This window comes from Electrona antarctica (genome assembly GCF_951216825.1).
Source record: "Electrona antarctica genome assembly, chromosome: 10".
NCBI classification, from domain to species: Eukaryota; Metazoa; Chordata; class Actinopteri; order Myctophiformes; family Myctophidae; genus Electrona; species Electrona antarctica.
This window is the reverse complement of record NC_136791.1, coordinates 18,787,384-18,859,472: the sequence shown is the minus strand read 5'-3', so window position 1 is coordinate 18,859,472 and position 72,089 is coordinate 18,787,384. Positions and strand designations below refer to the sequence as shown.

The following is a 72,089-nucleotide window of genomic DNA, read 5'->3' as shown; positions in this document are numbered from 1 at the left end:
TCCTCAAAAATGATGAAAAACGGCATGCTATAGTATGCCGTCCGAGGCCATGGGCTATAGCCCATGGTCTCGGAGTGTTTTTCATCATTTTTGAGGATTTGGAAAAAAGACGAAAATCACTCCGAGACCATGGGCTATAGTCCATTGTCTCGGAGTGATTTTCGTCTTTTTTTCAAATCCTCAAAAATGATGAAAAACGGCATGCTATAGTATGCCGTCCGAGGCCATGGGCTATAGCCCATGGTCTCTGAGTGTTTTTCATCATTTTTGAGGATTTGAAAAAAGAGACGAAAATCACTCCGAGACCATGGGCTATAGTCCATTGTCTCGGAGTGATTTTCATATTTTTTTCAAATCCTCAAAAATGATGAAAAACGGCATGCTATAGTATGCCGTCCGAGGCCATGGGCTATAGCCCATGGTCTCGGAGTGTTTTTCATCATTTTTGAGGATTTGGAAAAAAGACGAAAATCACTCCGAGACCATGGGCTATAGTCCATTGTCTCGGAGTGATTTTCGTCTTTTTTTCAAATCCTCAAAAATGATGAAAAACGGCATGCTATAGTATGCCGTCCGAGGCCATGGGCTATAGCCCATGGTCTCGGAGTGTTTTTCATCATTTTTGAGGATTTGAAAAAAAGGCGAAAATCACTCCGAGACCATGGGCTATAGTCCATTGTCTCGGAGTGATTTTCGTCTTTTTTTCAAATCCTCAAAAATGATGAAAAATGGCCTGCTATAGTATGCCATCTGAGGCCATGGGCTGAACTTGAACCCACGACCTGTGGTTCACATAGACAGCAGCTTAGCACAGAGGCCACCATGCTCTCTGAGAATCTCCTCAGCTTACCATCTCTTTCCACTTCTCTTCTGGATGTTATTCTCCAAAACATGCTGCAAAGTGAAGTAGCAGGAACTCAGCTGGATTTGAACTCACAACCTCTGGCTCACATGGACATCATCTTAACAAGGGTGCCACTGAGCACTCAGTGATTTTTAGGTTGTAAGTTGTTCTTCTTGGTGTCACTTTTCAAACGGGGCCTTGGGATCATGTACAGAGCATTTGAATGGTGCTGTGCATCAAAGGTGTCTTTAGTGCTTTTAAGTGTTATCGTGGATGTTAATCAGATAATACAGAGGAGAAACCATGACAGGACACAGACAGCCTCCCCATTGGTGGATGTGATCCTGGCAGCCAGCCCAGGTGTGTTCTGGTCCTGTTGATTGAGCTGAGAAAAACTATAAACCTTCAAGGACAATGGACTATAGTCCATGGTCTCGGAGTGATTTTCATATTTTTTTCAAATCCTCAAAAATTATGAAAAACGGCATGCTATAGTATGCCGTCCGAGACCATGGGCTATAGTCCATTGTCTCAGAGTGATTTTCATCTTTTTTTCAAATCCTCAAAAATGATGAAAAACGGCATGCTATAGTATGCCGTCCGAGGCCATGGGCTATAGCCCATGGTCTCTGAGTGTTTTTCATCATTTTTGAGGATTTGGAAAAAAGACGAAAATCACTCCGAGACCATGGGCTATAGTCCATTGTCTCGGAGTGATTTTCGTCTTTTTTTCAAATCCTCAAAAATGATGAAAAACGGCATGCTATAGTATGCCGTCCGAGGCCATGGGCTATAGCCCATGGTCTCTGAGTGTTTTTCATCATTTTTGAGGATTTGGAAAAAAGACGAAAATCACTCCGAGACCATGGGCTATAGTCCATTGTCTCGGAGTGATTTTCATCTTTTTTTCAAATCCTCAAAAATGATGAAAAACGGCATGCTATAGTATGCCGTCCGAGGCCATGGGCTATAGCCCATGGTCTCGGAGTGTTTTTCATCATTTTTGAGGATTTGGAAAAAAGACGAAAATCACTCCGAGACCATGGGCTATAGTCCATTGTCTCGGAGTGATTTTCGTCTTTTTTTCAAATCCTCAAAAATGATGAAAAATGGCCTGCTATAGTATGCCATCTGAGGCCATGGGCTGAACTTGAACCCACGACCTGTGGTTCACATAGACAGCAGCTTATCACAGAGGCCACCATGCTCTCTGAGAATCTCCTCAGCTTACCATCTCTTTCCACTTCTCTTCTGGATGTTATTCTCCAAAACATGCTGCAAAGTGAAAGTAGCAGGAACTCAGCTGGATTTGAACTCACAACCTCTGGCTCACATGGACATAATCTTAACAAGGGTGCCACTGAGCTCTCAGTGATTTTTAGGTTGTAAGTTGTTCTTCTTGGTGTCACTTTTCAAACGGGGCCTTGGGATCATGTACAGAGCATTTGAATGGTGCTGTGCATCAAAGGTGTCTTTAGTGCTTTTAAGTGTTATCGTGGATGTTAATCAGATAATACAGAGGAGAAACCATGACAGGACACAGACAGCCTCCCCATTGGTGGATGTGATCCTGGCAGCCAGCCCAGGTGTGTTCTGGTCCTGTTGATTGAGCTGAGAAAAACTATAAACCTTCAAGGACAATGGACTATAGTCTATGGTCTCGGAGTGATTTTCATCTTTTTTTCAAATCCTCAAAAATGATGAAAAACGGCATGCTACAGTATGCCGCCCGAGGCCATGGGCTTTAGCCCATGGTCTCGGAGTGTTTTTCATCATTTTTGAGGATTTGGAAAAAAGACGAAAATCACTCCGAGACCATGGGCTATAGTCCATTGTCTCGGAGTGATTTTCGTCTTTTTTTCAAATCCTCAAAAATGATGAAAAACGGCATGCTATAGTATGCCGTCCGAGGCCATGGGCTATAGCCCATGGTCCCTGAGTGTTTTTCATCATTTTTGAGGATTTGGAAAAAAGACGAAAATCACTCCGAGACCATGGGCTATAGTCCATTGTCTCGGAGTGATTTTCGTCTTTTTTTCAAATCCTCAAAAATGATGAAAAACGGCATGCTATAGTATGCCGTCCGAGGCCATGGGCTATAGCCCATGGTCTCTGAGTGTTTTTCATCATTTTTGAGGATTTGGAAAAAAGACGAAAATCACTCCGAGACCATGGGCTATAGTCCATTGTCTCGGAGTGATTTTCATCTTTTTTTCAAATCCTCAAAAATGATGAAAAACGGCATGCTATAGTATGCCGTCCGAGGCCATGGGCTATAGCCCATGGTCTCTGAGTGTTTTTCATCATTTTTGAGGATTTGGAAAAAAGACGAAAATCACTCCGAGACCATGGGCTATAGTCCATTGTCTCGGAGTGATTTTCATCTTTTTTTCAAATCCTCAAAAATGATGAAAAACGGCATGCTATAGTATGCCGTCCGAGGCCATGGGCTATAGCCCATGGTCTCGGAGTGTTTTTCATCATTTTTGAGGATTTGGAAAAAAGACGAAAATCACTCCGAGACCATGGGCTATAGTCCATTGTCTCGGAGTGATTTTCGTCTTTTTTTCAAATCCTCAAAAATGATGAAAAATGGCCTGCTATAGTATGCCATCTGAGGCCATGGGCTGAACTTGAACCCACGACCTGTGGTTCACATAGACAGCAGCTTATCACAGAGGCCACCATGCTCTCTGAGAATCTCCTCAGCTTACCATCTCTTTCCACTTCTCTTCTGGATGTTATTCTCCAAAACATGCTGCAAAGTGAAAGTAGCAGGAACTCAGCTGGATTTGAACTCACAACCTCTGGCTCACATGGACATCATCTTAACAAGGGTGCCACTGAGCTCTCAGTGATTTTTAGGTTGTAAGTTGTTCTTCTTGGTGTCACTTTTCAAACGGGGCCTTGGGATCATGTACAGAGCATTTGAATGGTGCTGTGCATCAAAGGTGTCTTTAGTGCTTTTAAGTGTTATCGTGGATGTTAATCAGATAATACAGAGGAGAAACCATGACAGGACACAGACAGCCTCCCCATTGGTGGATGTGATCCTGGCAGCCAGCCCAGGTGTGTTCTGGTCCTGTTGATTGAGCTGAGAAAAACTATAAACCTTCAAGGACAATGGACTATAGTCCATGGTCTCGGAGTGATTTTCATCTTTTTTTCAAATCCTCAAAAATGATGAAAAACGGCATGCTACAGTATGCCGTCCGAGGCCATGGGCTTTAGCCCATGGTCTCGGAGTGTTTTTCATCATTTTTGAGGATTTGGAAAAAAGACGAAAATCACTCCGAGACCATGGGCTATAGTCCATTGTCTCGGAGTGATTTTCGTCTTTTTTTCAAATCCTCAAAAATGATGAAAAACGGCATGCTATAGTATGCCGTCCGAGGCCATGGGCTATAGCCCATGGTCTCTGAGTGTTTTTCATCATTTTTGAGGATTTGGAAAAAAGACGAAAATCACTCCGAGACCATGGGCTATAGTCCATTGTCTCGGAGTGATTTTCGTCTTTTTTTCAAATCCTCAAAAATGATGAAAAACGGCATGCTATAGTATGCCGTCCGAGGCCATGGGCTATAGCCCATGGTCTCTGAGTGTTTTTCATCATTTTTGAGGATTTGGAAAAAAGACGAAAATCACTCCGAGACCATGGGCTATAGTCCATTGTCTCGGAGTGATTTTCATCTTTTTTTCAAATCCTCAAAAATGATGAAAAACGGCATGCTATAGTATGCCGTCCGAGGCCATGGGCTATAGCCCATGGTCTCGGAGTGTTTTTCATCATTTTTGAGGATTTGGAAAAAAAAACGAAAATCACTCCGAGACCATGGGCTATAGTCCATTGTCTCGGAGTGATTTTCGTCTTTTTTTAAAATCCTCAAAAATGATGAAAAATGGCCTGCTATAGTATGCCATCTGAGGCCATGGGCTGAACTTGAACCCACGACCTGTGGTTCACATAGACAGCAGCTTATCACAGAGGCCACCATGCTCTCTGAGAATCTCCTCAGCTTACCATCTCTTTCCACTTCTCTTCTGGATGTTATTCTCCAAAACATGCTGCAAAGTGAAAGTAGCAGGAACTCAGCTGGATTTGAACTCACAACCTCTGGCTCACATGGACATCATCTTAACAAGGGTGCCACTGAGCTCTCAGTGATTTTTAGGTTGTAAGTTGTTCTTCTTGGTGTCACTTTTCAAACGGGGCCTTGGGATCATGTACAGAGCATTTGAATGGTGCTGTGCATCAAAGGTGTCTTTAGTGCTTTTAAGTGTTATCGTGGATGTTAATCAGATAATACAGAGGAGAAACCATGACAGGACACAGACAGCCTCCCCATTGGTGGATGTGATCCTGGCAGCCAGCCCAGGTGTGTTCTGGTCCTGTTGATTGAGCTGAGAAAAACTATAAACCTTCAAGGACAATGGACTATAGTCCATGGTCTCGGAGTGATTTTCATCTTTTTTTCAAATCCTCAAAAATGATGAAAAACGGCATGCTACAGTATGCCGTCCGAGGCCATGGGCTTTAGCCCATGGTCTCGGAGTGTTTTTCATCATTTTTGAGGATTTGGAAAAAAGACGAAAATCACTCCGAGACCATGGGCTATAGTCCATTGTCTCGGAGTGATTTTCGTCTTTTTTTCAAATCCTCAAAAATGATGAAAAACGGCATGCTATAGTATGCCGTCCGAGGCCATGGGCTATAGCCCATGGTCTCTGAGTGTTTTTCATCATTTTTGAGGATTTGAAAAAAGAGACGAAAATCACTCCGAGACCATGGGCTATAGTCCATTGTCTCGGAGTGATTTTCATCTTTTTTTCAAATCCTCAAAAATGATGAAAAACGGCATGCTATAGTATGCCGTCCGAGGCCATGGGCTATAGCCCATGGTCTCGGAGTGTTTTTCATCATTTTTGAGGATTTGGAAAAAAGACGAAAATCACTCCGAGACCATAGTCCATTGTCTCGGAGTGATTTTCGTCTTTTTTTCAAATCCTCAAAAATGATGAAAAACGGCATGCTATAGTATGCCGTCCGAGGCCATGGGCTAGTCTCGGAGTGTTTTTCATCATTTTTGAGGATTTGGAAAAAAGACGAAAATCACTCCGAGACCATGGGCTATAGTCCATTGTCTCGGAGTGATTTTCGTCTTTTTTTCAAATCCTCAAAAATGATGAAAAACGGCATGCTATAGTATGCCGTCCGAGGCCATGGGCTATAGCCCATGGTCTCGGAGTGTTTTTCATCATTTTTGAGGATTTGGAAAAAAGACGAAAATCACTCCGAGACCATAGTCCATTGTCTCGGAGTGATTTTCGTCTTTTTTTCAAATCCTCAAAAATGATGAAAAACGGCATGCTATAGTATGCCGTCCGAGGCCATGGGCTAGTCTCGGAGTGTTTTTCATCATTTTTGAGGATTTGGAAAAAAGACGAAAATCACTCCGAGACCATGGGCTATAGTCCATTGTCTCGGAGTGATTTTCGTCTTTTTTTCAAATCCTCAAAAATGATGAAAAACGGCATGCTATAGTATGCCGTCCGAGGCCATGGGCTATAGCCCATGGTCTCTGAGTGTTTTTCATCATTTTTGAGGATTTGAAAAAAGAGACGAAAATCACTCCGAGACCATGGGCTATAGTCCATTGTCTCGGAGTGATTTTCATCTTTTTTTCAAATCCTCAAAATTGATGAAAAACGGCATGCTATAGTATGCCGTCCGAGGCCATGGGCTATAGCCCATGGTCTCGGAGTGTTTTTCATCATTTTTGAGGATTTGGAAAAAAGACGAAAATCACTCCGAGACCATGGGCTATAGTCCATTGTCTCGGAGTGATTTTCGTCTTTTTTTCAAATCCTCAAAAATGATGAAAAACGGCATGCTATAGTATGCCGTCCGAGGCCATGGGCTATAGCCCATGGTCTCTGAGTGTTTTTCATCATTTTTGAGGATTTGAAAAAAGAGACGAAAATCACTCCGAGACCATGGGCTATAGTCCATTGTCTCGGAGTGATTTTCATCTTTTTTTCAAATCCTCAAAAATGATGAAAAACGGCATGCTATAGTATGCCGTCCGAGGCCATGGGCTATAGCCCATGGTCTCGGAGTGTTTTTCATCATTTTTGAGGATTTGAAAAAAAGGCGAAAATCACTCCGAGACCATGGGCTATAGTCCATTGTCTCGGAGTGATTTTCATCTTTTTTTCAAATCCTCAAAAATGATGAAAAACGGCATGCTATAGTATGCCGTCCGAGGCCATGGGCTATAGCCCATGGTCTCGGAGTGTTTTTCATCATTTTTGAGGATTTGGAAAAAAGACGAAAATCACTCCGAGACCATGGGCTATAGTCCATTGTCTCGGAGTGATTTTCGTCTTTTTTTCAAATCCTCAAAAATTATGAAAAACGGCATGCTATAGTATGCCGTCCGAGGCCATGGGCTATAGCCCATGGTCTCTGAGTGTTTTTCATCATTTTTGAGGATTTGAAAAAAGAGACGAAAATCACTCCGAGACCATGGGCTATAGTCCATTGTCTCGGAGTGATTTTCATCTTTTTTTCAAATCCTCAAAAATGATGAAAAACGGCATGCTATAGTATGCCGTCCGAGGCCATGGGCTATAGCCCATGGTCTCGGAGTGTTTTTCATCATTTTTGAGGATTTGGAAAAAAGACGAAAATCACTCCGAGACCATAGTCCATTGTCTCGGAGTGATTTTCGTCTTTTTTTCAAATCCTCAAAAATGATGAAAAACGGCATGCTATAGTATGCCGTCCGAGTCCATGGGCTAGTCTCGGAGTGTTTTTCATCATTTTTGAGGATTTGGAAAAAAGACGAAAATCACTCCGAGACCATGGGCTATAGTCCATTGTCTCGGAGTGATTTTCGTCTTTTTTTCAAATCCTCAAAAATGATGAAAAACGGCATGCTATAGTATGCCGTCCGAGGCCATGGGCTATAGCCCATGGTCTCGGAGTGTTTTTCATCATTTTTGAGGATTTGAAAAAAAGACGAAAATCACTCCGAGACCATGGGCTATAGTCCATTGTCTCGGAGTGATTTTCGTCTTTTTTTCAAATCCTCAAAAATGATGGAAAATGGCCTGCTATAGTATGCCATCTGAGGACATGGGCTGAACTTGAACCCACGACCTGTGGTTCACATAGACAGCAGCTTATCACAGAGGCCACCATGCTCTCTGAGAATCTCCTCAGCTTACCATCTCTTTCCACTTCTCTTCTGGATGTTATTCTCCAAAACATGCTGCAAAGTGAAAGTAGCAGGATCTCAGCTGGATTTGAACTCACAACCTCTGGCTCACATGGACATCATCTTAACAAGGGTGCCACTGAGCTCTCAGTGATTTTTAGGTTGTAAGTTGTTCTTCTTGGTGTCACTTTTCAAATGGGGCCTTGGGATCATGTACAGAGCATTTGAATGGTGCTGTGCATCAAAGGTGTCTTTAGTGCTTTTAAGTGTTATCGTGGATGTTAATCAGATAATACAGAGGAGAAACCATGACAGGACACAGACAGCCTCCCCATTGGTGGATGTGATCCTGGCAGCCAGCCCAGGTGTGTTCTGGTCCTGTTGATTGAGCTGAGAAAAACTATAAACCTTCAAGGACAATGGACTATAGTCCATGGTCTCGGAGTGATTTTCATCTTTTTTTCAAATCCTCAAAAATGATGAAAAACGGCATGCTACAGTATGCCGTCCGAGGCCATGGGCTTTAGCCCATGGTCTCGGAGTGTTTTTCATCATTTTTGAGGATTTGGAAAAAAGACGAAAATCACTCCGAGACCATGGGCTATAGTCCATTGTCTCGGAGTGATTTTCGTCTTTTTTTCAAATCCTCAAAAATGATGAAAAACGGCATGCTATAGTATGCCGTCCGAGGCCATGGGCTATAGCCCATGGTCTCGGAGTGTTTTTCATCATTTTTGAGGATTTGGAAAAAAGACGAAAATCACTCCGAGACCATGGGCTATAGTCCATTGTCTCGGAGTGATTTTCGTCTTTTTTTCAAATCCTCAAAAATGATGAAAAACGGCATGCTATAGTATGCCGTCCGAGGCCATGGGCTATAGCCCATGGTCTCTGAGTGTTTTTCATCATTTTTGAGGATTTGGAAAAAAGACGAAAATCACTCCGAGACCATGGGCTATAGTCCATTGTCTCGGAGTGATTTTCATATTTTTTTCAAATCCTCAAAAATGATGAAAAACGGCATGCTATAGTATGCCGTCCGAGGCCATGGGCTATAGCCCATGGTCTCGGAGTGTTTTTCATCATTTTTGAGGATTTGGAAAAAAGACGAAAATCACTCCGAGACCATGGGCTATAGTCCATTGTCTCGGAGTGATTTTCGTCTTTTTTTCAAATCCTCAAAAATTATGAAAAACGGCATGCTATAGTATGCCGTCCGAGGCCATGGGCTATAGCCCATGGTCTCGGAGTGTTTTTCATCATTTTTGAGGATTTGAAAAAAAGACGAAAATCACTCCGAGACCATGGGCTATAGTCCATTGTCTCGGAGTTATTTTCGTCTTTTTTTCAAATCCTCAAAAATGATGAAAAACGGCATGCTATAGTATGCCGTCCGAGGCCATGGGCTATAGCCCATGGTCTCGGAGTGTTTTTCATCATTTTTGAGGATTTGAAAAAAAGACGAAAATCACTCCGAGACCATGGGCTATAGTCCATTGTCTCGGAGTGATTTTCATATTTTTTTCAAATCCTCAAAAATGATGAAAAACGGCATGCTATAGTATGCCGTCCGAGGCCATGGGCTATAGCCCATGGTCTCGGAGTGTTTTTCATCATTTTTGAGGATTTGGAAAAAAGACGAAAATCACTCCGAGACCATGGGCTATAGTCCATTGTCTCGGAGTGATTTTCATCTTTTTTTCAAATCCTCAAAAATGATGAAAAACGGCATGCTATAGTATGCCGTCCGAGGCCATGGGCTATAGCCCATGGTCTCGGAGTGTTTTTCATCATTTTTGAGGATTTGAAAAAAAGGCTATAGCCCATGGTCTCGGAGTGTTTTTCATCATTTTTGAGGATTTGGAAAAAAGACGAAAATCACTCCGAGACCATGGGCTATAGTCCATTGTCTCGGAGTGATTTTCATATTTTTTTCAAATCCTCAAAAATGATGAAAAACGGCATGCTATAGTATGCCGTCCGAGGCCATGGGCTATAGCCCATGGTCTCGGAGTGTTTTTCATCATTTTTGAGGATTTGAAAAAAAGGCATGCTATAGTATGCCGTCCGAGGCCATGGGCTATAGCCCATGGTCTCGGAGTGTTTTTCATCATTTTTGAGGATTTGAAAAAAAGGCGAAAATCACTCCGAGACCATGGGCTATAGTCCATTGTCTCGGAGTGATTTTCGTCTTTTTTTCAAATCCTCAAAAATGATGAAAAATGGCCTGCTATAGTATGCCATCTGAGGCCATGGGCTGAACTTGAACCCACGACCTGTGGTTCACATAGACAGCAGCTTATCACAGAGGCCACCATGCTCTCTGAGAATCTCCTCAGCTTACCATCTCTTTCCACTTCTCTTCTGGATGTTATTCTCCAAAACATGCTGCAAAGTGAAAGTAGCAGGAACTCAGCTGGATTTGAACTCACAACCTCTGGCTCACATGGACATCATCTTAACAAGGGTGCCACTGAGCTCTCAGTGATTTTTAGGTTGTAAGTTGTTCTTCTTGGTGTCACTTTTCAAACGGGGCCTTGGGATCATGTACAGAGCATTTGAATGGTGCTGTGCATCAAAGGTGTCTTTAGTACTTTTAAGTGTTATCGTGGATGTTAATCAGATAATACAGAGGAGAAACCATGACAGGACACAGACAGCCTCCCCATTGGTGGATGTGATCCTGGCAGCCAGCCCAGGTGTGTTCTGGTCCTGTTGATTGAGCTGAGAAAAACTATAAACCTTCAAGGACAATGGACTATAGTCCATGGTCTCGGAGTGATTTTCATCTTTTTTTCAAATCCTCAAAAATGATGAAAAACGGCATGCTACAGTATGCCGTCCGAGGCCATGGGCTTTAGCCCATGGTCTCGGAGTGTTTTTCATCATTTTTGAGGATTTGGAAAAAAGACGAAAATCACTCCGAGACCATGGGCTATAGTCCATTGTCTCGGAGTGATTTTCGTCTTTTTTTCAAATCCTCAAAAATGATGAAAAACGGCATGCTATAGTATGCCGTCCGAGGCCATGGGCTATAGCCCATGGTCTCTGAGTGTTTTTCATCATTTTTGAGGATTTGGAAAAAAGACGAAAATCACTCCGAGACCATGGGCTATAGTCCATTGTCTCGGAGTGATTTTCGTCTTTTTTTCAAATCCTCAAAAATGATGAAAAACGGCATGCTATAGTATGCCGTCCGAGGCCATGGGCTATAGCCCATGGTCTCTGAGTGTTTTTCATCATTTTTGAGGATTTGGAAAAAAGACGAAAATCACTCCGAGACCATGGGCTATAGTCCATTGTCTCGGAGTGATTTTCATCTTTTTTTCAAATCCTCAAAAATGATGAAAAACGGCATGCTATAGTATGCCGTCCGAGGCCATGGGCTATAGCCCATGGTCTCGGAGTGTTTTTCATCATTTTTGAGGATTTGGAAAAAAGACGAAAATCACTCCGAGACCATGGGCTATAGTCCATTGTCTCGGAGTGATTTTCGTCTTTTTTTCAAATCCTCAAAAATTATGAAAAACGGCATGCTATAGTATGCCGTCCGAGGCCATGGGCTATAGCCCATGGTCTCGGAGTGTTTTTCATCATTTTTGAGGATTTGAAAAAAAGACGAAAATCACTCCGAGACCATGGGCTATAGTCCATTGTCTCGGAGTTATTTTCGTCTTTTTTTCAAATCCTCAAAAATGATGAAAAACGGCATGCTATAGTATGCCGTCCGAGGCCATGGGCTATAGCCCATGGTCTCGGAGTGTTTTTCATCATTTTTGAGGATTTGAAAAAAAGACGAAAATCACTCCGAGACCATGGGCTATAGTCCATTGTCTCGGAGTGATTTTCATATTTTTTTCAAATCCTCAAAAATGATGAAAAACGGCATGCTATAGTATGCCGTCCGAGGCCATGGGCTATAGCCCATGGTCTCGGAGTGTTTTTCATCATTTTTGAGGATTTGAAAAAAGAGACGAAAATCACTCCGAGACCATGGGCTATAGTCCATTGTCTCGGAGTGATTTTCATCTTTTTTTCAAATCCTCAAAAATGATGAAAAACGGCATGCTATAGTATGCCGTCCGAGGCCATGGGCTATAGCCCATGGTCTCGGAGTGTTTTTCATCATTTTTGAGGATTTGGAAAAAAGACGAAAATCACTCCGAGACCATAGTCCATTGTCTCGGAGTGATTTTCGTCTTTTTTTCAAATCCTCAAAAATGATGAAAAACGGCATGCTATAGTATGCCGTCCGAGGCCATGGGCTAGTCTCGGAGTGTTTTTCATCATTTTTGAGGATTTGGAAAAAAGACGAAAATCACTCCGAGACCATGGGCTATAGTCCATTGTCTCGGAGTGATTTTCGTCTTTTTTTCAAATCCTCAAAAATGATGAAAAACGGCATGCTATAGTATGCCGTCCGAGGCCATGGGCTATAGCCCATGGTCTCGGAGTGTTTTTCATCATTTTTGAGGATTTGGAAAAAAGACGAAAATCACTCCGAGACCATAGTCCATTGTCTCGGAGTGATTTTCGTCTTTTTTTCAAATCCTCAAAAATGATGAAAAACGGCATGCTATAGTATGCCGTCCGAGGCCATGGGCTATAGCCCATGGTCTCTGAGTGTTTTTCATCATTTTTGAGGATTTGAAAAAAGAGACGAAAATCACTCCGAGACCATGGGCTATAGTCCATTGTCTCGGAGTGATTTTCATCTTTTTTTCAAATCCTCAAAAATGATGAAAAACGGCATGCTATAGTATGCCGTCCGAGGCCATGGGCTATAGCCCATGGTCTCGGAGTGTTTTTCATCATTTTTGAGGATTTGGAAAAAAGACGAAAATCACTCCGAGACCATAGTCCATTGTCTCGGAGTGATTTTCGTCTTTTTTTCAAATCCTCAAAAATGATGAAAAACGGCATGCTATAGTATGCCGTCCGAGGCCATGGGCTAGTCTCGGAGTGTTTTTCATCATTTTTGAGGATTTGGAAAAAAGACGAAAATCACTCCGAGACCATGGGCTATAGTCCATTGTCTCGGAGTGATTTTCGTCTTTTTTTCAAATCCTCAAAAATGATGAAAAACGGCATGCTATAGTATGCCGTCCGAGGCCATGGGCTATAGCCCATGGTCTCGGAGTGTTTTTCATCATTTTTGAGGATTTGGAAAAAAGACGAAAATCACTCCGAGACCATAGTCCATTGTCTCGGAGTGATTTTCGTCTTTTTTTCAAATCCTCAAAAATGATGAAAAACGGCATGCTATAGTATGCCGTCCGAGGCCATGGGCTAGTCTCGGAGTGTTTTTCATCATTTTTGAGGATTTGGAAAAAAGACGAAAATCACTCCGAGACCATGGGCTATAGTCCATTGTCTCGGAGTGATTTTCGTCTTTTTTTCAAATCCTCAAAAATGATGAAAAACGGCATGCTATAGTATGCCGTCCGAGGCCATGGGCTATAGCCCATGGTCTCGGAGTGTTTTTCATCATTTTTGAGGATTTGGAAAAAAGACGAAAATCACTCCGAGACCATGGGCTATAGTCCATTGTCTCGGAGTGATTTTCGTCTTTTTTTCAAATCCTCAAAAATTATGAAAAACGGCATGCTATAGTATGCCGTCCGAGGCCATGGGCTATAGCCCATGGTCTCTGAGTGTTTTTCATCATTTTTGAGGATTTGAAAAAAGAGACGAAAATCACTCCGAGACCATGGGCTATAGTCCATTGTCTCGGAGTGATTTTCATCTTTTTTTCAAATCCTCAAAAATGATGAAAAACGGCATGCTATAGTATGCCGTCCGAGGCCATGGGCTATAGCCCATGGTCTCGGAGTGTTTTTCATCATTTTTGAGGATTTGGAAAAAAGACGAAAATCACTCCGAGACCATAGTCCATTGTCTCGGAGTGATTTTCGTCTTTTTTTCAAATCCTCAAAAATGATGAAAAACGGCATGCTATAGTATGCCGTCCGAGGCCATGGGCTAGTCTAGGAGTGTTTTTCATCATTTTTGAGGATTTGGAAAAAAGACGAAAATCACTCCGAGACCATGGGCTATAGTCCATTGTCTCGGAGTGATTTTCGTCTTTTTTTCAAATCCTCAAAAATGATGAAAAACGGCATGCTATAGTATGCCGTCCGAGGCCATGGGCTATAGCCCATGGTCTCGGAGTGTTTTTCATCATTTTTGAGGATTTGAAAAAAAGACGAAAATCACTCCGAGACCATGGGCTATAGTCCATTGTCTCGGAGTGATTTTCGTCTTTTTTTCAAATCCTCAAAAATGATGGAAAATGGCCTGCTATAGTATGCCATCTGAGGCCATGGGCTGAACTTGAACCCACGACCTGTGGTTCACATAGACAGCAGCTTATCACAGAGGCCACCATGCTCTCTGAGAATCTCCTCAGCTTACCATCTCTTTCCACTTCTCTTCTGGATGTTATTCTCCAAAACATGCTGCAAAGTGAAAGTAGCAGGATCTCAGCTGGATTTGAACTCACAACCTCTGGCTCACATGGACATCATCTTAACAAGGGTGCCACTGAGCTCTCAGTGATTTTTAGGTTGTAAGTTGTTCTTCTTGGTGTCACTTTTCAAATGGGGCCTTGGGATCATGTACAGAGCATTTGAATGGTGCTGTGCATCAAAGGTGTCTTTAGTGCTTTTAAGTGTTATCGTGGATGTTAATCAGATAATACAGAGGAGAAACCATGACAGGACACAGACAGCCTCCCCATTGGTGGATGTGATCCTGGCAGCCAGCCCAGGTGTGTTCTGGTCCTGTTGATTGAGCTGAGAAAAACTATAAACCTTCAAGGACAATGGACTATAGTCCATGGTCTCGGAGTGATTTTCATCTTTTTTTCAAATCCTCAAAAATGATGAAAAACGGCATGCTACAGTATGCCGTCCGAGGCCATGGGCTTTAGCCCATGGTCTCGGAGTGTTTTTCATCATTTTTGAGGATTTGGAAAAAAGACGAAAATCACTCCGAGACCATGGGCTATAGTCCATTGTCTCGGAGTGATTTTCGTCTTTTTTTCAAATCCTCAAAAATGATGAAAAACGGCATGCTATAGTATGCCGTCCGAGGCCATGGGCTATAGCCCATGGTCTCTGAGTGTTTTTCATCATTTTTGAGGATTTGGAAAAAAGACGAAAATCACTCCGAGACCATGGGCTATAGTCCATTGTCTCGGAGTGATTTTCGTCTTTTTTTCAAATCCTCAAAAATGATGAAAAACGGCATGCTATAGTATGCCGTCCGAGGCCATGGGCTATAGCCCATGGTCTCTGAGTGTTTTTCATCATTTTTGAGGATTTGGAAAAAAGACGAAAATCACTCCGAGACCATGGGCTATAGTCCATTGTCTCGGAGTGATTTTCATCTTTTTTTCAAATCCTCAAAAATGATGAAAAACGGCATGCTATAGTATGCCGTCCGAGGCCATGGGCTATAGCCCATGGTCTCGGAGTGTTTTTCATCATTTTTGAGGATTTGGAAAAAAGACGAAAATCACTCCGAGACCATGGGCTATAGTCCATTGTCTCGGAGTGATTTTCGTCTTTTTTTCAAATCCTCAAAAATTATGAAAAACGGCATGCTATAGTATGCCGTCCGAGGCCATGGGCTATAGCCCATGGTCTCGGAGTGTTTTTCATCATTTTTGAGGATTTGAAAAAAAGACGAAAATCACTCCGAGACCATGGGCTATAGTCCATTGTCTCGGAGTGATTTTCGTCTTTTTTTCAAATCCTCAAAAATGATGAAAAACGGCATGCTATAGTATGCCGTCCGAGGCCATGGGCTATAGCCCATGGTCTCGGAGTGTTTTTCATCATTTTTGAGGATTTGAAAAAAAGACGAAAATCACTCCGAGACCATGGGCTATAGTCCATTGTCTCGGAGTGATTTTCATATTTTTTTCAAATCCTCAAAAATGATGAAAAACGGCATGCTATAGTATGCCGTCCGAGGCCATGGGCTATAGCCCATGGTCTCGGAGTGTTTTTCATCATTTTTGAGGATTTGGAAAAAAGACGAAAATCACTCCGAGACCATGGGCTATAGTCCATTGTCTCGGAGTGATTTTCATCTTTTTTTCAAATCCTCAAAAATGATGAAAAACGGCATGCTATAGTATGCCGTCCGAGGCCATGGGCTATAGCCCATGGTCTCGGAGTGTTTTTCATCATTTTTGAGGATTTGAAAAAAAGGCTATAGCCCATGGTCTCTGAGTGTTTTTCATCATTTTTGAGGATTTGGAAAAAAGACGAAAATCACTCCGAGACCATGGGCTATAGTCCATTGTCTCGGAGTGATTTTCATATTTTTTTCAAATCCTCAAAAATGATGAAAAACGGCATGCTATAGTATGCCGTCCGAGGCCATGGGCTATAGCCCATGGTCTCGGAGTGTTTTTCATCATTTTTGAGGATTTGAAAAAAAGGCATGCTATAGTATGCCGTCCGAGGCCATGGGCTATAGCCCATGGTCTCGGAGTGTTTTTCATCATTTTTGAGGATTTGAAAAAAAGGCGAAAATCACTCCGAGACCATGGGCTATAGTCCATTGTCTCGGAGTGATTTTCGTCTTTTTTTCAAATCCTCAAAAATGATGAAAAATGGCCTGCTATAGTATGCCATCTGAGGCCATGGGCTGAACTTGAACCCACGACCTGTGGTTCACATAGACAGCAGCTTATCACAGAGGCCACCATGCTCTCTGAGAATCTCCTCCGCTTACCATCTCTTTCCACTTCTCTTCTGGATGTTATTCTCCAAAACATGCTGCAAAGTGAAAGTAGCAGGAACTCAGCTGGATTTTAACTCACAACCTCTGGCTCACATGGACATCATCTTAACAAGGGTGCCACTGAGCTCTCAGTGATTTTTAGGTTGTAAGTTGTTCTTCTTGGTGTCACTTTTCAAACGGGGCCTTGGGATCATGTACAGAGCATTTGAATGGTGCTGTGCATCAAAGGTGTCTTTAGTGCTTTTAAGTGTTATCGTGGATGTTAATCAGATAATACAGAGGAGAAACCATGACAGGACACAGACAGCCTCCCCATTGGTGGATGTGATCCTGGCAGCCAGCCCAGGTGTGTTCTGGTCCTGTTGATTGAGCTGAGAAAAACTATAAACCTTCAAGGACAATGGACTATAGTCCATGGTCTCGGAGTGATTTTCATCTTTTTTTCAAATCCTCAAAAATGATGAAAAACGGCATGCTACAGTATGCCGTCCGAGGCCATGGGCTTTAGCCCATGGTCTCGGAGTGTTTTTCATCATTTTTGAGGATTTGGAAAAAAGACGAAAATCACTCCGAGACCATGGGCTATAGTCCATTGTCTCGGAGTGATTTTCGTCTTTTTTTCAAATCCTCAAAAATGATGAAAAACGGCATGCTATAGTATGCCGTCCGAGGCCATGGGCTAGTCTCGGAGTGTTTTTCATCATTTTTGAGGATTTGGAAAAAAGACGAAAATCACTCCGAGACCATGGGCTATAGTCCATTGTCTCGGAGTGATTTTCGTCTTTTTTTCAAATCCTCAAAAATGATGAAAAACGGCATGCTATAGTATGCCGTCCGAGGCCATGGGCTATAGCCCATGGTCTCTGAGTGTTTTTCATCATTTTTGAGGATTTGGAAAAAAGACGAAAATCACTCCGAGACCATGGGCTATAGTCCATTGTCTCGGAGTGATTTTCATATTTTTTTCAAATCCTCAAAAATGATGAAAAACGGCATGCTATAGTATGCCGTCCGAGGCCATGGGCTATAGCCCATGGTCTCGGAGTGTTTTTCATCATTTTTGAGGATTTGAAAGAAAGGCGAAAATCACTCCGAGACCATGGGCTATAGTCCATTGTCTCGGAGTGATTTTCGTCTTTTTTTCGAGGCCATGGGCTATAGCCCATGGTCTCGGAGTGTTTTTCATCATTTTTGAGGATTTGGAAAAAAGACGAAAATCACTCCGAGACCATAGTCCATTGTCTCGGAGTGATTTTCGTCTTTTTTTCAAATCCTCAAAAATGATGAAAAACGGCATGCTATAGTATGCCGTCCGAGGCCATGGGCTAGTCTCGGAGTGTTTTTCATCATTTTTGAGGATTTGGAAAAAATACGAAAATCACTCCGAGACCATGGGCTATAGTCCATTGTCTCGGAGTGATTTTCGTCTTTTTTTCAAATCCTCAAAAATGATGAAAAACGGCATGCTATAGTATGCCGTCCGAGGCCATGGGCTATAGCCCATGGTCTCTGAGTGTTTTTCATCATTTTTGAGGATTTGAAAAAAGAGACGAAAATCACTCCGAGACCATGGGCTATAGTCCATTGTCTCGGAGTGATTTTCATCTTTTTTTCAAATCCTCAAAAATGATGAAAAACGGCATGCTATAGTATGCCATCCGAGGCCATGGGCTATAGCCAATGGTCTCGGAGTGTTTTTCATCATTTTTGAGGATTTGAAAAAAAGGCGAAAATCACTCCGAGACCATGGGCTATAGTCCATTGTCTCGGAGTGATTTTCGTCTTTTTTTCAAATCCTCAAAAATGATGAAAAACGGCATGCTATAGTATGCCGTCCGAGGCCATGGGCTATAGCCCATGGTCTCTGAGTGTTTTTCATCATTTTTGAGGATTTGGAAAAAAGACGAAAATCACTCCGAGACCATGGGCTATAGTCCATTGTCTCGGAGTGATTTTCATCTTTTTTTCAAATCCTCAAAAATGATGAAAAACGGCATGCTATAGTATGCCGTCCGAGGCCATGGGCTATAGCCCATGGTCTCGGAGTGTTTTTCATCATTTTTGAGGATTTGGAAAAAAGACGAAAATCACTCCGAGACCATGGGCTATAGTCCATTGTCTCGGAGTGATTTTCGTCTTTTTTTCAAATCCTCAAAAATTATGAAAAACGGCATGCTATAGTATGCCGTCCGAGGCCATGGGCTATAGCCCATGGTCTCGGAGTGTTTTTCATCATTTTTGAGGATTTGAAAAAAAGACGAAAATCACTCCGAGACCATGGGCTATAGTCCATTGTCTCGGAGTGATTTTCATCTTTTTTTCAAATCCTCAAAAATGATGAAAAACGGCATGCTATAGTATGCCGTCCGAGGCCATGGGCTATAGCCCATGGTCTCGGAGTGTTTTTCATCATTTTTGAGGATTTGGAAAAAAGACGAAAATCACTCCGAGACCATGGGCTATAGTCCATTGTCTCGGAGTGATTTTCGTCTTTTTTTCAAATCCTCAAAAATTATGAAAAACGGCATGCTATAGTATGCCGTCCGAGGCCATGGGCTATAGCCCATGGTCTTAGAGTGTTTTTCATCATTTTTGAGGATTTGAAAAAAAGACGAAAATCACTCCGAGACCATGGGCTATAGTCCATTGTCTCGGAGTGATTTTCGTCTTTTTTTCAAATCCTCAAAAATGATGAAAAATGGCCTGCTATAGTATGCCATCTGAGGCCATGGGCTGAACTTGAACCCACGACCTGTGGTTCACATAGACAGCAGCTTATCACAGAGGCCACCATGCTCTCTGAGAATCTCCTCAGCTTACCATCTCTTTCCACTTCTCTTCTGGATGATATTCTCCAAAACATGCTGCAAAGTGAAAGTAGCAGGATCTCAGCTGGATTTGAACTCACAACCTCTGGCTCACATGGACATCATCTTAACAAGGGTGCCACTGAGCTCTCAGTGATTTTTAGGTTGTAAGTTGTTCTTCTTGGTGTCACTTTTCAAATGGGGCCTTGGGATCATGTACAGAGCATTTGAATGGTGCTGTGCATCAAAGGTGTCTTTAGTGCTTTTAAGTGTTATCGTGGATGTTAATCAGATAATACAGAGGAGAAACCATGACAGGACACAGACAGCCTCCCCATTGGTGGATGTGATCCTGGCAGCCAGCCCAGGTGTGTTCTGGTCCTGTTGATTGAGCTGAGAAAAACTATAAACCTTCAAGGACAATGGACTATAGTCCATGGTCTCGGAGTGATTTTCATCTTTTTTTCAAATCCTCAAAAATGATGAAAAACGGCATGCTACAGTATGCCGTCCGAGGCCATGGGCTTTAGCCCATGGTCTCGGAGTGTTTTTCATCATTTTTGAGGATTTGGAAAAAAGACGAAAATCACTCCGAGACCATGGGCTATAGTCCATTGTCTCAGAGTGATTTTCGTCTTTTTTTCAAATCCTCAAAAATGATGAAAAACGGCATGCTATAGTATGCCGTCCGAGGCCATGGGCTATAGCCCATGGTCTCTGAGTGTTTTTCATCATTTTTGAGGATTTGGAAAAAAGACGAAAATCACTCCGAGACCATGGGCTATAGTCCATTGTCTCGGAGTGATTTTCGTCTTTTTTTCAAATCCTCAAAAATGATGAAAAACGGCATGCTATAGTATGCCGTCCGAGGCCATGGGCTATAGCCCATGGTCTCGGAGTGTTTTTCATCATTTTTGAGGATTTGGAAAAAAGACGAAAATCACTCCGAGACCATGGGCTATAGTCCATTGTCTCGGAGTGATTTTCGTCTTTTTTTCAAATCCTCAAAAATTATGAAAAACGGCATGCTATAGTATGCCGTCCGAGGCCATGGGCTATAGCCCATGGTCTCGGAGTGTTTTTCATCATTTTTGAGGATTTGAAAAAAAGACGAAAATCACTCCGAGACCATGGGCTATAGTCCATTGTCTCGGAGTGATTTTCGTCTTTTTTTCAAATCCTCAAAAATGATGAAAAACGGCCTGCTATAGTATGCCATCTGAGGCCATGGGCTGAACTTGAACCCACGACCTGTGGTTCACATAGACAGCAGCTTATCACAGAGGCCACCATGCTCTCTGAGAATCTCCTCAGCTTACCATCTCTTTCCACTTCTCTTCTGGATGTTATTCTCCAAAACATGCTGCAAAGTGAAAGTAGCAGGAACTCAGCTGGATTTGAACTCACAACCTCTGGCTCACATGGACATCATCTTAACAAGGGTGCCACTGAGCTCTCAGTGATTTTTAGGTTGTAAGTTGTTCTTCTTGGTGTCACTTTTCAAACGGGGCCTTGGGATCATGTACAGAGCATTTGAATGGTGCTGTGCATCAAAGGTGTCTTTAGTGCTTTTAAGTGTTATCGTGGATGTTAATCAGATAATACAGAGGAGAAACCATGACAGGACACAGACAGCCTCCCCATTGGTGGATGTGATCCTGGCAGCCAGCCCAGGTGTGTTCTGGTCCTGTTGATTGAGCTGAGAAAAACTATAAACCTTCAAGGACAATGGACTATAGTCCATGGTCTCGGAGTGATTTTCATATTTTTTTCAAATCCTCAAAAATGATGAAAAACGGCATGCTATAGTATGCCGTCCGAGGCCATGGGCTAGTCTCGGAGTGTTTTTCATCATTTTTGAGGATTTGGAAAAAAGACGAAAATCACTCCGAGACCATGGGCTATAGTCCATTGTCTCGGAGTGATTTTCGTCTTTTTTTCAAATCCTCAAAAATGATGAAAAACGGCATGCTATAGTATGCCGTCCGAGGCCATGGGCTAGTCTCGGAGTGTTTTTCATCATTTTTGAGGATTTGGAAAAAAGACGAAAATCACTCCGAGACCATGGGCTATAGTCCATTGTCTCGGAGTGATTTTCGTCTTTTTTTCAAATCCTCAAAAATGATGAAAAACGGCATGCTATAGTATGCCGTCCGAGGCCATGGGCTATAGCCCATGGTCTCGGAGTGTTTTTCATCATTTTTGAGGATTTGGAAAAAAGACGAAAATCACTCCGAGACCATGGGCTATAGTCCATTGTCTCGGAGTGATTTTCGTCTTTTTTTCAAATCCTCAAAAATGATGAAAAACGGCATGCTATAGTATGCCGTCCGAGGCCATGGGCTATAGCCCATGGTCTCTGAGTGTTTTTCATCATTTTTGAGGATTTGAAAAAAGAGACGAAAATCACTCCGAGACCATGGGCTATAGTCCATTGTCTCGGAGTGATTTTCATCTTTTTTTCAAATCCTCAAAAATGATGAAAAACGGCATGCTATAGTATGCCGTCCGAGGCCATGGGCTATAGCCCATGGTCTCGGAGTGTTTTTCATCATTTTTGAGGATTTGGAAAAAAGACGAAAATCACTCCGAGACCATGGGCTATAGTCCATTGTCTCGGAGTGATTTTCGTCTTTTTTTCAAATCCTCAAAAATTATGAAAAACGGCATGCTATAGTATGCCGTCCGAGGCCATGGGCTATAGCCCATGGTCTCGGAGTGTTTTTCATCATTTTTGAGGATTTGAAAAAAAGACGAAAATCACTCCGAGACCATGGGCTATAGTCCATTGTCTCGGAGTGATTTTCATCTTTTTTTCAAATCCTCAAAAATGATGAAAAACGGCATGCTATAGTATGCCGTCCGAGGCCATGGGCTATAGCCCATGGTCTCGGAGTGTTTTTCATCATTTTTGAGGATTTGGAAAAAAGACGAAAATCACTCCGAGACCATGGGCTATAGTCCATTGTCTCGGAGTGATTTTCATCTTTTTTTCAAATCCTCAAAAATGATGAAAAACGGCATGCTATAGTATGCCGTCCGAGGCCATGGGCTATAGCCCATGGTCTCAGAGTGTTTTTCATCATTTTTGAGGATTTGGAAAAAAGACGAAAATCACTCCGAGACCATGGGCTATAGTCCATTGTCTCGGAGTGATTTTCGTCTTTTTTTCAAATCCTCAAAAATGATGAAAAATGGCCTGCTATAGTATCCCATCTGAGGCCATGGGCTGAACTTGAACCCACGACCTGTGGTTCACATAGACAGCAGCTTATCACAGAGGCCACCATGCTCTCTGAGAATCTCCTCAGCTTACCATCTCTTTCCACTTCTCTCCTGGATGTTATTCTCCAAAACATGCTGCAAAGTGAAAGTAGCAGGATCTCAGCTGGATTTGAACTCACAACCTCTGGCTCACATGGACATCATCTTAACAAGGGTGCCACTGAGCTCTCAGTGATTTTTAGGTTGTAAGTTGTTCTTCTTGGTGTCACTTTTCAAATGGGGCCTTGGGATCATGTACAGAGCATTTGAATGGTGCTGTGCATCAAAGGTGTCTTTAGTGCTTTTAAGTGTTATCGTGGATGTTAATCAGATAATACAGAGGAGAAACCATGACAGGACACAGACAGCCTCCCCATTGGTGGATGTGATCCTGGCAGCCAGCCCAGGTGTGTTCTGGTCCTGTTGATTGAGCTGAGAAAAACTATAAACCTTCAAGGACAATGGACTATAGTCCATGGTCTCGGAGTGATTTTCATCTTTTTTTCAAATCCTCAAAAATGATGAAAAACGGCATGCTATAGTATGCCGTCCGAGGCCATGGGCTATAGCCCATGGTCTCGGAGTGTTTTTCATCATTTTTGAGGATTTGGAAAAAAGACGAAAATCACTCCGAGACCATGGGCTATAGTCCATTGTCTCGGAGTGATTTTCATATTTTTTTCAAATCCTCAAAAATGATGAAAAACGGCATGCTATAGTATGCCGTCCGAGGCCATGGGCTTTAGCCCATGGTCTCGGAGTGTTTTTCATCATTTTTGAGGATTTGGAAAAAAGACGAAAATCACTCCGAGACCATGGGCTATAGTCCATTGTCTCGGAGTGATTTTCGTCTTTTTTTCAAATCCTCAAAAATGATGAAAAACGGCATGCTATAGTATGCCGTCCGAGGCCATGGGCTATAGCCCATGGTCTCGGAGTGATTTTCGTCTTTTTTCCAAATCCTCTCGAAAAAAGAGACGAAAATCACTCCGAGACCATGGGCTATAGTCCATTGTCTCGGATTGATTTTCATCTTTTTTTCAAATCCTCAAAAATGATGAAAAACGGCATGCTATAGTATGCCGTCCGAGGCCATGGGCTATAGCCCATGGTCTCGGAGTGTTTTTCATCATTTTTGAGGATTTGGAAAAAAGACGAAAATCACTCCGAGACCATGGGCTATAGTCCATTGTCTCGGAGTGATTTTCATCTTTTTTTCAAATCCTCAAAAATGATGAAAAACGGCATGCTATAGTATGCCGTCCGAGGCCATGGGCTATAGCCCATGGTCTCGGAGTGTTTTTCATCATTTTTGAGGATTTGGAAAAAAGACGAAAATCACTCCGAGACCATGGGCTATAGTCCATTGTCTCGGAGTGATTTTCGTCTTTTTTTCAAATCCTCAAAAATTATGAAAAACGGCATGCTATAGTATGCCGTCCGAGGCCATGGGCTATAGCCCATGGTCTCGGAGTGTTTTTCATCATTTTTGAGGATTTGAAAAAAAGACGAAAATCACTCCGAGACCATGGGCTATAGTCCATTGTCTCGGAGTGATTTTCATCTTTTTTTCAAATCCTCAAAAATGATGAAAAACGGCATGCTATAGTATGCCGTCCGAGGCCATGGGCTATAGCCCATGGTCTCGGAGTGTTTTTCATCATTTTTGAGGATTTGGAAAAAAGACGAAAATCACTCCGAGACCATGGGCTATAGTCCATTGTCTCGGAGTGATTTTCGTCTTTTTTTCAAATCCTCAAAAATTATGAAAAACGGCATGCTATAGTATGCCGTCCGAGGCCATGGGCTATAGCCCATGGTCTCAGAGTGTTTTTCATCATTTTTGAGGATTTGAAAAAAAGACGAAAATCACTCCGAGACCATGGGCTATAGTCCATTGTCTCGGAGTGATTTTCGTCTTTTTTTCAAATCCTCAAAAATGATGAAAAATGGCCTGCTATAGTATGCCATCTGAGGCCATGGGCTGAACTTGAACCCACGACCTGTGGTTCACATAGACAGCAGCTTATCACAGAGGCCACCATGCTCTCTGAGAATCTCCTCAGCTTACCATCTCTTTCCACTTCTCTTCTGGATGTTATTCTCCAAAACATGCTGCAAAGTGAAAGTAGCAGGATCTCAGCTGGATTTGAACTCACAACCTCTGGCTCACATGGACATCATCTTAACAAGGGTGCCACTGAGCTCTCAGTGATTTTTAGGTTGTAAGTTGTTCTTCTTGGTGTCACTTTTCAAATGGGGCCTTGGGATCATGTACAGAGCATTTGAATGGTGCTGTGCATCAAAGGTGTCTTTAGTGCTTTTAAGTGTTATCGTGGATGTTAATCAGATAATACAGAGGAGAAACCATGACAGGACACAGACAGCCTCCCCATTGGTGGATGTGATCCTGGCAGCCAGCCCAGGTGTGTTCTGGTCCTGTTGATTGAGCTTAAAAAAACTATAAACCTTCAAGGACAATGGACTATAGTCCATGGTCTCGGAGTGATTTTCATCTTTTTTTCAAATCCTCAAAAATGATGAAAAACGGCATGCTATAGTATGCCGTCCGAGGCCATGGGCTATAGCCCATGGTCTCGGAGTGTTTTTCATCATTTTTGAGGATTTGGAAAAAAGACGAAAATCACTCCGAGACCATGGGCTATAGTCCATTGTCTCGGAGTGATTTTCATCTTTTTTTCAAATCCTCAAAAATGATGAAAAACGGCATGCTATAGTATGCCGTCCGAGGCCATGGGCTATAGCCCATGGTCTCGGAGTGTTTTTCATCATTTTTGAGGATTTGAAAAAAAGGCGAAAATCACTCCGAGACCATGGGCTATAGTCCATTGTCTCGGAGTGATTTTCGTCTTTTTTTCAAATCCTCAAAAATGATGAAAAACGGCATGCTATAGTATGCCGTCCGAGGCCATGGGCTTTAGCCCATGGTCTCGGAGTTTTTTTCATCATTTTTGAGGATTTGGAAAAAAGACGAAAATCACTCCGAGACCATGGGCTATAGTCCATTGTCTCGGAGTGATTTTCGTCTTTTTTTCAAATCCTCAAAAATGATGAAAAACGGCATGCTATAGTATGCCGTCCGAGGCCATGGGCTATAGCCCATGGTCTCGGAGTGATTTTCATCATTTTTGAGGATTTGGAAAAAAGACGAAAATCACTCCGAGACCATGGGCTATAGTCCATTGTCTCGGAGTGATTTTCATCTTTTTTTCAAATCCTCAAAAATGATGAAAAACGGCATGCTATAGTATGCCGTCCGAGGCCATGGGCTATAGCCCATGGTCTCGGAGTGTTTTTCAGCATTTTTGAGGATTTGGAAAAAAGACGAAAATCACTCCGAGACCATGGGCTATAGTCCATTGTCTCGGAGTGATTTTCGTCTTTTTTTCAAATCCTCAAAAATTATGAAAAACGGCATGCTATAGTATGCCGTCCGAGGCCATGGGCTATAGCCCATGGTCTCGGAGTGTTTTTCATCATTTTTGAGGATTTGAAAAAAAGACGAAAATCACTCCGAGACCATGGGCTATAGTCCATTGTCTCGGAGTGATTTTCATCTTTTTTTCAAATCCTCAAAAATGATGAAAAACGGCATGCTATAGTATGCCGTCCGAGGCCATGGGCTATAGCCCATGGTCTCGGAGTGTTTTTCATCATTTTTGAGGATTTGGAAAAAAGACGAAAATCACTCCGAGACCATGGGCTATAGTCCATTGTCTCGGAGTGATTTTCATCTTTTTTTCAAATCCTCAAAAATGATGAAAAACGGCATGCTATAGTATGCCGTCCGAGGCCATGGGCTATAGCCCATGGTCTCGGAGTGTTTTTCAGCATTTTTGAGGATTTGGAAAAAAGACGAAAATCACTCCGAGACCATGGGCTATAGTCCATTGTCTCGGAGTGATTTTCGTCTTTTTTTCAAATCCTCAAAAATTATGAAAAACGGCATGCTATAGTATGCCGTCCGAGGCCATGGGCTATAGCCCATGGTCTCGGAGTGTTTTTCATCATTTTTGAGGATTTGAAAAAAAGACGAAAATCACTCCGAGACCATGGGCTATAGTCCATTGTCTCGGAGTGATTTTCATCTTTTTTTCAAATCCTCAAAAATGATGAAAAACGGCATGCTATAGTATGCCGTCCGAGGCCATGGGCTATAGCCCATGGTCTCAGAGTGTTTTTCATCATTTTTGAGGATTTGGAAAAAAGACGAAAATCACTCCGAGACCATGGGCTATAGTCCATTGTCTCGGAGTGATTTTCGTCTTTTTTTCAAATCCTCAAAAATGATGAAAAACGGCATGCTATAGTATGCCATCTGAGGCCATGGGCTGAACTTGAACCCACGACCTGTGGTTCACATAGACAGCAGCTTATCACAGAGGCCACCATGCTCTCTGAGAATCTCCTCAGCTTACCATCTCTTTCCACTTCTCTTCTGGATGTTATTCTCCAAAACATGCTGCAAAGTGAAAGTAGCAGGATCTCAGCTGGATTTGAACTCACAACCTCTGGCTCACATGGACATCATCTTAACAAGGGTGCCACTGAGCTCTCAGTGATTTTTAGGTTGTAAGTTGTTCTTCTTGGTGTCACTTTTCAAATGGGGCCTTGGGATCATGTACAGAGCATTTGAATGGTGCTGTGCATCAAAGGTGTCTTTAGTGCTTTTAAGTGTTATCGTGGATGTTAATCAGATAATACAGAGGAGAAACCATGACAGGACACAGACAGCCTCCCCATTGGTGGATGTGATCCTGGCAGCCAGCCCAGGTGTGTTCTGGTCCTGTTGATTGAGCTGAGAAAAACTATAAACCTTCAAGGTTTATAGGTCCTGCTCTGCTCAATCAACAGGACCAGAACACACACTCGTTACTTTTCTTCCAGTTTAGTATACTCGTCGTCACGCTACTAGTCCTACATACTTACACCTAGAAACCCCATTCAAACCTATTAGGTTCATCTTACGGTTTGCCTGAAAAGGAATCTTTGAACTGTTTCATAGTTTTAGCAATAAAGACAACCTTGAACCTTGAACCTTGAAATGCCGTCCGAGGCCATGGGCTACAGCCCATGGTCTCGGAGTGTTTTTCATCAAGATTTTGGAGGATTTAAGAACAAAAATAGATTGTTTTTTAGATGGTCTGCACAAGGGACAGTTGTTAATTATGTGTTTGGCAGACTGTTCAGGCTCACCACATTCATATACTGCACTGACTTTAGATATTGTTCTATGAACACTGTACTAGAATAAAACCAACACAGCACATTTATTTAACCAATATGTTATTTTCTTTCTTTATTTTATTCATTTCTAACATTACAAGGGACTGGGGGACACTGGGGGGACACTGGGCAGACACTGGGTAGGCACTGGGGAGGCACTGGGGAGGCAGTGGGGAGGCACTGGGGGGGCACTGGAGAGGCACTGGGGGACACTGGGGGGACACTGGAGAGACACTGGGGAGGCACTGGGGAGGCACTGGGGGGACACTTGGGAGGCACTGGGGAGGCACTGGGCAGACATTGGGGAGGCACTGGGGGGGGGACACTGGGGAGGCACTGGGGAGGCACTGGGGAGACACTTGGGAGGCACTGGGGAGGCACTGGGCAGACATTGGGGAGGCACTGGGGACGCACTGAGCAGACACTGGGGAGGCACTGGGGGACACTGGGGAGGCACTTGGGAGGCACTGGGGAGGCACTGGGGGGACACTGGGGAGGCACTGGGGGGACACTGGGGAGGCACTGGGGGGACATTGCTTGGGGGGGCACTGGGGGGACACTGGGGAGGCACTGGGGAGGCACTGGGGGGACACTGGGCAGACACTGGGGAGGCACTGGGGAGGCACTTTTTTCTGGGGATTATAGTGCCTGTTCCATCTCTGTGAACATGGTATGTGAAAGGGCACCACATCACATTATCTAGAAATATGTTTTGATATATGTATTTTATTTTTGGTTCAGAAATATCAAGATTCAACATTGACTGTGTCCTCATTCTGATGTCATGATTTTGCCAATGGGCTATACCTCTCTTTTTTATAAGATATTGCATTGCGTCAAGCACCACACTTTAAATCAATGGTTCTCAAACCTTTTAATGACCCCATAACTCTAGGTGTAAAAATAAAACCCACCCACAAGAGTCCCATTTGATTCCATTTGAAGTCTCAGAGTTAGACCTGTAAGGGTCATAGAGTTATAAAAGGGTTCATGTGGTTCCATTTGTATACACTCTCAGAGTTACAGACCTGTAATGGGTCCATTTGGATCACACCTTTGAGAGTGCACTGTCTGAGAGCATATTTTATGACATGGAGCATTCTTTGTTATAGAGATTATTTTGACATTGTTACCACTTAAACCCTGGAGTCTTAGTGAGACCGCATTTGGTCTGTCAACACCAAATCTCTCCGCATAAAAAGAAAGTAGAAAAAAAAGCTGATCTACCAGCTCACAACTTGTCGTGAGGTTATAGATCTGCTATTTCCGGCTAATGTTTCCCCCCAGTTTAGGCATGCTGGGGTTAATTTAATCACTATGAATTTAATTAACTGTTGCAATTATGAGTTCACAGCAAATCAAATTAGAACTTTATTGTTAAATCTGATACATTATTTGGTAGTTTTGTCCCCCCACACACACAAACACATAATATGTGGTGGACCTGATGTATCAATCAATATAATATCTTGATGCTTCATGTAAAGGGGTTGAAAATATGACATTCTGTAGTTACAAATGTCCATATAAAACACTGTGGAAAATGATCTTATTTAGTTGCTGAAATAGCTTTTGACAGACAGACATGTACTGCACATATTATGCCTTTTATTGTTACGTTAGAATTTCTGTACTCTCTGATAAATATAAAATAGACAAAAATAATCTCATAGATTTTTCAGATAGATCTTTCAAAATTCTTGTCAGGGTAATCACAACATAAAATAATCAAACAGACAATCTTTGCAAATAAAAGGCCATCATAGCAAAATACATCTTCACTGTATCATATACTATATAATCACATTTTAATCATACTTGTAACCATGATTTGTTCTGTAAATATGCAGTATTAGAAACGGGGTCGTTTCCCCACATCATCCACATAAAAGACAATCTCTGTGCGAATTGTGTTTCTAAAAACCTGCCTCAAGATCATACAAAATACAAAAAACAAAAACAAAAGATGAAGTCGATTGACGAAAAGAGTTTCAACTTCTCGTTAGAATATAAAATTCAATCACAGTCAAACTCACAAACCATTTCATATTTCTTCGAAGCAAAGATCCTAGCACTGCATTATCCCAATTCGTATTAGCCCGGTCTGTGATAAGTGTTTGATGAACTAAAAGTGTGACGTATCTGAGATCACCGGTTCCCAGCGTTGTCTGGATCAGGGGCCCACTATCTTGTCCCAGCCAGCGTGCTTTCTGGATCAGGGGCCCACTATCCTGTCCCAGGGGCCCACTATCCTGTCCCAGCCAGCGTGCTTTCTGGTCTAGAGGGGCGGGCGGGCGCGCATGGAGCAACTGCTGGAGAAATACTGGTTCACCGATCAGAGCCCCCCTTCATTTTTTGAGCCGTAGCGAACGGAAATAAAAGCCTGGGTACCGAGGCTAGGGGGCCACTTGAAAAATCTGAAAAGCATTCAGCCCTGAATGCTTTTCAGATTTTGGCCCACCCATCTGACCACTTAACACAGCAATTGTGTTATTCTCAAAGTTATAATAATGTATGTTTTTATATTAATGTTATATTATCATTAAACTCTTATGGCCCTACCACTTATACAGCTTTTTAGGCTTTTTTAATTTTTAACTATTTTATGATTTTGGATTTTTTTTTTATGTAGATCGGCTATTTGAACTATTTCAACTAAAATGTTTTTTCAAAATATATTTGGGGGCCGACTTGCTATACCCTCAAAAACTCACAAGGGGGCCCCCGACCCACAGGTTGGGAACCACTGAACAGGAGTGTTTAATATGTTACAGTTGGAGGCCATCGATATTGTCCTTTTCTTTTTGCTGAGGTTTGCGTGATCTGCGCAAAAGGACAGTTAACCCATTTTGGGCGGGAACCCCTTTTGGTGTTTTAAACATTATGTTATAATTTAGCTATTGAAAAATAGCAGATCTACAAGCTCATAGCGCGCCACCGAGTGGCGCGCTATGAGCTTGTAGGTCTGCTATTTTTGAAAAATCGTGAAAATATAAAAAATATATTTCAGAAAACTGGAGGATTTAGAAGGATTTTTTAAAATTTTGAGGTCAGGCCTAAATGGGTCAAATGATAAGGGACAATATCGGTGGCACCCAACTGTATCATAGATTATAAAAAAGGATCACAACAGTGGTTAGGCATGTTTAATCCAATGATTATTATGACTCACAGTTGACAGTATAGGGCTGGGCACGATATGACTTCCAATCAATATCACTATTCTTTCAAACCTTTGTCTCGATTACGATTAATGAACGAATATTTAAAAAAATGCTTGTAAAATGGCTATTTTGAGCTATTTTGCTCGCAATCATTGTACAACAAATATATAACACAGGACTTGAGTGGTTGATCAGACTAATCGGTTTGGTCAATTATAAAAAAATCAATTAGAAGTGTTTCGTGTTTATTCGTTGATAAGAAAAAAATAATAACTTATGCTTCTCAATATTATCGGACTAACCTTCAAGAGCAAGATTAAGTCTGTTGTTAGTTCTAAATGTGGGATTTGATACTTTTGGTTAATTGCCCAGCCCTAACACACAGTAAACTTGACATGACTGTTGACCATTTCCCAAAGCACAGCACTGAGTACTATAGACTAATAACAGTTTAAGTCCACACTAATTATCCATAATGTATAAATGATGGATAAGGGGACAACTAGGCCTTTTCGTGGAGGGGTCAGAATAAAATTTGGACTTAAACTGTTATTCGTCTATAGCATGAACCCTAGCAACCCTTTTCTGAGTATAATGAACATTAAATATATAAAAAAGAAAGTTATCTCCAAACATTCCCCGGAAATATCAGATCGGACACAGAATGTGTTGCATTGTGAGATTGTAGATCAGCTATTTTCTACAGGGTGAAAAAGGACCAAGTAGCGTACAGACCCCTGAGGGATAGCGGTCAATTTATAGGGTTTATGTGGTCAAATTTTAACTTTCAGAGATAATACAAAAATAAAAAATAAAACATTAAAAAATTCTGCTTGTCCTGGTGATATTCTGTCATTATGTAAATAAGTCATGGACATGGGCAGCTTTGCTCGTATAAATACTGTTTTCAGCTAGACATTTCAAAACAAAACAATGATAATTAATTCAAAGAAGTTTTGAATGTAAAAGACACAGCAAGCCAACATACTTTGGCTGGTGTATTTTTTATGATATCTACTAGCCCATTTAATTAAAGGCCTTTTACATTTTGCAAACCTATTGAGACATGGATTATTTATGGCAGGTTCTTTTAAATAAATATCTGAATTACATTATCATTCATACAAAGTCTAGCTGAAAATAGAAGAAATTCTTCTTCTTTTCCCTCTTTTTTTCTTTTTACAAATTAAACCAAATGTCTGAAGAAGAAGTAGCATTTTTTTTAGAACAGATACAAAGCGCTTCATAAAGCATGAATAATTTATATAAAAACAACAAATTGTAAAAACATAAAAGAGCAATTTTCTTTGCTTTGTTGGAAAAACAGACTTATCAGATAATTAAAGCAAGTATATAAAAGTGTGTTTTAAGAAGTGATTTAAAAGACAACATTGAACTTGCTAGCCTGATCTCCTCAGGCAGGTAATTCCAAAGTCAAAGGGCCCAGCTGGTGGCCGTTAGTCTAGAGACCAGTGTTTTAAAAGTAACCTGTTACGTTACGGGATTATTGCCATTAAAAAGTAATTTGTTAGATTACAGGATTACCTACTGAGAAAAGTAACTTGTTAGATTACTTTTGCGTTAGCGGCAATTAAAACCCTGATGAAGTTTGGTAAACATAAAATCAAAGAGTGCAGTCTACCGTAGTGTGTTGTGGAGCTGTGCTGGGTTTGGAGATGCTGACACTTGTCACCCACACAAACTTATAAGCATCCTTTCACCAACACATCCACATGAATTATGAATACTTCCACCATGTATATAATAAATGATACCGTCTGTGCCCCCTCTGAATCTCTGCCATGTCGAGCACAGGTGTGACCAATAATGTAACTAGAATTCGACCGGCCATCGGCCGGTCTCACTCTAGTGCCATGCCACGCCATCCAGGTGGCCAGTGTACAGTACCTTACTGTACTGTAGCAGGCTGTACTGTTCCAGGCTGTACCGTACCGTACTGTACCGTACCGTACCATACTGTACAATACTGTACCGTGCTGTACTGTACTGACTGTACCATACTGTGGCATACTGTGCTGTAGCAGACTGTACTGTAGCAGACTGTCCTGTACAATACTGTACCGTACCACACTGTGCTGTACCATACTGCTGCGCCCTGTGTGTGTGTGTGTGTGTGTGTGTGTGTGTGTGTGTGTGTGTGTGTGTGTGTGTGTGTGTGTGTGTGTGTGTGTGTGTGTGTGTGTGTGTGTGTGTGTGTGTGTGTGCGCGCGCGCGCACGCAATGGAACGGGGTGTGGCCTATAATGTGATGTAATTTGCATCACCTTGAAATGTTGCGCAATAACATGGTATTTCATGCAAATGCAAACTGTACAGTACGGTAATTATGACAGTTGCATGGATGCAACATAGTGTGTTATGTCCGGACAGTCATAGAGTAGGCATTGTGCATGGAGAGATGTGTGCAAACGGAGTGGTTTGGTAGGAGAAGGCGGACGGATAAACGGGCGCAGGGCTTTCAATTAGTGTGGCATGTGGCAAGATGCCAAAACCAGTTGATATGTCAGCTGTGTTGACAGTAGGTGGGTTTCCATCAAAACATTTCGAAAATAGGAAGGGAATAAGTAAGTAATTCGAAGAAAGAAAAGCGTATTTTTCTTGTTTCCATCCACTGATAAAATGCGCTTCTTTGGAGATATTAAATAAGCAGTAGATGGCGCTATTTTGCCAGTCAAGTGAGACGCGCAGAGAGGCGCATATTATCTGACATTTATTTTACCGTTTGATGTCTGAAATCTGATAGCAGATGTATACCGGTATGCTGCGTTCTGAACTAATTGGAGATGAGATACCACAATATATGGAGCTGCATTAATCGCATCAGGCAATGTGTGGATTATATTTTCTAGATCAGCAGGAGTTCCACAAGACTTTATGTTTAGAGATGTTTTTTTAGCTTGTAAAAAAAAATCTTCTCGATCCATTATTTACTTGTTCTTAAAACTAAGATTGCAGCCAAAATATGCTCCTAACTGTAGGCTGTAGGCTTTACATTAGCAGCTAAGGACCCAAGAGTACATTGAATTATTGCAGTGGAAGATGGAGGTCCAAATAGAATTTCTTCTTTTGGCTGTAAAATAAATTAAAATAAATTAAAAATGCACTCCGTGCTACATCTCTCTCAATGACTTGGAAAATGGCCAGCAGTAATATAAAGTATACTGAGCAATGTAGTCATAATGCCGTGGTTGGTACTTGTACAGCTGATAACAGGCATAACAGTACGATAAACGTTTATGCACGTGTTCTCTAAAAACAAACAAACAAAAACAAACAACGACCAAAAACAAAATTGCATGGCAAACATGTTAAAACAGGAATGAAAAACTATTGTCCAGCATGGTCAGTCAGAGTTTTGTCATTGGTATGTGCAGGCTGTTCCAGGGTCCCATCCACAGCTCGTCTTCGTCCGACAGTGTGTTGTCACTGTGCGACTGCAGAGTCTCCCTGCTGTCTTTGAGACTGTCCACAGAAGTATCTCGCTCGTCGCCGCCACAGTGGCCACTGCTGCCGTTTCTGTCAATCAAGGCCTTGGCAGGATTGGACCTATTGGAGCCGAAAGTTTTCAGACCCGCGATGCCGGATCCCAGGGAGCCACAGGAAGGCCGGGAGTTGAGATTGATGTCCACGATGGCGGAGGAAACGCACGTGCCGCCCGTTCCGTTTCTTGTTCCGTCTCCCGTTCCGTTTCCCGTGCTCCCGATGCAGTCAACGGGGAGGGTTTCCTCGAGAGTCACGCCTAGCTTGTCCAATCTTTTAAACTGCTTTCCCAGGCGACACGGAGAGCCACCCTTGAGGTTGTTGGGGTGCGGCAGTCGCCTCGTTCTGACTATAGTTCCGTTCTGGGAGAGGTAGACGTTCCCGTTGACGGCGGTGCTGTGACTGTTGACATTGGCGTTAGACAGTCTGTTAATTCGCTGCTGGGGCTCAGTGCTGCTGTCGTCCTCCGTGGTGGAGCTTGTCTCGTACTCTCTGTCCACCACCAGCTTAATACGCTTTTTTCTCCCACCCTGGAGGGAAAAGATACAGGGTTAATTCATAAACTACTGTGATAACGTTTGGCTCTTTTGGACTACGAGGACTTAGCCAAACCGCTCCATGAAACATATTTGTTTCCAAATGGCTCGGTTTCACTTAAGGTTCTCAGAACCTAATTTGGATCCGGGGGAGGTGGTACTAACCCTGCGTTCCGGGAACTAAAAAATTAGAACTTATACTTCTAAGTTCAATTAGAGTACAATCAACTTTCAATCAAGCCACTGGCTTGCAATAATTACAATTCTAATACATAGCGGAAATAGGTAAATAAAGCTCACAGATCGGCTATTGTGTGAGCTTGTAGATCAGCAAATTTCACTATTTATATGCATTTCTTATGACGTACAGTCCGGGTGGTTCTGGTGATAAAGGAAAGGTAATAGGTAAAGTTTCCATTAAGGAAGTTTCTGGGTTACCCCTCGTAGTAAAAAAGAACTGCCTTTGAGAACACACACAAAAACAAACACTGAAGAAACAACACAGCAAATAGAATTATGAGGCAGAATTATAACATGCAGAATATCACAGCAGAAACAAGAGCACTATGATATACAAAAACAGAGCAAAATCCACACTCGAAAGATAAGAATTCAAAGAGGGCAATGTGTCAAAGATGACGGACATACACCAAAAGTAAAACCTTCAAAGCTTTGCTTTGCCAGGGGAAAGAGAGAGTAAGAGTCAATCCGAAACACTCTTAGGAGGCACACGCAGTTCTTCAGAAAAAGGAAATCCTTCACTCCCATGCAAGATTTCATTCAGTCTTACTTCACAGCCGACCATCCATGTCTTTAGAATTCGGTGCCAGACTCAGGATCGGAGGGTTCTTCCGTGATGGCATCCTCGTCCACTTCAGTGATAGGGGACAGTCCACCATAGTCATACGAGTAGGGGTCCTCAGGCATTGGATCAGCCGACCTGGGCTTCCTGGGAGGTGCTTCATCGCTGACATCGCTGGCCGCCTCAGAGTCTTCCCCTTCTGAACCCTCCTCAGACACTTGGCTGCCACTGCCGGACTGAGCGCCGCTGCCACTACCACTGCCACTGCCACTACCACTGCCTTTGTCCTCTGAACCGCTTCCCTCGGACCCAGATGCTTGGCCCTCGCTGCCCCCACTGCCGGATCCAGAGGCTGCACTGCCAGCAGCACCACTTTCACTCTCACTACCACTACCACTACCGCTTCCGCTTCCGCCACCACTACCACTACCGCTTCCGCTTCCGCCACCACTACCACTGCCGCTTCCGCCACCACTTCCACTCCCACTCTTGCTGCCGCTCCCACTTTCACTCCCACTGCCTGAACCACTCCCACTCCCACTTCCTGAACCACTCCCACTCCCACTTCCTGAACCACTCCCACTTCCACTGCCACTCCCACTTCCTGGACCACTCCCACTCCCACTTCCTGAACCACTCCCACTTCCACTGCCACTCCCACTTCCTGAACCACTTCCACTCCCACTTCCTGAACCACTCCCACTGCCACTCCCACTTCCACTGCCTGGACCACTTCCACTGCCACTGCCACTCCCACTTTCACTTCCACTTCCTGAACCACTCCCACTTTCACTTCCTGAACCACTCCCACTCCCACTCCCACTGCCACTGCCACTCCCACTGCCACTCCCGCTGCCACTGCCACTGCCACTCCCGCTGCCACTGCCACTCCCACTGCCACTCCCACTGCCACTGCCACTCCCGCTCCCACTGCCACTGCCACTCCCGCTCTTGCTGCCGGTCCCACTTTCACTTCCACTGCCTGAACCACTTTCCGCCTCATCATCGGAATCTTTCTCTGTACCCGATTCCTTCTCTGTTGCTGTGCCCGTTCCGGACTCGGATCCTTTATCGGTTCCCGACTCTTTCTCAGATCCTTCAGATTTGGACTCTTTTTCTGATTCGTCTTCAGACTTGGACTTGCCCTCTTCATCAGAGTCCACCTCGTCGGGCTCTTCCTCTGAGTCTACGGTGCTTTCTCTGTCTAAATCCCGATCGTCAAGTTTTAGACGATCGGTGCTGCCTCTCTCCGAGGACTCTTTCGACACCTTGCTCTCCGGCTCACTCTCGGTTACACTAATAGACGGCGCCTCACTACCTACTGACTTCCTCCTGAACCTGGCTCCTAGGGAAATCTTCTTCAGGGCTTTCCCAAGTCTGCTCCGGGCGGGAGACTTGGTGTCAATCGGGCCCAGGGCCGGCGGCCCACCCGGTACGTCATCCTGGCCGTCTGTGCGGCGGGCACCGATCAGTTTGGCCTGATCGGTGTCCTTCATCTTGCCAAACATCTTGAACATCTTGGCTTTCTTCCACGGAGAGCGGCCGGTGGGAGCCTTTTCTCCCACCTTGCCGGCCGCCAGCAGTTTGCTGAGTTTCATGACGGACTTCAGCCTCTTGGCGGCCTTGGAAGGCTCGCCTCCCGCCGGCACAATTTCGTCTTCAGGCGGCAAGTCTCTAAATCCTACCCTCCTGGGTCCACCTCTACCTCTGCCACGACCCCTTCCTCTTCCTCCCATCTAAGTAGGGGTGTGACAGTTAATTGAACCAAAATATTTAATCAATATAATGTAATAAAGAATCGATAATAATAATCTATTCCTATTTCGGACATATCTGTATAGGCGAAAAGTAAAATAAACTGTATTTTTTTTTATAAATAGTGAAAATAGCTATCTACAAGCTCACAAAATGTTGCATTGCCACACGCTGTGAGTTTGTAGATCGGCTATTTTCACTGTTTTTGCAACGAATTATAAAATAAGGCTTAAGTGATTCATCAATTCATTGAGATATGAAGAATTCTAAAATACAAAAATTACCTCAGCGATTGTTCAATTAATCGAAAAGGTAATCGACAGCAATAATCGCAAAAAATTATTATTGTGTGTGGCATTACAGATTGATTTGTGTACCTCTGCGTCGTAGTAATGGTCATCCTCCATAATCACCTCTCCGTACTCATCATACATGGGAGGAATCAGCCTCCTGCGACTGCCATACTGGGGGTATCTGAGAGTGAAGAGAGTGAGTTATGAGCTCATGATATGCAACAAAGCAATTTCTTACTATATGGCACAATTGAGGAAACGTAAAAAATATATATAAATTCATAAAGTCATTATAAAGAATTTGACAAAATTCCTTGACCCCACTCAACTTTCAATCAAGTCAGTGGCCTGCAATTACATTCTAATAAATTGGACTTCACTATTACAGAAATGATGGTGTAGTGTCCATGCATTTAGAAAGATTGCATTGGCAATCTTTCATTGCATTGGCAAGCTCACCACAATTCAAAAGTAGTGAATGATGCATAATGGTAGCATATAAGGGGCAGTCTATCTATCTAATCGTTACATTGCTGTTGATGAATGGCAGAATAAGCAGCCACCGTGGGAATCATTAGGAATAGCTTGGACATATTGAACATGAGGTGTGATGTTGGGCCACCACCGTCCATCAGCATGATTGTAACATCTGTGTCTGTTCTGAGGCATCAGGCATTGGTAGGTACTGGAAGTGTGTGTATAGATGCCAAACATTCTGTTCAATGTACAGTGTTGAACCTACTAGCCAGAATGAAAGAGACCAAAAGATGACCTTGTGATCATGGGAGGCTGTTTATGAGGACCACAGGGGCCTTAGTGCAGTGGTTCCCAAACATTTCTGCCTCATTGAAGAAAGCATGAGCTCAGTTCGGGGCTGCCCCCAAGTTGGCAGAGAAAGAGTAGTGCCCAGGATTAATAATAATTAAAAAACATGCCTCAGATAACACCTGTAAATACGTTTTTCATCACTTTATAGCACCTATTGTCATATTAACGTTAAATATGTAAATATTTTCCTCCAACTGGAGGCACCCACTTTGAGAACCACTGGCTTTGTGGTCGCTGGATTAACAGCCAGTACTCAACCCCCAGAACTTGTATAGATACCCCTGATCAAACACAACTACAAGGGAAAGTTGCTCAGTCAAATTTGTACTTGAGTTTCAACTTGAGTACAACTTGAGTTGTACATTTCAAGTACAACTCAATACAAAAACTGTCAACTGTGAGTGGATGACCAATAAAGCACTACGCTTGTTTACAAGAGGGTCCACCATGTTCAATTCATCATAACATTTAGAGACATACAAATATACACCACATATACAGTGAGGGGAAAAAGGGGTGGGTGGGGGATTCGGATTTTACGGGGGCCAGTTTTGAATTGCAGACGTCCGTAGGTGCCCTTTGAGAGCGGTTTGGAAGGAGTCAAGGGATTTGCATGTCTTAATGACCTTTGGTAGGGCGTTCCACATTTTGGTGGCATAGGAGTGAAATTAATTTAGTCCTTTATTTGTGCCAAATCTGGGTTGCACACTGGGTTTGTTGAGCTCCCTCTGGTGTTGTGGGCGTGGACTTCGTTGCCATTAAGGAAATATTTAGACAGGTGCATGGGTATCTTGGTGGTGTATCGAATCTTGTGGACCAGCCTGTCAAAGTGGGCAGGGGTGAGGTGGGTTCGGGGAGTGAGGCCAAGTAGTAGCCTGCGACCAGTTTGTTTTGGGAGGTCTGGAGCCTTGTTTTAAGGTCCTTTGAGGTGCTGTGGTACCAAGAGGTGCTCCTGTTAGGGTCTTCAAGGTAAGTACTTGATTACTTTCTTCTAAAACAAATATGTAAAGTATTCAAAAGTACAAATTACAAAGTACATCTTTTTTCAGTCAAAAGGATAATATTTGTCTTTGAAATGTTAATGTGGTGGCGTGAAAGTATACAGTATCCATAGTAAAATACAAATACTCAAGTCATTTTTAAAATGTAGTATATTTGCTACATTTAAGAACATACTCAAGAAAATGTATTGAGTTACTGTCCACCACTGTGTAAACAGATTAACTGCTATTAAGTCGTGCTTTGCTCCTTAAATAGAAACAGCTCAAAGGCAGTCCAGGTTTTAAGTGATAGCAGCACGCTCAGCAGAAATAGCGGCTTTCGGGGTGGGCTTTCTGACAAACACGACCGAGTCTTCAAAATGCAATTACATGCTGTTGCAAATGAAGGGCCCTGCGATGCACACACACACACACACACACACATTACATCCATTGAGGAAATGAGCATTAGCGAGGATGAGGAGAGGGTAAGTCGACGAGTACGTGGAGAGGTAATTAAAGGCACTTCAACGAGTCATGTAATGTATGTCGTAAGGTTTGTCATGTTTTGACTAGCCCGGCAAGATCTATTACAGCCTTGCATGCGCTCCGTTTTGTTAAAAGGGCCACTTCACCCGTTTCCAACTTCATATAATTGGCCCTCGCTAATGCCTCATTATAACATGGGCACCATTTTCTGTCTACTGGATCTGCGTCTCAGAGGATGTCTGACTCTGTGGAGAGGTTTCTAATCCAAGAGAAACTACTCCCTTTCTCTTCCTGGGAATGGAGCATGCTGAAGTAGAATTGTCCCTGTAATGCATGCGGGGGTCATGAATTTCCTATTACTCTTTAATATTATTTAGTGTTATTACATTTTATTTCTTAAGGATATGTATAAACACTACAAAACTAAACACTAAAAGAACACCGCCCCCCTGCACGCAATATCAGTCACGAAAACCAGGAATGTGTGTTTTCAAGTCTACATAGGGTTTACATAGGAAGGGGTAGAGGTGTCTGGATAAGAAAATATGAATATCAAATATATTACATATTGAACCAAGCAACTTAAAAGAAACTGTCTGGGAAGCCCGAGTAGACGTTTTAATTTTAAAAGTGAAATACCCCTTTTAATTCTCCAGCGTGGGAGATAGGATATCACTATGGCTGCCACCTCGCCGGAGCATTTAATGAATAACAATTTTTCTCAGCAGCTGCTACAGCATTGTGCTCCAGCTTCTCCTCCCATGGACCATATGGGACACGGAACATACCAGCCAAAACGCCCTCTATCCATTAAGCAGGGCTGGAAGAAACCTTTTATTTTTGTACTGGAGTAAAAAAAAGTAGCAATACCACAATATAAAAAAGGAAATGTCCTGCATTCAAAATAGACCGTATGCGCGTGACATCATCATCATACCCGGAAGTTATGCGGGAATGCCTATTCAGTGGCAAAAGCTACTTTCTGGCCTTGATAGCCCATACATCCAAAACGACGTTAAACTCACTTTGCCAATCGCCACTCGATTTGCCACTCACTTTATGCATGCGCATATCCTCTATTGTACAAAATATATTGGAATCATAATGTATAGCTACAGTATACTGTACTGAAAGTAGTAGTAGGAAAATGTGTCACATGTAAAGACCTGCATATCATCTCTGTCGGGTGGAAACCTGTCCAATACGTACTTTTCAGGATTCAAATTCAAAAATAGCAAAATTAGCAGATCAACAAGCTCAAAACGTGTCACTTAGCGCCACATTTTGAGATTGTAGATCTGCTACTTTTGTGTGACGCTGTAGTAAGTACAGGTAGGGCGTTAATTTACAAAAAAACACAAAATGGTTAGAATATGGAGATAGGAGGTTTCTGTCAGACAGTGACGATATGCATAGCCTATATCTTTGTTTGTTTAAACCTGGTTCTATATACTGTACTTCTTCCACCACTGCCTCTATGCATTAAGCCAAAAAACACCACCATACCCTCAGGTGTCCAACAGAGTCATTGATCTCATTGGAGTGAGTTGAGAGGGCACGCACGCACGTTCTAGATCTGCCTTTAATGCTTCCAGCCCCAAAAGGATCTCAACGTTGAAAAATTATAATGCGAGTTCATGGTGAATAGGTCTTAATGGGCGTGTAATAAATGAGCGTGTGTGTGTGTGTGTGTGTGTGTGTGTGTGTGTGTGTGTGTGTGTGTGTGTGGTGTGTGTGGTGTGTGTGGTGTGTGTGGTGTGTGTGTGTGTGTGTGTGTGTGTGTGTGTGTGTGTGTGTGTGTGGTGCTCACCCTTGGTCGTAATACCCTTGGTCGTAGTCCTGGCCCGGGTCGTATTCCTGCATTTCAAAGAGAAGAGAAATACATCAGCACTTACTAGGTTAAAAAAAACGAATGTGAGAGAGGGGAAAAGACAGACAGACAGACAGACAGACAGACAACATACTTTCAACATATTCTTTATATTCTATATTTCAGATTTAGCCTATCAACCCATGGGGGTGCATGTGTTTGGCCCGACATACTAACAATCCAACACCCTACCCAAAACCCAAACCCTAAACCTAACAGGAAGCCACGGGTTAGTTTTAACCTGCCATGGGTTTGTTTTAACCTGCCACGCATGTCGGGAGCCACGGGTGAGTTGTAACCGGCCACGGGTTAGTTGTCTAACCAACGTATGAATGCACCCGACCCCATGGAGCCTTGAATCAATGGACATTCTTAAGACAATCATTTGATGACTGGTGGAGTCTCTGGTAGGAGACCCATTTTGGGTGGTGAAATATCCCTTTGAGTGATTATAAGGATCAGTTACTTTATTTTTGTATTATCATCCTAAGGATACAGTAGGCTATATCCCCCCTCCCTTGCTTCTGTAGCTGCTCAGCCTCAGAGCATTGGCTAAGTCGCTAAGAGGTAAATCAGAAAATCCACCACAGGGCCGCGGGCCGCAAAAGACGGCAGCGCGGGCCGCATGCGGCCCGCGGATCGCCAGTTTGACACCCCTGCTATACAGCATCAGTACTGCATCCCTGCGAATGAAGAGAAGCAGTATACTGTCTCTACCTCGGGTCTCAGGAGAGATGGCCTCAGCAGCTGCTGCTTCAAGATCAGCACAGAAGAGGAAAAAGGAAAAAAGGAAAAGGAATGAAAGGAAGGGCCATGAGGACGACACAAGGAAAGACAGCACGCATATATCCATATATCCACTATGCCATTTATACAGGCAGAAAACACAGCTCTCTCATATATCCACTATGCCATTTATACAGGCAGAAAACACAGCTCTCTCATATATCCACTATGCCATTTATACAGGCAGAAAACACAGCTCTCTCATATATCCACTATGCCATTTATACAGGCAGAAAACACAGCTCTCTCATATATCCACTATGCCATTTATACAGGCAGAAAACACAGCTCTCTTCAAGGTTAGGTATGAGAGCCAAGCGGAATAATTCATACGATGAAATGAAAAAGCTGAAATGTTAATGGAAGCAAAACAAGTAAAAGAGGAAGGTAGAAGATAAAATGAGAGAACATAGGAGGTAATTAAATATCCATTGGTGTGCTAAAGTGAGAGGCGCGACGGTGTCAGCCGAGCAAAGCCGATGAAACGTCGATTATAAATATCACACTTTTTTCCGGCTTTATTGAATCACGATTCAGAAGTGATGTAATGTCACAACATCAAATAGTCGCTTAAGCTTTTTGAATATTCTTCCTGATTATGTTTTTTTTCTCTCATTCTGTGCAGAGGGACGAACAAAGTGCTTATTGCAGACTCTTATCTAATCTACTTGACAGGAAGAAGATTGGCAAAGGCAGCTGCTTTTGGAACCCAAATGCAAGCTGTAATGTCAGTGCCAGAAGTGTTACCTCTAAAGATCTCATCTTGATTTCTTTCCGTTTTATTCATTTGTTTTGTTTTCCCATCAAGCAGTGTGTTGTACAGTATAGATAACAATAATGGAGAACAAGCAGTGTCAAGGCTGCAACTGAAGGTGACAAAATGCCTCGGTTGGCACACGATGAACAGAAAAACCACGTATCATCGCTGTCGGGCAGAAACCTTGTATGTCCAAAACTGTCACTTTTCAGTAAATGTAAACAACATTTCCAACGCATAAACGTTGTGACCTTGTAGATCTGCTAATGTCACTACTTTTGGTTTTGAGCGACACTGTTGTCAAAGTAGGGCATAAAACATTTGTTTTAATATCATATGGACATATGAGGTTTCTGCCCCGACAGCAGAGATTATACAAACAATAACAACAATACAATAAAATGACAATAAGAGAGCTTACCGGTCTGCCATAGCCTCGCCTCCTGTGTGACGGCCGGGGAGAGAAAAACAAACAAAACAATATAATGAATGGATTGACAACAACAATTCCTACAGTAATAATCTATATATATTCTGCTGACCAATGACATTTCACTTTTACTTATACTCCCTGTCATAATGTATATATATATAAAAAAAACTACTGGCGTTTCATTTTCAAGAAACTGCTCAAGGTCACTTTTTTATTTTATTTTTTATCATTTGGGGAAGGCTATTTCTTTTCTATTATCTCATCCAAACAGAAAAATGCTAGCTTAGGGAGAACGGGGGAAAGTAATCACAGTGTTTGTATAGACGTATCAACAGTCATTTCTCTCTTGACAACATCGGGGCCACACCAACAATTCAGGAACACATTACTGACTGACTGCGGCAAAGTTCTTATCGGACAACAATGCTGAGTTGTTTCAGGCTGCACAATGTGCCATTAACGTACAAAAACAAGCACTTCCACCCTTTTTTACCTGAATGGAGGGCACATTATAAGTAAATCTCATAAAACTCACACAAGTCACCTTAAACGGGAGAGCTCAAACTTTCCCATACCCCGAAATAACCTGGCAAAATGTCTTTAACCCTAGAAAACTAAACATGGGTGATTTTCACCCGGACGATTATATTTTTGCAATTTTCCTAATGTTTACAAAGCTTACAACGTAGCCTATTGTGTTGGTTTCCACCATCTGGATTTGATTAGCATTTTCCTTCTTCCTTTCCGATTGGAACACCACTGCCCTAAACAACCAAAACACCGGGCCATGTTGTTCTAATGACACTGCATGCATTCATTCATACAGTACAAGCCAATGAAGAGCTATAGCGTCTTAATGGAGCGGCCTGGCCCGCCGCGTCTGGGTTCACCGGTGTACACCCAGAGCCGGACTAACAATGGAACTAGGCGGAGCTTAAGCGTCAGGGCCCGAAGCCTGCAGGGCCCTGTGGGAATTGCGTAAAAAAAAGAAAAGTTGAAAAAAAGAAAAGTCAGGTCAAAGTCAAAGTCAAGTAAGTGACTGTAAATGTACTATGAGATGGATGATTAGTCATGTTATTGTGGTTGTTTATTTAGGTCCAAATCCAATAGATCCCTTCTATTCTCAATTTCTCAGTGATGTCATGACGCAAAGAGAGAGAGTCGTTAATTAGTTGGACCTGAGCAGCTGTGTTCATTGCTAATTTCAAATTGGAGAGTTCAGAGTTGTCTGTTTGTTTGTGCTCTGAGTCGTCGCCTCGTTGGACACGTTTGTAGTTACAAGTACACCTGTAACCTCATCTCACATTCAGATGCATCGTCGCTGTCGGGCAGAAAGCTCTCATCTCCATATTTTAATGACCTAACTTAATCATACTACAACGTCACACAAAAGCATACAAAATAGCAGATCTGCTAGCACGAAAAGCGGTGCAAATTCATGCTGATCGATCTGCTGCTTTTGAACATATGAGGACATATGAGGTTTCCACCCAACAGAGACAGAGATATACGACCAAGCAATGATGTGAGCTTCCCTCTGGAGGTCTAATCCGTTATTATGGGCCACGGAGCAGCCGCACAGGGCAGAGAGCCCCCCCCATGTACATGTATGACCACTAGACCACCACTCCAATCCTGCCGCGGCTGCTAAGTGGTGGGCGATGGGGAGGGAGTAGCGGTGGGGGTCTTGATTGACGACCTGGGCCCTCCGGCTGGGCTATGCACTTTCTACCAGCCGCTGTAAGACAAATGGGACCGAGTTGCACAGACAGGCACCTCGCCGTTGTTGTTGTCAGGCAGAGAACCTTGTATCTTCCCATATTTAATTTTGTATGTACATTTTAGTTTTTTGTAAATGAATGCCCTACTTTATCCTTTGACAGTGACGGTACAAAAGGCAATGCAAATAGTCGATCCACGAAGTCACGTTGCGTTGAATGGCCACACATTGTACATTTTGAGAAATTTCAGAAAGTGAAAGCAATGAAAAGTATTAACAAGAGCTTGTGACTAAGGTCGTATTCACGCCTCTAATTCGGTAGACTCGATGCGAATAGGCAGAGAAGTTGCATCATTCTTGCATATTTAATTTGCTGCGTTTGCCTTCACCCTGCGCTAGCTTGTCATCCGCAGCAATTGGAAACGCAGCAGTGAAATATGTGTGTTAAAAGAATATATACTAAGAGTAATAGTTAGGACTTTAAACTGATGGTAATGTACGGTTGCAGTGTGTATCGTCGGGGACTGGACGCGTGCGTGCGTGCGTGCGTGCGTGCGTGCGTGCGTGCGTGCGTGCGTGCAGATGTCTACAACTTTACCACCTTGTTTAGTAGCGGCTACCCTACTAAAGCCTACATACATTACATTAACCTGGTAGGTTAATAGGAGTAGCCATACTGTCTACACAAGCACACATACCACTTTTATCTAACTCTGTACTACGAGCGCAAACACTTTATGCAAACTGCAACACTGTGCAAATGTGCAATGGAACCTAATCGGCTCCATTCTCTTGCTATATCCTTTATACTGCATTGTTCGTGTGTGTAACCTTCAGCATTTAAGCCTATGATGGTCTGGCCATACTGGGCTTCTATCTCGTCATTAGACGGTAGACCACGTGTGTCCACGGGACAGGGACATCTTTACGCGTCGCTGCGTAATAATGCCTTCTCCTTCCTTCTCGTGTGCCAAATACCAACTTCGTCATCCCACAATGGTACACTCACTCCCTATGTTTAATGCGATTGCATTCACACCTGCAGTGAGTTTTGAAGCGAAGTGAAACCCCGTTTTTTTGGGCGGAGTAGAATGGGGTTCTTTGGTGCGCATTAGGATTCGATTGAGCCTTAATTCACACCTGCCAAACGAAGCGCACTTTCCGGACAATGTGCAGCAGGATTTGTTTTAATCGCAGTAAAGCTTTCGGGTGTGAATGCGACCTAAATTAACAACTACATTGGATCCACTATAGACAAATCCATGGAGCAGTGCCCTGTGGGCCAGGTGTAGCTAATCAGTGCTGAGGTGTAAAGCTGCACTTAATGGTACACCTCAGTAATGGCTGCGCCCAAGGCACCCTGCCGTGGATTCGTCTATACTGTATAACACAGGTACTTTTTTGTCGTTGCATTTTCACGGAACATACAAGGTCTCCAGTGGACACCGTCCATGGGTAGGTTGGCCCACCAGGGGGTGATGGGATGGACATTGGACAACCAATTACAATGAAACCAATTACTGACTTCACTGAAATGGATGAGCCCACACACACACACACACACACACACACACACACACACACACACACACACACACACACACACACACACACACACACACACACACACACACACACACACACACACACACACACACACACACACACTAAAATCAATGAAAGATTGACAGTGTATCCTCATTTATCACAATTTGTACACTATATATTTTACATCATGGTGCTATGATGCTAAAGCTTAGTCGTTGCTGTCGGGCAGAAACCTCATATGTCGACAAACTAACTTCATTGTTTCTCTTTTCTTTGTAAATGAACGCCCTATTTGATCACACTACAGCGCCACACAGCTAGCAGCAAAAGTAGCAGATCCACACGTTGAGCTTGCAGATCTGCTACTTTTGCTATTTTTGAATTTAAATCCTGAAATGTAACAGTTTTGGACATATGAGGTTTCCACTCGACAGAGACCTGTATAAAGCAGGTGTAAGTGATCTTGTTTTGTTCCGAATAAAACAAATGTTAAATAATTTAGTTCTATATTCTCAGGGTAATCATTACCACAGACTAGAGTACTTCATGCTCAGTAAAAGGCCCCCTCTGTCTCTCTAGCTTGTTACTGGAGCAAACAGAAAACAATACGTTTTCCAATTTCCAAGTGAAATTGGACGTGATGAGACAAAACAAACAATGAAAAAATTGAACACTAGGAAAATTGAAGATGATGAATCGGTTCTCTCTCATGGTTGGATGAAATTGATAAGCCTCCTTTTCTGTTCAGGAAAGTAATGGGAGAGACGGGGAGACCCCTGTAATTGAACAAACACTCCATAGGCCTATAGTAATGAATGGAAAGGCTTGGGTTAAAAAGTGGTGGAAAGTAACTAAGTACATTTACTCAAGTACTGCATTTACAATGTTGAGGAATTCTTTTACTTTACTGGAGTATTTCCGATTTTCAATACTTTTACTTATACTCACCTACATTTAGTAATTAGTTAGGCAAAACATTATTACAAAACATCATGACCATTTGAAAATAGCAGCTCCACAAGCTCTCAAAGAATTGCTAAGCGTTGTAAAGCGACACTTTCCCTCACTTACTTAAGTTAAACACGCTGACTGCACTGACCGCTGGCCTATGTAGTTTTGCAGCAGCCAGCGTTGAACGCAGCATTACAAATAAACTGCCTTTTTCAAAATGTTAATCTTGACACCAGGTTCAAAATGTCACTGGAGAAAAAGGGGAGCAATTAAAATGGCCTGGCCTCAAATCAATGGCATTGCAGGGGGTTAAGAAAATGAAGAATAACCATCAGCGCCTGACGGTTCCCTTTTAGGTTTATAGAGCAAACCGCATGTGAGCTTGGCTTGGCCTTTCACCAGGGGAAACCGTACGCTGGCCACGCACGGACGGAGAACACAGAATGCAGCATTAGCAGATGAGAGGTTCGATCTGACAACAGGCCGCAGGGGAGAAAGCAGGATGAATCAAACATTACTGATCTGTCTGGGCCAGGACAGGGAGGTGGGCTATAAGGCCCACTGGCCCAAGGGCTGCCGCAAGCCCCATTTGCACCAAGAAAAGCTAATTAATGAATTTGCTTTTTATTTCAATGTAATATCTATGCAAATCACCTTTTTAACTTTTATCAGCTTCCAGAAGCTAGAAATTTTTTAAAAAAGCATGCCTGTTCTCTCCCTAGAGCTCATCTTTGATACAGCTTTTAAAAGCTGCTGTAAAATAAAGCCATGGTCTTTGACCATTCAGAGCACAGCGTGGTCTACATTTATTTATTTGAAAACTTTAGTTGATAGTTACTTTGAAGTTTTTGATTATAATTACAAAACATTCATGAACCACCCTATAAACATTTGAAAACTTGAAATGGGACATTCTGCACAATGAGTGCTTTTAAATTTGGTACATTTTGTTTACTCAAATATATTTTGAATTCCGGACTTTTACATTAACCCTTAGACAGACAACTACTGGAAAACACGTGGAGTTATGCATTAGTCCGGTCTGACTTGTACGTGATTTTCCGTAGTTCTCTTTTTTTACTAATACCAATAGATTAATTCGGTCCGCACCTCTGTATAGAGTATTGAGCATAAATATCAACTACATTTCCCAGAAAACCCGTGTCACGTGACACACGTGTACGCTTTGCCATTGGAAGTGGATCCCACCCCCCAGTAAACAGTGGGGGCGGAGGGAGTTTTCATAGTTTTCAGTGTTCAGCCCGTTTTCTATCAGAAAAAGTTGAAAGCAGTAATATTTATTTGAGCGAGTTTTGTGGTAGTAGTATTGATCCATACGCGTCCCAGTCGCCTTCTCCAGTCCCCACCAGCCCGGTCGCTGGGACCGGTGGCTGGGCTTAGAACCGGAGCGGCGACCGGCCACTACCACTCATTGTCTCCTCATCGTCGTCCGATGAGCCATACCGGGAAACCATTGAAAGAAGACGATCAACCCGGAATGTTTTGAGGTAATCTTATTGTAGAAAATGCCCTTCTATAGTGATCAGAAATCATGGACAAAGGAAATCTACAAGCTCACAACGCGTCGCGCATAACCACGCGTTGCTTCAGTAAACGATGCATGTTTGTTCTCCGTATTTGTAGACAGTAAATAAAAGGAGCGAACATTACTCTTCAGATCAGATCGCCTATATGGCACGCTACAATATAAAATAATTGTACTGCCATGCGTGCATGGCTGCATGCCTGCTACGATACATTTGTACTGCACCGACCGACACTAACCCCCCCTCCAGCCATTAGCCAGCACCTTTTACTGTCTACAAAGATGGAGAACAAACATGATGATCTACAAGCTCAAACAGGTCACATGCGCGACGCGTTGTGAGCTTGTAGATTTATTTTGTCCATGAGTTATATGAGCTTGCATGATAATCGCATTCATTGTATTGTATACAATCATGATTTTACATTGTTTAGTGTGTCACCGTGTGATGATGATGATGACGATGATGTCAGATAGCCTACGTCCCCCCCCCCCCCCCCCCCCCCCCCCCCGGCCAATAGCCAGTACCATTTCTGCAGTGTTTGCTAGCAACTAGCCAACAGCCAGTGGAATGTGGCGACGCGATGGTGCTGGATATTATACCCGCGAGCACTCATTGGTGTCATTCTAACGTCGCCTATTATTTTATCGTGATACTAGCAGCCAGCTCTACAAGCTCAAACAGGTCACATGCGCGACGCGTTGTGAGCTTGTAGATTTCTTTTGTCCATGAGTTATATGAGCTTGCATGATAATCTCATTCATTGTATTGTATACAATCATGATTTTACATTGTTTAGTGTGTCACCGTGTGATGATGATGATGATGACGATGATGTCAGATAGCCTACGTCCCCCCCCCCGGCCAATAGCCAGTACCATTTCTGCAGTGTTTGCTAGCAACTAGCCAACAGCCAGTGGAATGTGGCGACACGATGGTGCTGGATATTATACCTGCGAGCACTCATTGGTGTCATTCTAACGTCGCCTATTATTTTATCGTGATACTAGCAGCCAGCTACAAACACCATGTAATAGTAGCGTGCACTGACAACAGCTAAATGTTTATTTTTTATATATTTCGAACTGACATCAGATGAGGAGGAGGATGATGAAGACGAAGAGTCAAGACTGCGATGGAGTTCTCCGACACTGAACCGGATTCATTCATTTCAGGGGGGCAGTTTTTTTATTTTTTATTATTATTATTTAGCCTACACACACACACACACCGTCAAGAACAACTGGAATGCAGTGGTTTGGGGACACTGGGGAGTTTGGGGACAACTGTTTTGTATGTAGGTATTTATTTTCTGTAATATTTATTATAATTTTATTATGTTAGTAGTCATAAAAAATAAAAGACGCTTTTACAATGAGTTAGACCTGTCATGGCTATTTTGTTCACTATTGTGAGGTTTATTGTATATGACTAAGCGAGTTTCAACTGTGATTTACTCTGCAACGGTAGATGGTAATAACTCAATTTCTTTTTTATAATACAGTATACATTCAAGTCTATATTTTGATAGATTTCATGGGCACCAAGTCATATCAAAACAATGTCCTTGGATGTGTTTTTTATCAAAACTGTGTTTCTTCATAATAGGTTTTTGAGATACATGCATGAATAGACAAGGTACTGGTAAGACTATGTAAACATGGTATATATCAAAATGTGCGTTAGAATGTCTAATTTTACCCCAAAAAAGAATTGAGTTTATATGATGTTCCAATTCAGAGCTATAGGGACTTTTAGCTGGATAGGTCAGATTGATCATGACTGACCATGCTATTTATAGATGGCAAAATATCTACAGTGGTACATGTGAGAAACTCTACAACTCACCCTTTAAAATGAGATATTGCATGGCTATGTACGCCCAGCAGAAAAAAAGTTATTTAGAAAATAAAACTTCAACCGGGCATAACTTTTTGTGTTGTCCTAGAAACACTACCCAGTGTAAATGCAGGCTCTTTTAAATGGCTTCCAACACAAAAACTAAACATTTTATCAACTCAGTTCATTTTTTTCCTGGAAGCAGACAAGTCAAGCTTTCTCTGAAGGTCTTTCGTTGTCACACAGAATTTTCAATAAATCATTCAAAAACGGGATTATGCCATAGAGAAGTCTACCTACTATATAGAAATCCTTGAAACTCTCAAAGAGTTAACAAAGTATTTCTATATTGCAGTATTGACACTGGCTGTATGGCATTTACACCCGCCTTCTAATGAGAGCGCAAAATCTCTCTTGGAAGAGCCACCCATCGACTTCTCTAATATACGGCAACCTTCCCCGTGTTTATGTACTAGTCCGATCCAGAAGGACACATGCATCAGTAAGCAGGAACTGGGGATGGCAATGACGGGAAAGTCTGGCGTGATATTGTGAAATCCATGATCTCGACCGCGGTAGAAAAATGATGATGATGATGATGATGATTGATACTTTTACTTAGTAAAATGTCAGTACCTTTTCCATCACTGGTAATAGCTAACGTATACTTGACTCTGACCGCGTTGCTCGCTTATAACTAATTTTAAAAAGTGAAGAACTCCAAGAAGTTGTGACACACCAGTTGAAAATAATAATAATAGTTACCAGTAAGACACCTGAGGGTGAGAAGCGACCGAGGTCGCGTGCACGCATCCGCCTCGTTGACAGCAGACTGCTGGGCGAGCGCTGGAACTTTGGCATGGGGGGGGTCAGATCAACTTGGAATGAATTCTGTACTGGCCATATATGGAGCGTGTCTTGAGTGTACAGGGCTTGATGAGGCCATATCAACATGTGGAATGTCAGAACAGTGTGAGAATAAATACCAGCACTCACGTTGTGTCCTTTTAGGATTCTTGTTTTATTTTTCGTTTTCCCCCAGCAGGCAACAAACAGACAGATGGACGTTTCGGCCGTGTGGCCTTCTTCAACTCTAAATCTGAATAGCAACATTTTTGCCGAAACGTCCATCTGTCTGTTTGTTGCCTGCTGGGGGAAAACGAAAAATAAAACAAGAATCCTAAAAGGACACAACGTGAGTGCTGGTATTTATTCTCACAGTGTGTCTTCCTGAACCGTGCACCCGTTACACCATTACGTGGAATTATTCAACTGAGTGCTTTGCTCTCGCTTTCTTCTTGAATGTCAGAACAGGTCAGCTCCACAGTTTATAGAGATCTAAGGGTGGTAATGGGGACATTCTCTTGAGTGTACAGGGTTTGATGAGGGCCCAGGTAGGGCCGGGCCTTAATTTCCGGGCCTGTTAAGAACTCTATTATGTTTGCCAGCTGCGGCTGCACTAATAACTTTAGGGCAGGCGCGTCTAGAGTTTGAATGGACAGGTGGGCCTGTTGAGAACTCTAGTTTTCGCCGGCTGCCGGGCGCGGCTGCACTAATAACTTTGGGGCAGGCCCGTCTAGGGTTTGAATGGACAGGTATCAGTCAAAAGGGAGACATCGGAAAGGAAGGATGGATGGGGAAGGATCAACATATGGAATACAGAACAGGTTCTGACATATATCCATATATGGAGATCTGAGGTCTGAGGTCAGTTGCTGGCCAATATTGATGGCATCAGGGATCTCCAGTATGGGCTGAACTGCGACAGCAGGTCGCATTTACTATGACATCAGGGTATATCCATCCCTGATGTCAGTGATGTCACGATGACCTGGGCACCATATATGGGGGCTGATGTCAGGTGATGTCACGATGACCTGGGCACCAAATATGGTGGCTGATGTCACAGTGATGTCACAATGACCTGGGGGCTTGCCTGGTGTGACACACTGACGGGAAATGCAAGATTCCACAGTAAATGCGACCTGCATCGCAATAATAGTAATAATAGCGACCGTAGGTCGCATTTACTATGAAAACCTGCATTTTCCGTCCGTCAGTCAGTTGGTTATAGTCACCCACGCCTCCATATGTGACCCGATTTGACTGAGAGCCTGCCATCGTGCAAATTCAAGCTTTTCACCAGAGGAGAAAAACTTTTTTTTAAGTTATGAGTTAATAGCACAGGCAGACTCTTCACATACTACAGCATGTCTGAAATAAGTGCTGAAATCGACATGAATATGAAATAAATGCTTAAACATGTAGCTAGGTGTAATGTTAGAGACCACAGAAGTGGACCTTTCAAGCCTGTTTTCTCGCTGTTTTCTGCAAGACATTACTCTATAATCTCCAAAACTGGTGGGTCAAACTGAACAACCAATATGTCAATTTGAAGCTATGATTCCCTGCTTTCATACGACATGAAAAAACGAAAATTCAAAAAAATTCAATGGCATCCCTCAGTCAAATTTGGTCACATATGGTCACGCCTCGTGACATCAGGTCTCCATATATGTTCACGCCTCATGACATCACGCCTCCATATATGGTCATGCCTCATGACATCTCGGAGACCCCCCATGCCAAAGAGACAGTGGTCGCCCAGCAGTCTGCAGTCACCCAGGCGGATGTGTGCTTCTCAGCCCCAGGGCGTCTTACTGGTAATAATACTATACTGTCATAATTATGTGACAGCATAATTTGGGGCTTAAAGGGGAAAACAGTGGTTCCACAGCTCCATCGGTATAGCAGCGGTCCTCAGGTGATTAAGGATTGATTTGTGCTGTAATTATCGTGTACCACAGTGCAGCACAACATCATTCAGCAGTGAGTATCCTACTTCATCATGCTGGGAGGATCGTCAGGAGACTTGTGGGAAGACAGCTCCCCCGGGGAGGAGTGGTAGTTCTACAGCAGTGGTTCTCAAACATTTGGGGCTCAGGTCACCCCTGTAAATAAGATTTTCATCCACGGCACCCCTTGAATTACATTCTTACTTTATAGCACCTTTTGTCATATCAACGGTGCGTAAATATGTAGATCTTTCCCCCAAAGATACAGTATGTCACGAGGAAGGATTGGAGAGAATATTTGTTTCCATTAAGACAGACCAAAAATAATATATAGTTGGGGTTTAACCACTTAAACCCCAGCATTCACCAAAAGTACAGTTTAACTCTGGTCCGTCTTATTGAGTATAGATGGTTTAAGTGGTTCAACTGAAGTGACATTGATTAATTCCAAATATATCTTACCGGTAATTATTATGAGTATCATGAGGCACCGCTGGACTTGCGTTACGGCACCCACTTTGGGAAACCCTGTTCTAGACCTTCAGGACTGGAGACATGTGAAAAGACAGCTCCTCCCCAAGGGAGGGGGTGGTACTTCACCCTCCATCTTTCTATCTATTGAACATCAGGTAAATGGTGCATTTATATAGCGCCTTTATCCAAGGCGCTTTACATAGATTGTGCATTACATTCACCCATTCACACACACATTCATACACCGATTGCGGCGGAAGCCATGCAAGGTACCAACCAGCACATCGGGAGCAATTTGGGGTTCAGTGTCTTGCCCAAGGACACTTCGACATGTAGACAGGAGGAGCCGGGATTCGAACCGCCGACCCATGGATCATTGGACGACCTGCTCTACCTCTTGAGCCACAGTCGCCCATCAGGCTGCTGATGAATTCCTACAGCCGATGAATCGACTCAAATGCAACATTTAGAGCAGTGGTTTTCAACCTTTTTTTTAGTTACAACCCTGAGCTACAAGCTCAAGTCGTGCCGAGCTTGTAGACATCAACAGTTTTGTGGAATCCCTTCAAGCACCCCTCAGTGGTTCTCAAAGTGAGAACTAGATCTAAAGAATTTAACAATGTTTCCACTCAGTGTGTGTGTGTGACCCCTTTTTTATTATTGCTAAAGTTCAAAAATATAATAACATTATAAACAAAACCCCAAACTTTGGACATTCAATAAAATGTCCAATGGTATTGAAAGCATTTCACTCTCTCACTACGTCTTGATACCTTTTCTTTCGATTGATGCTGGCGATTAACCAAGATGTGGCTACTATACAGACATCATTACTTACTCACTAGTCTTTGTTATTCTTAGATTTGCTTTTGTGAGGAATACAATTTAGATTTTTGTATAGGCAAACACTAACTTCATTTTTTGCCTGGTATGCTATAGTTACTTTCAAATGTACAGAATGTGTTTTAAATAGAATGTTGTTTAGACAGATCCACATTGTTTACCTGGTCTCATGGTGTCTTTGAGTCGCTGCATGGTTCTCTCACTCTATTTAAGTGATTACTTACTTACCTTGTTTATTGACTAGAGTTCAATAAAGTCACTCTGGATGGATTAGAGTGTGTGCTAAATGGATGGATTAGAGTGTGTTCTAAATGCCTGAATTGTAACTTGCAATAGCAGGTGAATTATTGCAACAACTTTCAGAAGGCAATTCTTCCAACCAGCGGTTGACCTCAAATGCTCTTCCTCTCGTGAACTCATGATGATGGCATGGCATGCAAAACTGTATTAATTATTACATTTCGTGTGTAGGCGTCTTTCAATACTTCTTTCAACATGTCAGCAGAGAAACGGTAATTAAAAAAAAAAAAGCTTGCATCACAGGAAGCAAAGCAAAGAAAGCATTGGTTGATTCTGCAATGTGAGACAAAGGTCATGATTGTATGCGATATATTATGATCTGCTGTACCACTGCACTGAAACATAATGGACCACCTATGCCATTGCTTCCCTAAACTACGTTTTTCACACAAGTGCCGCGCACAACTTGACACAAGCTTGTGTAAAGCTTGTGTAAATGTTTTCAATGTAATGACCCAATGACCCAAAAATGCAAGTTTTTGGGTCATTGGGCTCAATCTGAGCATATGGAGATGTGCAGAGTTAGTTCACAAACCATATCAAAGCACACCCACCATACTGTACCATCTAATTCATGGAAGTCTGGTTCATAAGTGACACCAGGCACTAATTAACTGTAGCTACGGTGAATGAATGACTGAGAAACATGGATGTGTGTGTGTGTGTGTGTGTGTGTGCGTGCGTGCGTGCGTGCGTGCGTGCGTGCGTGCGTGCGTGCGTGCGTGCGTGCGTGCGTGCGTGCGTGCGTGCGTGACTGTGTGTGGAGAATTTGTAGTTACTGTAGTTGTGGTATAAGTGGGGCCATGCTCTGGGAGCAAGTAAGTTGTGTGTTTTCTGTTTCCAGTGCATAATCCCTTACATAATACGAGACATATCATTTTCCTCTTCATTTGCATCTTCTACTGGAGTCCCAAATTTGTCTCGTCACTAAGCAAAGACTATCTTCTTAAATTGAAAACATGAATGAGGTTGTTTTATGTGTAAACCATTAATCTCATCTTTAGATAATTGAAAATAGAAAACATATGATTTGTTAACAAAGTCCCTGGGCTCTCTTGTTGGGCTCACTAAATTATCTTCTCCGACCTGAATTTGGCAGTTTAATGTGTAAACCATGAATCTCTTATTATGAATGAGTTATTAATTTAAATAACCTAGTTGCTAACCGAAGAACAGACATAAGTATCTGATTGAACGCTGTTTGACCAGCAAGTATGTAATTGCAGAGGTAATTGATTATTTATTCCTATAGAAGAAGAAGGAGCATCATATATTTTATACAAACTTTCTATTATAACACAAGACTAAGATCAGGATACGCAATTTCAATTTAAATTACTACGGTCACAAGATAAGTAAAAACAGAAAAGCTAAAACCAATAGAAAATCAATAGCTTAAAATGTCCATCTTGCTTCCAAGATGTAGAACACACTATTGATTGTGTAAAAAAGAAGAAAGAAAATCAATAGTTTACGTGTACAAAACATGAAGAAAAGACACACACACACACGGTGTTGAAATGAGGCATGAAGAAATGAAAGACATGAGCGACACAGAGTATTATGGCTCTTTTCCACTGTACAGTAAGTGAAACCTTATTTCACAGGTTGTGGGTTTGTTTCCATACACTACGCTCTGCTCAGATGAGGTTCTGAAGGGTTGGGATCCGGAATCAGGGGAACCAGATCCAACACAGAGGAACCGGAATCGGTTCCAACACATTTGGAATCGTTTCTGGAACCGTTTTCTTTTTTTATCACAATGTCGGAGCTGGTTATGTGGACTTCACATCTATTATACAATTACAATACCGGAGATTCCCAAACTTTATCATTTCAAGGACCAAAGAGAACTCTGAGTGTGTACAAACTGAATCAAATGGACCCGTAAGAGTCTATTTGACTCCATTTGTACACTCTCAGAGTTACAGACCTGTAAGGGTCCATTTGGAACCCCTTCTAGGAATCGTTAAAGAGAACCGTTAAGGAATCGGACCTCCTACTCAGGAACTGGAAATAAACCCGAGTTTTGGGAGCCCAGAACTCAGAACTTACAATACTACAATATTTTCAAAATGTTTTTTTTAATGATGTGTGTGGGTTCTGGTTATAATGGAAACATAATACACACAGAACAGCTTCTGCAAAAGCCTCAGGTTATGGGGAGGTTCTGGGTTAACTCTTCCCAGTGGAAAAGAGCCAAGTGGAGTCACAAAAAGAAGCGAGAAGTGAGTCAGAACAAAGTTGACTCATGAGAGGTAAAGTATTCGCTGAGTTCGTGGGCGACGGAGTCACTCAGCCCGTTGGAGTTCGGCTGGCTGACGCCACAGTGCTCCGCTTCTGCGGTCACGCTCACGTGCTTCTCTATGTTCCCATTCAGGTTCAGATGTTTCATTCCACTCGTGGTGTTCTCAACCTCTGCGGTCACGTTCAAGTGGTTCATTCCATTCCCATTCATGTTCGCGTATTTTATTCCGTTCCCGTTAGCGTCTACGTTCGTCGTCAGGCTCTGCCGGTTGCAGTCGGCTGGGATTGGCGTTTCGCTCCGTTGATCCTCGCGAGGTTCCGACCCGACCTCCTCTGATTCTTGGCTCACTTGCGCCGTCTTGCCGAACTTGGGAATCTTGTTGTTTTTGTCCACTTGACTGCACATGTTGGCGACAGCGTTCTCCAGCTCTGCGAGGTTCTTGATGTTCTTCAGGATGCCCTTGAGCTCTCTCTTCTTCCCACCTCCCCCTCGCTCGTCGCCTTCGCCGCCGCCGGCCGTTGGGAGAGCGGGGCGGGCGGCACGGGCCGAGACGGGGCGGAGCGAGGACGCGGGCGGCAGGGAGGTCGGGACGAACTGGATGCCCTTGAGCTCTCTCTTCTTCCCACCTCCCCCTCGCTCGTCGCCTTCGCCGCCGCCGGCCGTTGGGAGAGCGGGGCGGGCGGCACGGGCCGAGACGGGGCGGAGCGAGGACGCGGGCGGCAGGGAGGTCGGGACGAACTGGACGGCGGGGGGACGCGCCCCCCGATCAGCCCCTGCGGGAGGAGTGGCGGGAGGGAGCGGAGGGGGAGGCGGGGGAGCGACCCGCTTGGTGGGAGGAGGGGGAGTAGGGGAGGGCGCGGTCACGGGCAGGTGGGAGGCAGGAGGAGGTGGCGCAAGCCGATGAGGGGGTGGAGGAGGTGGGGGACCGTCGGGGGGGTCTGGGATGATCTCCACGGTGACGTCACAAGGCTCCGCCGTCACATAGTTGGCGATGCTGGAGCTGAACCTCCTGAGGACGGGCGGGGTGGGCTTCAGGGAGGCCGGGTAGGGAGGGGAGTCCTCCTGGGTGATGATGACCCGGCCCCCCGCAGACAGGGGGCCGTAGGAGGGACAGTCCAGGAGGGAGAGCAGGGCCTCCGAGCTGACCTCCAGCGTGTCCACGCCGTCAGGGAACGAACCCCCGTGGGACGATCCCCCGTGGGAGCTCTGCCTGGCAGAGGAGGAGCTCCAGTCTTGCCTGGCCTGCTGCTCGAACTGCTTGGCCTGCTGGCGGACCGACAGCTTGTCCACGGCCCCCTCCGGCTCCTCATCCCCCTCGCCTCCCCTCGCAGCCGCCAGGAGCAGCCGCATCTCCCACTCGGCCGGGTCCATGAGAGCCTGTCTCTGGAGTGCCTCATATCCGCCGCCGTGCGGGGTGGGACTCTGGGGGGAGGCGCCCGTCTTTCTGTCGGGCAGCAAGGCGGCGAGGGGGCCGTCGACGTTGCCGTCGTCGTCGTCGTAGACGGGGTTGTGCGTGGTGAGTGGCCGTTGGTCCGTCAGGAAGGTCACGTTGCTCTCGGAGCGGGGAGGGTTTCCGTGCAGCACTCCGTTGCCTCGGGCTGCGAGGGCTCGACAAGCAAATGTGCCAAGATGCCTCTGACGATCAGCTGCCTCAATGACAGACTTTTTAACCCTATGGACGCCCGGGTGGGAAAGAGACAGAGGTGGAAAACAAAGAAAAAGAAAAGACTTTGAAACGGAGGAAGAGTCGACGGTTTAAAAGGGGGGAGGAAAGCGGAGGAAGAGGGTTGGCTGGCGAAGGAAGGAAGGCGAGGGCGACTATTGTGCTACCATTTAATTCCAGTCTTCACTCACAGGACTCTTAAGCGTCACATAATAGAGCACCGAAGTCTGACGTCAGTATCGGTAGAGGGCGTAAATCCACGGGTTCATGTACTATTTATTTACATAGTAATCCCCATAGGGGATTTTAGATCGCCTCATATAATAACTGTGTTTGAAAAATAAACATGTCATCCCGGCCGTTTCACTCATATGGATATGAAGAATCAACTGACTGAGAGAAAACGCTATTGCTACTGCTACTGAAATAGTTACATTTTCGCTAGAAACAGACTATCATATATGAGTGACTGACGGTCGCAAACGATACAGAGACACCTCCCTGACAATAACGCAGAGACAGCTTGTTTATTTTTGGTCCACAATGCTTCTATGAAACGATTTTAAGATGACTCCATGTTATTCTTCATAGACAAATTACTTCCGTGAACCAGGCAGAACCAGGGGATGAGTGAGTGACGTCAGGACTTCAGCGCTCTATATTCAGTCTTATATAGGTTTCACGATTACACATTTAAGTTGACGATTATTTGTGATAAATAATGATTAAATTGTGTTTTTGGCATTGGAAATTGGAACGTTATAAATGGAAATTAAATTTCTGTTTGCCTTTTAGGCTTCGTAATAAAAAGGTGCACAGGGCAGATATGACAAATGACTGAAATATACCAATACATTGACATTTTTATAAATGTTATACTTTTTAAAAAAAAGGTTATAAAAATAGCAGAAATAGCTGATCTACAAGCTTGTAGATCTGCGATTTCTGCTTTTTTAATGTATGAACATCTTTCAACATGGATACGATCATGACAATTATGACAAAAATAATTGTGATTATCTGTGATTATCTTTGTCCTACTGCTAAGTAGGAATGGTTAAATCAACAGCGAGTGTAAAAGAGGAAATAATTAGGCATCGATTTGTGCGAAAAGTGTGCTCTGCTAAAGCAAATCAAGAAACGAATGGTTTATATTTAGAGAATTCTATCAACGAACAAAAACGGGAGTGTGAACTTGAATGAACTTGACTGAGTGAACTTGAACTCTACCCGATGTGTTTTCTCATGGCTACTTTTCTCTCTCTCTCTCTTTTTCCTTTCTTTTAAGAGCTATTGAGTGCCTATAAGCTTTTTGCAAACATTCCCCATACATACAGCATTTGCAATCATCTCTAGTCAAATGAAACAGCATCCTGTCAAGTATTATGCCTAAGGCAGTCAAATACACATTCCAAACGTCGTGTTTGTTTAGTGAACGGTGTTTATCATCATCACGCTGTTGCGAAAATACAATGTGTAAAGAGTTACGCCATGACTCTGTGGGAACGGACACGCCCCTCTGTAATTACTATGTACAGTACATCACATAGTGCTTTTGTAGTTGTAGGTGCAAAATGTGCCTATACCTCTGTTTAATAAATTATGCAAGCAAACCAGGTTAAAAAAACCCATCTTAAGTACAGAAAACATTCCATTCCGTTATGGGGACAGAAAGCCTTTTCCTGTGTTATGTTTAGATAAACAGAATAATATGGACTACTGTTTATCCATTTGTCTACGCATTCAGCACACTTTATCCACTTAGATAAACAGAATAACAACAACTACTGTACATCTGTCTACGCATTCAGCACACTTTTCTGTAGGCTCCGCCCGCCTGCGATGACACAACCACCTGTCTAAAAGGAACAATGCACTGCCAAGATAACAGCAGTAACTTTATCTATTATTTATATCAAGTATTCTTGACCTAAATGCATAACAATCTGTTATACCAGCCAGTGGTGCAAAGCTACCAAGTACTGTACTTGTTGAGGTATTAGTAACATTTTGAGATATTTGTGTAATTTTAGATTTTCGAGTTGGTTATTCCAAAGAAATACAAGCTCACAGGTGCATCACATCATACCGCGCTGCGAGCTGGTACATGTGCTATTTATGAATTGAATATTTTGAAAGATCTTGAAAGTGTGAGAGCTACTTAGAAGGCATTGGTAGAATCGGCATCAGGTCTTAATGGGTTCAAGCAGAGCAGGCTACCACTAACACTGTTTAAAGGAGCATTCAGTGATTTGGGTGATTTGGAAAAAACCCTGGTCCACCCCGGTAACAAGATGTGCTCATGCACACGCTCTACAGTGAGGGAAGTACAACAGACCAACAGCACGTGCACCAAGGCCCGCCCCCACTCGATCATGATTGGAGGAAGGCCCCTCTCATCCTGATTGGATGAAGGCTTTGCCACCCAAAGCCCAAACCGAAACTAGGGTTTTTTGACCCCAGGGGCTCACTGGGGACAGGGAGGAACTCCTTATATGGTCAGCACACTTTATAGTATAGGAGGATTATCCAAAAAATAAGAAAAAATAAGTGATATTTGAATTAAGTGAAATCACTGAATATACCTTTAACACAGAAACAAAGACAAAGACATACGACTGTAGTGGGACACTAATCATGAACAGGATTCTGAACTATGTATTTAATATATTGCGTGGGGATGCATGGTGGAGCCTACTGAGGAAGACATGAGCAGCAGGATGAAGTCTATATACTGTATTGGGTGAAATGTACTGTATACAGTATAGAGCGTGTTGTGGTATAACTATGACTACTAGTGTACTTACTGCAGTCTGAATCCAGAGAGAGAGAGAGGAGACGAGGAGATGGGAAGACACATTGGAATGGAAGGCAGAAACAGAGGAATGATGAAAAGGAAGAAAATGTCAGAGGTGTGAAAGTAGAGAACTGTGACACAGAAATATAATAAGCTAAACTGTTTACAAAACAAAACTGACTGTAGCGGCGTACAGTCCCGCACGCACGCACGCACGCACGCACGCACGCACGCACGCACGCACGTACAGAGTAACCATACGCAGACTTTGCAATTGCATACACCCAAACAAAAGCCCTTTCTATGCAGGAAACATCAGGTAGTGTTCTATGATGGGGTCGTTTATGGGTTCAGCTTGTTTTCAGCGCAGCATGGACAAATAGTCCCAAAACAAACAAACAAGCTCTTCGGTTTCCTTGAAAAAATAAATACATAAATAAATAAATCCTCTCCGCTCAGTGGTTCTCAAAGTGGGGTCCGGCTGGGGACCCCCAGAGGTCCTTAATTGGGAGGGGGTCCAGCTGGGGGGTCCCCAGCAAAAGTATAGCTAACATAGCATCACAATAATTTTAAACACTTTATCAATTTAAAGGTTGGCTATCCAAAATTGGAAGATCTACAAGCTCACAGCATGCCTCTTTGTGACGCGCTGTGAGCTTGTAGATCTGCTATTTCTGAAAAAGGAAAAAAGGTTGGTAACATATCGTTTGGTATTGATCAACAACAACTGTGAACGTTGCATCACCACCTCTTTACAGCTCGCCATTAAAGTAGCAGCAGTATTGGTTTAAAACGCATTCAATCAAAATGACCCTCATTTACCACCACCGGTACTGATAGATCAATTTAGCTTCCATCTTGTAAAAAAACAAACATTTCATTGCTCATTCGATTGTGCTAATGGAAAAGCATTCAAGACATGACGCTGATGGGGATGCATGGCAGAAAGGCAATCTGTCACTAGTGGTGGACAAAGTCTCAATCCCAGTACTTGAGTATAGATACCAATATTACTCCCCTAGAAGTGAAGGTTGATCAGTCAAATGTGTGCTTGAGTACATATTGCTTTTAAAAATACCTCAGTATTCAAAAGAATAAATTACAAGGTATATTTTCTAATTATCAATGTACTGTATTAAAGCACCAGTTTTATTAGTAAAAATATCAATTAAAGTGAAAATAGCAGATCTGCAAGTTGAGACAATGCATCACATCACGACAATGAGCTTGTAGTTCTGCTGTTCTCACTATATTTGAAATAGGGGTGAAATAGCGGTGAATTCATAATGTACTTTTTGTTTCCCTTCCTAGAAAAAGTCAATATTTGTCTTTGAAATGTAGGCTAGTGGGGTGAAAGTATACGAATGTACAAATATACCCAAGTGCAGGTATTCAAGTGAATGTAATTCGTTACTGTCCGACGCTGTCATAGCAGAAAAGCAATCAATCGCAGCACCAGTTACCACAGATGGGTCAGACAGACCCCTCTTGTCTTTTCGATTCCCAGTCAACCTTGATCTCTTTATATGAGCCAAAGCGTGCTCTCACCTTGAGAGAGGGTCGTTGTGACAGTCACACATGAGGTCTAATTGGAAAGACACGCGTCAAGCGTCAGCACACATGACAAAAAGAGCATTGCGTTGAGCGATGCAGCGTGTGTGAAGCAATGATCCAAGGTGTCACTGTGTCTAAAGCTCAACTGGATTTAAAGTCTCAAAAATCAATAGCTACCACCTACACGAGTGTGATTGTGCTTATTTAAAAAAAAACAAGATGAGGTCCAGTGAAAGGCACTTTGGAGAGCAGATAGAGAGTTAATATTCCCCAGAGGACAGTGCCACAGCAATTTAGGCATTTAGCAGACACTCTTAATCCAGAGCGACTTCCAGTAAGCAAGGACAACACAAGGTAACCATCAAGTGCATAGAAATAGTCATCTAGGATCATAGATCCAAGAACCTGTCATCAGTAGAATATCCAAAGAAAATCAATAATCTGGATATTGAAACTATAAATACTATAGTATGCCAGGTCAATAATAACCTGGCATCTGTCTACATAACATGCCATCTAAATTACATTTTTAAGCCTTTGCTTAAGCAGCCATTCAGCTATGAACGATATGGACAATATCACAATATTTTGACCAAACACGATATTGTATTCCACAGTGAGGGTCCAGTGTCACCCTCGCCATCCGGTATCTGATTGCCAAAGCAGATGATGGCAGTAGAGGCAATACAATTACAAATACATGTAGGTAAAACGTTTCGAGACAAAAGATAAACCATAAATAGTTAAAATATGTGATCTGTAAGCTCACAACGCGTCGGGTTGCGAAGCGCCGCAAGCTCGATTAGCAACGATAGTTGCTAATCGATACGTTGTAAAAAGAAAACACTTTTCGATCATCATCATGAATTGAAAAAGTAATGGATAGAATAATGTCTGTAACAACATGAATGAGAGGACAGTGTTGACTCACATGTCGCCCACGTCTTCGTAGAGGGGCGTTGTGGGGGTGGGGGTGGAAGCAGCAGCAGAAGTGGGAGCAGCGGGTCCGGCGGACGGAGGCGGGGCCCTGGCCATGGGCGGAGGCTTCCTGACACCCATGCCCGTGGCCGCCTGAATCCTGGCTGTTTTGGCACACTCGGTCTGCAGCCTGTAGTAAAAGAATAAAGGTAAATGGTGCTTGACAGTGGCCCATTTCCACTGGGGTTGAACCGGTTCTATTCTTTTTTTCCCGCCTAATTTTTTAACTAATTGGTTCAGATTCCTAAAAGTTGGTTCGGAACTGGAACCCCCCCAAAATAATACTGCTTCTTGCTCTGAAGTGGGAACTGGAACCCCCCGCAAAATAATACTGCTTCTTGCTCTGAAGTGGGAACCAGATAGTGGGCGTGTCACTATTCAGGTTGGAAGATGCAGATGTGATATAAACCATCATAAAAAGTAAAGAACGGAACCAGTTCCAGAAGCAAAGTTATTTTGGTGGAAAAGGGGTCATTACGTTCACCCATTCTCACACCAACCTGCTCATCGGGGAGCAGTTTGGGGTCCAGTTACAGTAACTCTGGTCCGGAGTATTTTCTCTCCCAAAGCTATGCCAGGTGCAGTGCTATTCCCATAGACAGAAACTAAAGTGCGAGGTCTCCAACTGTAGTAACAATTTCTAAAAATGATTTAGCTACTCACTGAAACAAAGGCAGTTTTATAATGTTGAAAGAATATTTCTCTGCGGTGGGAAATATCTTAGGACCCCAGCTTTTGTAAAATAGTATTTCCGCCAGACGGAAAATATGTAATTTACCCAAGTGCGCCGTCTACAGATATGGTAAATGGTAATTTATATTGAAGGAGAATGGTTTTCAACATTATAAAACTGCCTTCTTTTTGGAGAGTAACGGAAAACAATTTCAGGCAGAACTCAATTTGAGAATAAAGCACACTATCATTCTTATGGATTAGTCCTCTGATGTATACTTTTTTCCTCCTTGCCTCCTTTTTTACAGTAATGGATGTTTCTGTCTATGGGAATAGCAGCGCGCCTGCCGCCCTGGCAGAGTGTTTAAGAAAACTGACTAACGCTCTGGAGTCAGAGCTAGGATTCAGTGTCTTGCTCAATTAAGGACACTTCAACACTAACTCAGAAGGCCACCCTGTGTAATTTCAATTGGTATCAATTCATCAGTTAGCATTTTCAAATGTTTTTCGTGCCAGCAGTGAGACAGCATTATCACACCTGACACCACATAAAAGTGTGAATGCAGCTTAATTAGGCCTGAATCAAGCATTTCCCAAAACCTTCACACGCCTAAAAAGAACCAAAAGAACAACAACAACAACTGTCCCCATCTCTTTGAAATAGTGTCATTACATATATGGTTAGAGGGAGTCACATGAATTATGCATTATGCACCTTGTGCACACATCACGCACAAGCGTCTGCAGTGCAATCTTTTTTTCCCCGTTTATTTGTATATTTTTTTGCAAATTAGAATCCTAACCAGAAGCTGCCCCAGGGCAATAGAGGATTTGGGTGAATTCGATCTCCACTGAAAGTGGAGTGGCTCTTAAATAAATAAATAACAAGTAGGCTAATAAAGGAATGAGTTACAGTGTGCTTGTAAACACATTTGTGCACAGAACAGAATAATAATAGCTGCTACCTAGCTTATTAACCCTGTAGCGTACATTTTCTGGGCATGTCTCAAACAATAGGAGAACCCTATGTTCCCTTAGCTCTATTCCTTCAGTCCTATGTTCCCTTAGCTCTATTCGATCAGTCCGATGTTCCCCTATGATCCAGGGGTCATCAATATGTCCGTACACATGCAGACAAATGGCAAAGCCTTGGCCTTGTCCGTGGAAAATATTTGGTTTTCTTTTCTACACACCATTATAAATATATTACTGAATGTCAAGTCTCTAGGTTTTCTTCAGAATATATATGACACTTCTCAAATGTTTTATTTGCAAGGATCCCCGTAACTCTGAGAGTGTACAAATGAACACTATCAGAGTTACAGACCTGTAATGGTCATTCAGGGCTAACTCTGTCTTTATTTGACAACAACGTCCACCACAAGCCAGCATGGCGATGACATGCCTTATGTTCCCTCAACTCTATGATCCCTTAGCCTTATGTTCCCTCAACTCTATGATCCCTTAGCCTTATGTTCCATCATATGATCCCTTAGCCTTATGTTCCCTCAACTCTATGATCCCTTAGCCTTATGTTCCATCATATGATCCCTTAGCCTTATGTTCCCTGAACTCTATGATCCCTTAGCCTTATGTTCCATCATATGATCCCTTAGCCTTATGTTCCCTGAACTCTATGATCCCTTAGCCTTATGTTCCATCATATGATCCCTTAGCCTTATGTTCCCTCATATGATCCCTTAGCCTTATGTTCCCTGAACTCTATGATCCCTTAGCCTTATGTTCCCTCATATGTAGCCTTATGTTCCCTCAACTAAATGATCCCTTAGCCTTATGTTCCCTGAACTCTATGATCCCTTAGCCTTATGTTCCCTCATATGTAGCCTTATGTTCCCTCAAGGATATGATCCCTTAATGAATTGCATTTGTATAGCGCTTTTCCAAGTGCCCAAAGCGCTTTACAATGGTTCATTCATTCATACATTGGGAGGTGAAGCGGCGAACAGTCGACGCCAGCGTCCTCACTTCCCACATTCACACACCAATGGTGGCAAGCTCACACCGACCAACTCATTGGAGGCAATGTAGGGTTCAGTGTCTTGCCCAAGGACACTTCGACAGGAGGAGCCGGGATTCGAACCGGCGACCCAGGGATCATTGGACGACCTGCTCTACCTCCTGAGCCACAGCCGCCCTTCTTTCTTCCAGGAAATAAAACGTCTGGGTTTCCGAGGCTACAGCCGCCCTAGCCTTATGTTCTAGGACCCTTAGCCTTATGTTCCCTCAAATCTATGATCCCTTAACCCTCTGTTTCTTCCTTTTTTCCCCCATCCTCGTAACACGTTTGGGCATAAAAGGTTTCGATCCAACAGCAACAATGTTGTTCATCCTTACATTATGTCATGGAAAGTGAAGTTGTGGAAAACCTGCCCTGCACGCACGCACGCACGCACGCACGCACGCACGCACGCACGCACGCACGCACGCACAAATTAAGGAATCATCATCATCATACATGAATAGTTATTGTACTTACTCTTTGAACCTGATGGAGGCAGCAGAAGCAGCAAGAGAGAGAGAAAGAAAGAGAACAATTAGCAAACATGCATTATGCAATGTTCCTCTGCCATGCAATTTGTTCCTAATTTATCTATAACAAAACAAAGTGTGTGAAAAAAAATTCTTTAATTAGGGATTAGGATGTGGCTCAAAGATAATTGAGCCTTTCATTTAAGTCAGTTTAAATGCTGGGAGAGTATTTATAGTTAGGTGTCCTTTTGATAAACACACCACAAAATGTTAATTATTCATGTTCATATAATTGCTTTTTAAATTATTCAGATACCCGAGAGACTTTGATAACTCTGTCTTAGATTGTTTAAAGTCTCTGCTCTTAAAGATTTAATAAAACATAATTAAGAGTATTCCAACACTAACAAGTGATGACCACAGGCTACATGCAAATTCCTGCTTCTGTTTTCAGTGTTTGCCCTAGATGGCGCTCTTCACCAACATAACATAACGTCACCATTATGAACAGAGAAACCATGTGATCGCAAAATCTCTGTCCCCGTTTCATTTCCCCAAAAGAAACGTATTTTGCCCTTCTTGGAATTCCACTTTTTGCAGAGACCCTAACTATTGAAAGGATGGTCGTGATGACATTTAAACCTCTGTGTTTAGCAACGATCGATCGTACTGGACATAAATATTCCGTGACTACTTAAAAGGCAAGGAAAAACAAAACAAAACGCTGGCAGGGCATGAATTATTTATGTATTTACTCCAGCAGTAAATGACTTAAGCAAATTAGTTTCTGTGAAAATACAATTCCTACAATACATGAAATAAACTCCTTTTCTTCCCAGTGACCCAGTGGTATACTGTGCCTCTCCCTCCCCGTAGGAAGTATCACCTCAGGGCCGCCACCGTCTGCTGAGACAGTCTGTGTTAGGTCTAATTTAGCCAGAAAGTGGCGTGCCATCTGCAGTGTCTGTGTTCTTGCACTAGACAAACACTCCACCCATCTGCTGTGAATAAATATTGACTTTTATGTAACATTCAGCGGGATTGTGTAGCTTATATATCCCAAAGTTTAGTTTAGAGATAAACGTTAAGTTGTCGGACTCATCAATGTAACTCCATTAAAACTCATTCTGTGCCAGAGACGAGATTCTCGTCTTTTATTGATATCTATTGATTCAGTTTGAGATCGTTCTTCACTACCGTCTCCGTTGCTAGGAGGTAAACCAGAAATGGTCCGTCCGTCCGTCAATGTTCACCCTCGTTGACTTCAATGTTAGGCGAAATCTTAAAACCATTCTTTTTCAAAATTGCGTTTTTGCTGAAAACAAGCTTTATTCACGGCTCATATGTAAAGCGTCGCTGTGTGTGTTTTTGTGACCAGAACCTGGTTAAACGATGATGCACTGTGGCATCTCATGGATATTTGTTCATGTGCTTTCATAGGGCAGAGATTAGCCCAGCAGTCAGCATGGATAATGAGAGAGAGAGAGAGAGAGACAGACAGAGAGAGAGATTTCTTCAGTATCAACACATGACAATTATTTGTGGTTATGCTTGCCCAAACCCAGCGGGCCATCTCCACAATCGGTCACAGGGATTCAAGCAAAAACAAATCAGTCACGGCTGATTTTTTTTTTCTTTTTTTTGTCTAGGCTATTAAGTCCCAATCTGTGAGTTGTGAAACAGCATGAAAGGTGTCAGGCTTCGACACTAGCGCTGCATCACATCTTCGCTGTCAGACAGAAACCTCCTATCTCTATATTCTAAAGGTCTTTTCAGATGAGCAGCGATTAACGCGCCTAGCAATTCATTTCCAATGAGAGGCCTGTGTTTTTTTTTGTGCTGGCAGAGAAGTTGAGGGGCTACAACACAAGCATATTTACGTGGGCACGGCCCCATGAAATTGTCGTGCGGGTGCTCGTTTCGTGTACACGCCCACGACTAACTAGACCTGGATTGTGTTTTTATGCATTAGTCTTTATTGGTTGCGTTACTAGACGTTCCTGTTCTCCCTTTGAGCTTCTTCGGTAGTGGGTACTGTATTTATGAGCATTGTATGTTTGTCCTGTTTTTTTGTCGTGTATTTATTGTTATTGGCAGAGCTGTGTCACTTCTTTTGCCTCTTATCTTGGCCAGTTCACACTTGTAAAAGAGACTTCAGTCTCAATGTGGTTTTTACTGGTTAAATAAAGGTTAAATAAATATGTTGTTGATGCATTGCCTACTGTAACATCCTTCTAAACCATGTGTTCTTGCTGTTGAGCAGTTGAAGAGATTGCAGATTGAGGCTTTAACCTTTGCTTTTAAATATGAAATATCCGAGACCATTGGAAGTTTTATGGAATATACTTCTGAACATTGAACGTTAGTTCTTGCTGCTAGTTTGACCCGTTTAATCTGAAAATTACTGAAACAAGTCGTGGAGACTAAGAACTTTAATCCATGCGTTCAGCAGGAATCATCAAAGTTATGAACTACAAGATGCACGCATGCTTAATTAGGCGCTTATATTTAGCTAGGAGAGGGAAATTAACTCAACCAAACTTCAGGACTAAAGTGTGCTTCATTAATATTCATATCATATCCCTCTCTACTGCAGAGAATTTCATTTAAAAAATAAAACAAAATATCACATAGTGATATTTGTCAGGTGAAAGAAGCGCTGGTTTCTTTATTTAGTAACGAACGCTCCTCTCAACCGGCTGGTCTCAATCATAACATTACGTTACATAACATTGGGTGTCTCTAAAGATTTATGTTACCTGCTTCCTGTTACCCGTTTCCTGGTCATGTAACCCGAGTAACCAATACAGCAGTGAGTGTGGCAGCCAATCAGGACTAGGTCCCGACTAGGAGCCAAATAAGCCGTCATTAAAAAAAGAAAAAAACTAAAAAGACTACAAATAAAACCAAATAAAAATATGTGCCGTCAAAATCAACACTGACTGCATGCACAGCCAAACACTCACTGTTTGTAGGTGACCATGACGATGAGAATGGCGGGGATGCAGCAGAGGATGATGATGATGGCGAGGGCGAGCAGCGCACCCTCCGTGTAGCCCACGGCCTGCGCCGCCTTCTTCACGCTGGCCACCACGCCCAGGTCACGCACCTCCTTGACGCGGCCCTCGGCGCCCATGAACTCCTGGAACTCCTTGTTGATGTCCAGGAGATTGCCCTCCAGGAACCTAGAGGACAGGGATGGGCAACTGTGACGATGCGGCGAGGAGGGACATTTATTTAATTTCAAATGCCTTTAATAATAGTTATGTTAACTGTATGAACTAAATACAAATACATTGGACATGAAAAAAAAAGACGATAACATTTGAATAATACTC

General features: G+C 42.9%; 2 protein-coding genes across 4 annotated transcripts in view; both read right to left on the bottom strand.

Annotated features, from left to right (window-relative positions):
* Positions 1 to 34,126: 34,126 nt before the first annotated feature.
* LOC306930752 (uncharacterized protein) lies at positions 34,127 to 66,097 on the bottom strand (the record flags this gene model as incomplete). Its single annotated transcript, XM_079511847.1, has 6 exons — positions 34,127 to 35,333; positions 38,274 to 38,370; positions 42,297 to 42,343; positions 44,321 to 44,342; positions 65,543 to 65,719; positions 66,090 to 66,097. 6 exons carry the CDS (start codon positions 66,095 to 66,097, stop codon positions 34,671 to 34,673), a joined length of 1,014 nt encoding a protein of 337 aa, XP_079367973.1. The 3' UTR covers positions 34,127 to 34,670.
* A 5,616-nt stretch (positions 66,098 to 71,713) lies between these two features.
* LOC306931686 (protocadherin-15-like) overlaps positions 71,714 to 72,089 on the bottom strand; it is a gene marked incomplete at its 3' end in the record, with an annotated part of 360,480 nt that continues 360,104 nt past the window's right edge. For all 3 annotated transcript variants that reach the window (XM_079513231.1, XM_079513232.1, XM_079513233.1), the window contains one exon: positions 71,714 to 71,936. In XM_079513231.1, coding sequence (XP_079369357.1) covers positions 71,714 to 71,936 — 223 coding nt within the window. The remainder of the gene's footprint in view (positions 71,937 to 72,089) is intronic.